This window comes from Antechinus flavipes, chromosome 3 (assembly GCF_016432865.1).
Source record: "Antechinus flavipes isolate AdamAnt ecotype Samford, QLD, Australia chromosome 3, AdamAnt_v2, whole genome shotgun sequence".
NCBI lineage: Eukaryota > Metazoa > Chordata > Mammalia > Dasyuromorphia > Dasyuridae > Antechinus > Antechinus flavipes.
This window is the reverse complement of record NC_067400.1, coordinates 623,336,534-623,400,884: the sequence shown is the minus strand read 5'-3', so window position 1 is coordinate 623,400,884 and position 64,351 is coordinate 623,336,534. Positions and strand designations below refer to the sequence as shown.

General features: G+C 43.1%; 1 protein-coding gene and 1 long non-coding RNA gene across 4 annotated transcripts; both read right to left on the bottom strand.

Moving 5' to 3' along the window:
- Window positions 1-36,974: 36,974 nt before the first annotated feature.
- Window positions 36,975-47,463, bottom strand: LOC127556502 (platelet glycoprotein VI-like). Of its 2 annotated transcripts, none has more exons than XM_051989697.1 (7): window positions 47,165-47,463; window positions 39,571-39,657; window positions 38,943-38,978; window positions 38,489-38,764; window positions 37,935-38,219; window positions 37,566-37,628; window positions 36,975-37,289 (listed from the first exon to the last, which is right to left on the bottom strand). In XM_051989697.1, the coding sequence occupies exons 2-7, from the start codon at window positions 39,635-39,637 to the stop codon at window positions 37,081-37,083; spliced, it is 936 nt and encodes a 311-aa protein (XP_051845657.1). In that variant the 5' UTR covers window positions 39,638-39,657; window positions 47,165-47,463; the 3' UTR covers window positions 36,975-37,080. The 2 variants fall into 2 exon arrangements, with proteins under 2 accessions (XP_051845657.1, XP_051845656.1); XM_051989696.1 differs by having other exon boundaries at window positions 37,566-37,631; window positions 47,165-47,459.
- Window positions 47,464-51,086: 3,623 nt separating this feature from the next.
- Window positions 51,087-55,095, bottom strand: LOC127558232 (uncharacterized). 2 transcript variants are annotated; one of them, XR_007952739.1, is made up of 3 exons: window positions 54,958-55,095; window positions 54,628-54,814; window positions 51,087-51,977 (listed from the first exon to the last, which is right to left on the bottom strand). It is a non-coding gene; the product is annotated as an uncharacterized LOC127558232 (long non-coding RNA). The 2 variants fall into 2 exon arrangements; XR_007952740.1 differs by having other exon boundaries at window positions 51,087-51,870.
- Between the last annotated feature and the right edge of the window lie 9,256 nt (window positions 55,096-64,351).

Sequence of the window (64,351 nt, the reverse complement as noted above, 5' to 3'; positions counted from 1 at the left end):
AAAAGAAGGGGAGCATGTGGAGCCTTTGCAGGAGGATCTTGGAGGAGGATGCCTGGATACGTGGGTCTGGGGGAGCTGAGTTTGTCTCTTAAACTCATCAGTTCTTTCATCAGCTGGCAGGTGCCTGGGCTGGCTGGCTCTGGGGGTCTTGGGGAGGGTGAATTCTGAATTCTTTAGCTCACTAGGATAGACGCTCCCCATCCAGTCTCACAGGCGGCGGGCACTTCTCAGGTTCATGGCAGGCCTCCCCACCCCCACCCCAGCCCCAGCTGCCACCTCCCCTTCTCACCCTCAGCCGTGAGGCTCACTGGCCCCCAGAGGAAGCGCAGCCCCTGAGGGGATCCCTCTGGATAGGCGGGAATCTGCCCACCATGGACACTTGCAGGGAGAGGGGGGCAGAGGGAGCAGTGGGGAAAGGCCCAGATTTGCTTCTTTTTCCTGGGCTGCCTCGGGGGGTGGGACAGTATCAGCCCCCCCCCCCCCCAATTCCTACAGAGGGATATTACTGTTGAAGCTGGCTACAGGGGCGTGGTCCTTCCTCCTTTGTAAGGGAGAACCAGGAGCTTCCCTGTGTTCAAAGGGTGAGGAATCTCTGGGGTCCCGGGCAGCCCCTTCCTCTCCCTGAGCCTTCCCCCCCCACTTACACAGGCGTGTCTGACTGCGTGCTGGGGAGCGCCCCGGCTGGGGACTTACTGGAAGGCAGCGGGCCGTGGGGGCCGGAGGACACCCGGGGCAGGGGACGCAGAGGCCCTGGACCCCTCCTCAGTGCCCTCAGTTCCTCCCTCTCCTGACTGCACAGTGAGCCCGTGTGAGTCCCTGGGGATGGGGGGAGGGCCTGTGTCACCCTGGAAAGGAGGGAGGCAGGAGATGTGGCATCGGGAACAACACAGGCCGTGGGGCAGTGGCCAGGGCCCTGGGCCTGCAGTCAGCGGCACGAGCCTGGCGAGCTGCTTCCCCTCTGCCTGCCTCAGTTTTCTCATCTGTAGAATGAACCGGAGAAGGAGATGGGCAAAGTCCTCCAGCCTCTTGGCCAAGGAAACTCGGGTGGGGGTCACAAAGACATGACTGACCACGTGAGCAGCCGCAGCAGCCACTGCCTTTATTGGTCTCAGCTCATTTCCCGTTCATCACATTTATAATCTCCTTTGAGCTGCCGGTATTCCAGGCCATCTCTGGGGGAGCAGCTCCCAGCCCCTGCCCCGCGGAGTTTTCCCTTAAAAGGAACTGGAACCACACCGGAGAGCTAACTGGCCCAGGGGCCTCAGCCTCCTGCTCGGGAGGAGCCCCAGCCCTTAGCCCGGGGCCTGGCATACAGCAGGTGCTTAATGAGTGCCGCTTGGCTGGCTGACCCGGCCCAAGGAGGATCTGGGTGCCCTTTCCTCCCGCTGAGCTTCTATGGCCAAAGGAACTTCCTTCCTTTAGCTTCTCCTCCTGAAACATGGGGTGGGCTGACGGGCCTGGCAGGGACTGGACGGACGGAGAGACCATTGGACGGAAGCAGGGCCCGTGATCCAGGTCGGGGGAAGCGAAGCGGGGGCGGCCGGACCTCTGGCCTTCTGGCGGCGAGGTCGGGGGCCAGGCGCTAAAACGCGGCACGCTGCGGACTTCTGGGCCTGATTCTCCTTGGGACAGGGGAGCATTTCTGGAAGTTCCCCGAAGCCGAGGCTGGGGCTCGTGGGCTCAGGCTAGCTCAGCGGGTGCCGGGGGAGAGTGGAGCAAGCTCTGCCCTCCTCCTTGGCCTCTCAGTCACTGGATGACCGGTGAGGAGCGAGGGGATGTCCAAGCAAGGTCCTGGTTGGGTCCACGGGCATCATCAGGCTATAGGTCACTTCCTGGAGGTCTCCGGCCTGCAGAGAGAGAGAGGGGATGAGCCGGGAGCCCGTGGGGGTGGGGCGGCGGGTGATGGCTACAGAGCCTGGACACGATAGACGTGTGGCTCGCTCCTGGGGCCAGAAGGGGAACCCTGGGGGTCTCCGGGAGAGCAGACACTGCTCAGCGTTTCTTTTAGGAAAGGATAGCGCTTAGTACAGTGCCTTGTACCCAGTAGGTGCTTAATCATTGTGGAAACGAACCGAGGAACTCACAGCTGGCTTCTCGGGTCTGTTCTGTCTGCTGTTCTTCATGGCTGTGTCTGCAGGTGAGAGGAGAGGGATCAGGATCCCGGCTGCCCGGCACTTCCCCCCCGGATTTGCCTGGCACTGGACCTAGCCTTCCCCTCTCTTACTTACACAAGATCGGTTCCTGCGTGGCCTCCGCTGGGCTAGAGCTGTGGAAGAAAATGGGCTGATGAGGACAAAGGAGGGAGAAAGGGACGGGGGGAGAACGGGGGTCTCCGGGCCCCTACCTCTGCGGGCTCTCGTTGTCTTCCACCTCATTGCCCCGGGTCTCTGCAAGGAGAGGCCGGAGGGTCTTGGTCGTCCTGTTCCATCAGTCCTGGTCACCCCCTCCTCCGGCCCAGCCCCAGCCCCCAGGACTCACTGAGTCGGACCCAATGCTGGCGATGGAAGGGGCAGAAGAGGAAGAGCAAGAGCAAGAGCAAGATGAGAAGGGAGACGCCCATCAGGATCCCTTCCTGGAGCCTCAGGAGCCCCGAGGGAGCTTCCGATGAAGAGGGAGGTGGGAGGGAGGCAGAGGTAGAGGCTTCTTGCTCCTTGGGGCCCTCAGCTGAGGGCGAGACAAAGATTGGCCCTTGGGGACCCACTCGCGCGGGGAAGGGAGACGCCGTGAGGGGACCGGCCCAGGCGGGTTTTCTCTCAATTTGGGGGAAGCTGCTAAAAACTTGAAATATCCCAAAGTGGAAGGGGCTGGCTGGAGTAAAGTGGGTCCCTGTGCCTGCTGGGAGTTTTCGATGGAGGCTAGAAATCATTTCCCGGGGAAAGCAGGGAGGATGGGGGAGGATGGGCCAGTCTGGCCAATGGCTGAAAGCCCTTTAAACTCTTTATTGTTGCTCAGTTGTTTTCAGTCATGTCTGACTCTTCATGCCCCATAAGGGGTTTTCACGGCAGAGACTCTGGAGCCATTTCCTTCCCCAAACCACTTTACAGATGAGGAAACTGAGGTAACCAGGGTGAGGGATGGGCCCAGGCACTCAGCTTTCCTGCCTCCGACCTGGTGCTCCATTCCCTTGGCAGCCCCTTTTCCACTCTGTTTTCGTGTCTCTGTGACCTGCCCATCGGAGGCCCCCTTCTGAGGGCGCCTCTCCCACTTGGGTTACCCCCTTGTGGACCTGGAGGCGGGCGGGGCTGAGGGGGGCTCTGAGGGGGCGGCATGTGGAGGGAGGGGGGAGGCCCCCTTCTGAGGGCGCCTCTCCCACTTGGGTTACCCCCTTGTGGACATGGAGGTGGGTGGGGCTGGGGAAGTGGGCGGGGCTGAGGGGGCTCTGAGGGAGGGGTGGGGAGGTGGGGAAGGCTGAGGGGGCTCTGAGGGAGGGGTGGGAGGCCTGCTGGCGGGGGAGGGAAAAGTGGGCAGTGGCCCCTCCCAGCCAGCCCCGCCTCCGTCCTTCCGTCCCAGGAATCCAAGGTTTCCGAGTCACTCACCCGCTTGGTCGTCCGGAGCTCCGGGTCTCGGAGAGGTTTCTGGGCGCGAGAACAAGAGAGGGCTCAGGAGAGGGCAGAGAGTGCCGGGGAGAGTGCCCTGTGCTGGCAGCCCTTGAGGCTCCCCCTGCCCCCCAAAGCTGCTGTGTGACTTTGGGTAAGTGTCTTTCCCTTCCTGGGCCTCACTTAGACTTGATGAGGTCCTAGACAGCGCGACAAAGAAGCAGACTCGGGGACCTAGGGGTGGGGGGAGGGGAGGGGACTTGTCCAGGGTCACACAGCTAGGAAGTGTCTGAGGCAGGGTCTGAACTTAAACTTGGCTCCAGGTCCAGAATTCCTTCTTGCTCCTCACGAGCCCCTCCGCGCTTATTCTGTACCTCAAATCCCTTTTCCGGCTCCGTTTTCTTGTTCAAGTTTTGGGTGCAGGAGACGGTCCTTCTGGCAGGAGAGGGGCCCAGAGCAGCCCCTCCCCCCTTCTCTCTATGAGCTTGACCCCACGATCAGCCTCAGGCTCCCCTTCCCTTCTGCTAGCCACCCCCAGCCCCCTCAGCCTGGCCAGCCCCTCCCTCAGCCCTGCCAGCCTCTCCCTCAGCCCGGCCAGCCCCTCCCTCAGCCTGGCCAGCCCCTCCCTCAGCCCGGCTAGCCCCTCCCTCAGCCCGGCCAGCCCCTCCCTCAGCACCCCCCCTGGGAAGGGTCTTCAGGACTCCTTGCCTGCAGGGCTCCCCGTCCCCTTCTCCAGCTTGGCTTCCGACCCCCTCGTGTGACTAAAACAGAATCTGCCCCTGTCCCCTGGCTCTTGTTTGCCCCCCGAGGGTCTCTGCTCACCGGCCCTCACTGGGGCCTCGCGGCGCGGGGTCCCCCGGTGCCTTCCCTTCTTGACTGGGCCCCCTCCCTCCGCCCCTCAGGCCTGCTGGGACGGTCTCCGGCTCCCGGCCTGCACCTCGCACAGGGGATGCCCGGGGCCGGGAGGAAAGGGGCGGGGGAGGCCGCCTTACCCCCGACGCTGAGCTTCAGGGGGTCGCTGGGGGTCGACCAGAGGTGGGGGCAGCCGCTGGAGAAGCTGTAGCACCGGTAGGTGCCCGCCTGACCGGGGGCCGCCGGGATGAGGAAGTCGGCCCGGGATGTCCATTCGAAGCTGGTGGCGTTGCCGGCCACGCCATCCTTGTACAGGGCAAAGCGGTCCGACCCGGCCTTGGCCCGACACCGGAGGGTCACGTCCTCCCCGCTGGCCACCGAGGGGCCGGCTGGGCCGACAGGCTCGGTTTCTCGTGTATCCCTGGGAGCGAAGGAAAGCCCCGGATCAAGGGGGCTGTGCTCCTCCCACCCCCGCTGGGACCTGAACTAGGGGAGGAGGGGGCAGGACAACGGCTGGAATCCTGGAGCCCTGAAGGGAGGAGTCGGAAGGGCCCCAAGGGGCCCCCAGCAAAGGTAAGGAGGGTCCCCCTCCTGGGGCCTGGCTCAGGACAGAGCCTGGGGGAGGGGGAGGAAACAGTGTTTTTGTCAGGCCTACTCTGGGCTACGCACTTTTATAATTCTTATTCCATTTGATTTACTGTCCTTGTGTTACAGATGAGGAAACTGAGGCAACAGCAGTTCCCAGGATCACCCAGGGAGTGAGTCTCTGAGACAGCATCAGAGCTCGGGTCCTCCTGGCTTCAGGCCCAGCAGTTATACACGGAGCTCCGAGCTGCTACCTAGCTTCCAGACATCCCTCCTCCCCAGGGAACCCAGAAGCTAGGACCTCAGTTTCCCCCTCTATCAAATGGGCCCCCCACCAGTTCCGATTCTGACTTTGGGCTAGCTCTGTGAAGAGGAGGAAGGTCTGGCTGGGCTGGGGTGGGGGCCCTGGGGAGGGGGCTCCAAGAAGACAGGGTGTGGTCCGAGCAGACAAGGGCCCCGGGCCTGGCTGGGGTCCCCCCTCACCCGTCAGCACCAGGTCCAGCGGGTGGCTGCTTTGGAACCCGCCCGGATAGTAGCAGTGGTACTGTCCCGCGTCCTCCTTCGTGGCCGGCCAGAGCAGGAACTTGCCGTGCCCACTGGGCCAGATCGGGTCACTGCAGTTACAGCTCCGGGGGGTTCTCAGGCAGTACCGCTTTGTCCCGGCACCGCCCCGGCACCAAAGGGTCACGTTCGTTCCCACGGGGATGAAGGGGCTGGGCTCAGCCCAGAGGGAGGGTCTGCTGAAAGTGCCTGGAAGAGGAGGAGGACCAGAGCTCCGGGGGGGTGCCCCCTCTCCCTGCTGCCCTGTGACCCCTCTACCCCTGCCCCTTCTAACCACCTCATCAGCTTGTCCCAGACCCTCCGTCCTTGGTTCCCTGGGGCTGCTGGGAGGGCTGTGCTAGGAGAGAAGAGGAGCAAGGAAGGGCAGAGGCCAAGGGGATGTTCCCTCTCCCTGCTGCCCTGTGACCCCCCTCTAACCACCTCATCAGCTTGTCCCAGACCCTCCATCCTTGGTTCCCTGGGGCTGCTGGGAGGACCGTGCCAGGAGGAGAAGAGGAGCAAGGAGGGGCAGAAGCAGGAGGATGTTCCCTCTTCCTGCTGCCCATGACCCCCCCACACCCCTTCTAGCTGCCTCATCAGCTTGTCCCAGACCCTCTGTCCTTGGTTCTCTGGGGCTGGTGATGATAGGAGGAGAAGAGAAGGAAGGAGGAGCAGAAGCGGGGGATGTACTCACCTTTGTCTCCCGTCCCCATGCCCAGACACAACCCTGTGAGAAAGGACCATTAGCCCCAGAGCTCACATCCTCCCCATCAGCCCCCCCCCCCACCCAGGGCAGGAGGCCTTGGGGACTAGAGCCAGAAGGGAGACTGGGCACCCGGAGTTCTACCTTCACATCCTAATTCTGTCCCCAACTTCCAGGGAGAGCTCAAGCTGATCACTTATCCTATTTGCTCCTCTTGAAAATGGGTGTGTGGGTGTTAGGGGGTTGGGGTGCTTCTCTCTAAGGGGGCTCCCAGCTGTGAAAGCCCCCTCTCCCTAGGACTCACCCAGGCTCAGCACGACAGAGAGTGTGGGGGCCATGATGGCTCCTGGTGTGTGTGAGAAGGTAGACGAACAGACAGATGGTCAGATGGATGGACGAATGGACGAATGGACCAACGGCTAACAGAAGATACAGGATGTGGCGTTCTGAGCCCCACTCTGAATTTTCCTGTCACTCAGCCTCACTGTAGGGGGAAATAACACCCCCATCAATGTGGTTTCCGGAGGAGACCCAGGCCGAAGTCCAACCAGAGACCAGCAACAAGATGACAAGGCCTAAGGGGCCCAGCCCCGATGGGACGTCAGTGAGCCTCAGGTCACGGGCAGATACTACTGTGTGACCTTGGCTCGCCGCTTGAGCCTCAGTCTCCTCCATTGTACGGTGGGAAAGGTTGTCTAGGGTTCCATGATTCTCAACCTGGAAGGAAGGAGCCTAGCAGAACTAAGCCTCAAATGAGTAATTCTCAAAGCATCTTGAATGTTTATAATGTCTTAGTATTCAACAAATTACTGGGATAAAAACTAGTTATTTGACAAAAATTGCTGACAAAATAGTATGGGAGAAATTAAATTTCATCTAATGCATAAAACCTTATACCAAAATAATTCCCACATGGATATGTGTCCTTAAATCATTAAATCATTAAAAATAAAAAAATAAAAACCATCAGATTTATAAGAGAAAAATTCAGGACCAAAGAAAGGCTAAAGAGTCATAGAAAAGAAAATAGATAATTTTAATTACATAATACTTTACATTTATATGTCAGCAAATCTAATCAAGCTAAGATTATAAGAGAAAGAAATTACAGGGGAAAAAACAAATCTTTACAACAAGTTTCCCTAATGAAGATCTAATTTTCAAGATTTGTAAGGGTTGATTCAAATATATAAGAATAAAAGTCATTCTCCAATTGCTAAATTATCTCATGATAGGAAGAGATATTTCTCAGAGGAATAAATCCAAACTACAGCTATGACAAAAACAAAACAAAAACAACAAAACAAAAAAACAACAAAAAACCCAATGCTCCCAATCACTATTCATTAAAGAAATCCAAATAAAAGAAATTTTGAGATCCCACCTCATCCCTATCAAATTGGCAAAGATAACCAAAAAAGAAAATGAAAAATGTTGGAGGGATTGTGGGAAAAACAGGCATATCAATAGAAATGTAAATAGATATGACGACTCCGTAAATCAGTTTGGAATTATCCATAAAAAGTTAATAAACAATGCATAACTTTTGACCCAGATCTACCTAATAGAGATGTTTAAAATGGAAAAAGTTTCGATGTTTCCAAAAAAAAAAAATTATGACAGTTCTCTGTGTGCAGCTGAAAACTTTTAAGTGCCCCTCTTTTTCTTTTTTTGGGGTGGTAGCGATGATCATTATTGCTACTCCTCTAAATCTTTGATGTTGATAAAAAAAGAAAGATTTTAAAACCAATTGTTACAAATAACTATTGATGGAGCTGTGAGTTGGCTCAATTTTTTGGACTTGTAAATTGGAACGATGCCCCCAACATCACTAAACCGCGCTTGCCCTTCGATCCAAGTGATAGCATCACTATTTGGCCTATACCACAAGGGATCAAAGATGAAAGAAAAATATTTATGTGTTTTACACATTCTGTTTAAATGCCCTCTCCTCTATTTTCCCCTGACTCTAACATAAGCTTCTTGAAAAAGAGACTGTTTTGGTTCTGAATTGGTATCTCTAGTACTTAGCACCCTCCCTGAAGCTAGTAAAGTTCTTACAGAATCCTTACTGGATTGGCTTGGCTCACAAAAGCTGGGAGTTAGTAATGTTAAAGATTTTAGAGCTTAAGAAGGATGAGGGTTCAGAAAAAGTCATCATATTTGTTCGTTAGGAGTGTGGGTTTGGAGGGAAGCCAGCTCATAAGAGAATGAGAATTGTGTAGGAGGTCAGGAAGTAGAGGAAGTATTTCAGCATTAGCAAGATTCTGGGTTCTTGTTGATCCTTTATTTTGCTGTTGATGAAATCTTCCTATAGAGGAGGTAAGCATCCCTCCATCAGTCCATCTGAACCTCATCATAGGTCTGGGCCTTTCCCATGAGTTTGATCTTTAAAAGGGAAAACTACAGCCAAACAAATGGATGGGAAGAATTAGAGCTGAAAGAAAGAGATTCAGTAGAGAGTTGGTTCATTATCAGGAAAACTATTACTACAATCAACCATATCAATAACAAAACCAAAAGAAATCATATGATAATCGCAATCAATGCAGAAAAAGCTTTTGACAAAATATAGTACCCATTCTTATTAAAAACACGAGACAGCATGGGTTAAAGGGAGCTTTCCTTAAAATAATAAACAGTATCTCTCTAAAACCAACAACAAGTATTATCGGTAATGGAGAGAAGCAGGATGGATTCCCAAAAAGAACAGGGGTGAAACAAGGATGCCCATTATTACTATTGTTATTCAACATTGTACTAGAAATGTTGGCTTTACCAATAAGAAAAGAAAAAGAAATTAAAAGAAGAGAGAATGAGGAAATAAAACTATCACTCTTTGCAGAGAATATGATAATGTTCTTAGAGAATCCTAGAAAATCATCCAAAAACCTACTTGAAACAAGCCTTGCTTTAGCAAAGTTGCAGGATATAAAATAAACCAACACAAATCATCAATGTTTCTATATAGTAGTGATGAAACTCATCAGCAAGAGATAGAAAAATAAATTTCAGTTAAAATGATTGTAGATAAAATAAAATATTTGGGGGTCTACTTGCTAAGATAAACCCAAGAACTATATGAACACAATTACCAAACATTTCTCACACAAATAAAGTCAGATCTAAACAATTGGAGAAAAATATCAATTGCTCATGGGTAAGCTGAGCTAATATAATAAAAATGACAACTCTTCCTAAATTGGGCTACTTGGTTCTATGCTCTATCCAATGTGCCACTTAACTGTGTCCCCAATGGGGATCATTGAGGTTCTGAATCAGCCTAGAGGGAGGGTCTGGGGAAGGTTCTAAGAAAAGAGTTTCAGGAGGTAGTTATTCACAAAAATCTCTCTGGACCTCTCTTACAACTCCTCTGTAAATCACTTCCATCACCTCAATCTGACCTTCAATATTCCTTTCCAGGTGCCCTGAAAAAGAAAAAAAAAATGGATGGGAAAGAAGGAAGATTGCTCGGTTATAGCTATTTTGTGCTTCCTTTTCCTAGATATTGACTCTTTTTCATGTTTTTTTTTTGCAAAGCTCTCATTTCTTTTCACATTTTGTCTTCTCTCTTATTTGATTTTTCAAGTCCTTTTTTAGCTCTTCCAACAGAACTTTTGGGGCTTAACATCAATTGGGCAGAATAAGACTTCATATGTAGGCATTTTAACACTGTTGTATTCTTCTGAGTTAATGTTTTGACCTTGACTATTGCCATAGTAGTTTTTATAGTCAGAGCTTTTTTTGTTTTTGCTTGTTACTCATTTTCTAGTCTATTTTATAACTTTTAAAGCTGGGCTCTGCTTCTCAAAATAGCTATAACAGAGTAGCCATAGAGAAGGGGAAATGATAGCAATAGCTGAGAGATGCCTACAAACCCTCAGTAAATAAAAATTCAAGAAAAGATGAGGTCTATATTTGGAAATATATTCCCCAATTCCCAAGTTTAGGCAATAAACAGGAGAAACCAGAGGGCCTCACATGGGCAAGCCCACAGATGTTACTTCCAGATGTTACTGAGACTCCAGTGGAATGAATAGTGGGCCATGCCTCTGGATGGGCATGCCTTCACATGCAAGAAAGTTAGTGTGAGTGTAGCATATAAGGAAAAACAGAAATTGGGGGAGAAGGATGAAGGGGAAAGATTGGGTGAAAATTAAAGCTGGTGAAACAGAAGTGATTTTGGACACAAAGAGGAAAAAATAGATGTAAGGAGATAGAGTCAAGATGGCAGAGTAAAATCAAGAAGTTCATTGAATTATTCCCAGTTTCCCTTGAAACAACATTAAATCAAGTCTCTAAATGAATTCTGAAGTGACAGAACCCATGAAAACATGTGGTGAAATAATTTCCCAATTCAAGATAACTTAGAAAAAGTGAAGGAGGTATCTGTCCTACTTGGGTAAAAGAGAAGTACAGTACAGCTCAGGTAGTGTCCAGGCAAACCTGCAGGAGATTTTAGCTACAGTACAGATCAGCAACTGAAGCTTCTGGTCCTGGCTCAGCAGGCCAGCAGCACAGAAAACCAGCTGTGAAACTTTCAACTCCAAATTAGCTAGCAAACTGCAAGACCAGAACCCTTGGAACAATAGGAGTGACTAGGTCTCACTTCCCCCCAGCACAGTGAGCAAGCCATAAGTCCTTGAAAACTCATAATCCAATGACCAAACTCCTTAATCCCCAGTGCAAGAAACTTGGGACACTGATCCTTGTTGTCTAGGAGCAGAGCTCAACTTTAAAAGTCACCAAATAGGTTGGAAAATTAGCCAAAAAAAATAGCCTTAACCATAGAAAGCTATTGTAATAGGCAAGCTCAAAACAAAAACTCAAAAGAGGACAAAAATATTAAAATGTCTACATGTGAAATCTCAAAGAGCAATATGAATTGGTCTTAAGCACCAAAAGTTCTCTTGGGAGAAGAACTCAAAAAGGATTTGAAAAATCAAATAAAAGGGATAGAAAAAAATGTGAAAAGAAATGTGAGCTTTGTAATAAATCATGAAAAAGGAGTCAATAGCTTGGAAAAGGAAGCACAAAAATTGCCTGAAGAAAACAATTCCTAAAAAAATAGAATTGGCCAAATGAGGAAAAGAATCCACTGGAAAAACAATTCCTTAAAAGGTAGGATGGGCTAAATGCAAAAGGGGTTATAAAAGCTCACTGAAGAAAATAATTCCTTAAAAATTAGAATTGGAAAAATGGAAACTAGTGACTTTATGAAACATAAAGAATCAGGCAAATGAAATCAAAAGAATGAAAAATCCATTGGAAAAACAATTGACCTGAAAAATAGATCTAGGAGAAATAATTTAAAAATTATTGGACTAGATGAAAGCCACAATAAAAAAAATAGATCCTGGATAGCTTCTTTTAAGACATTATCAAGGAAAACTGCCCTTATATCTTGAAATCAGAGGGTAAAATAGGCATTGAAAGAATCCACCAATCACCTCCTGAGACATCCCAAAATGAAAACTCCAAGGAATATTATAGTCAAATTCCAGAACTAACAGGTCAAGGAGAAAATATTGCTAGCAGCCAGAAAGAAATATCAAGGAGCTACAGTCTGGATTACATAAGATTTAACAATTTCTCTACATTAAAGGATTGGAGAGCTTTGAATATGATATTCCAGAAGGCAAAGGAATTTGGATTACAACCAAGACTTAACTATCAAGCAAAATTGAGCATAATCTCTCAAGGGAAAATGGATAACTAATGAAATAGGGAACTTTAAATACCTTCCTAATAGAAAGACCAGAGCTAAACAAAAAATTTGATCTCCAAATACAAGATTCAAGAGAAACATAAAAAGATAAACAGGAAAGAAAAAAAAAAAACCACATGTAATTAAATAAGGTTACACCCGTACATGGGAAGATGATACTTGTAGCTCTTAAGAATTATATTTTTATTAGGGCAGTTAGAAGGACTATACATAGACAGAAGGTGTGAGTATAAGTTGACTCTGATGCAATGGAATTTTTAAAAAGGGATGAAAAAAGGGTTGTACTGGAAAAGAGGAAAGGGGGAGGAAGAATAAGGTAAATTATGTCACATAAAGAGGTACAAAAGACCTATTACAATAGAGAGAAAGAAGAGAGGGGGATAAACCTTATTTCTATCAGATTTGGCTCAAAGAGGGAATAACCTATATACAATGGGTATAGAAATCTATTTTACTCTAATAGGATATAGGAAAGATGAAGGAAAAGAAAAATGATTTGCTCAAAGAAAAGAAGGCAGATTGAAGGAGGGGGTGCTCAGAAGTAAAACACTGATAAAAAGGGACAGAATGAAGGGAGATAGAGGAAAAAGTATAAACGGGGGAAATAATGTTAAGGGAAGTAAATATGTAATGTAAGTGGAATGAACTGTCCCATGAAACAGAAGTGGATATTATCCTATATTGTTTACAAGAAATATATTTGAAGCAGAGATATAGAAAGTAGAGGATAAAGGCTGGGACAGAATATATTATGTTTTATTTGAATTTTTTAAAAAAGCAGTAGTAGAAATCATGATCTCAGACAAAGTGAAAGCAAAAATAGATCTCATTAAAATAGACAAGGAAGGAACTTACATCTTGCTCAATGGTACCATAGAAAATGAAGTAATACCGGTACTAAACACATATGCACCAAGTGGGGTAGCATCCAAATTTCTAAAAAAGAAATTGAAGAAGATACAGAAGGAAACAGATCATACAATTGTTCTAGTGGGGACCTCAATCTCCCCCTCCCTTCAGAACTAAATAAATTTAACCAAAAATAAGCAAGAAAGAAGTTAAGGAAATGGAAAAGCTTGATATCATAGACTTCTGGAAAAAATGGCTGAGAATAAAAAGGAATATTACTTTTTCTCATCAGTACATGAAAGCTATACAAAAACTGACCATGTATCAGGACACAACTACCTCATAAACAAATGCAGAAATATTAAAAAAAAACCACCCTTTTCAGATCATGACAATAAAAATACATGTAACAAAAAGCCATAGAAAGATAGACTAAAGGAAAATTAAACATTTTAAAGAATGACTGGACAGATAACAAGTCATAGAAATAATAACAAAAAAATTAATGAGGAATCATATCAAGACTTACAGGGTGCAGTCAAAGCAATACATAGGGGAAATTCTATATCTCTAAATGCTTATATAAATAAAATAGAGAAAGAACAGATGAATGAATTGGGCATGCAACTAAAAGAATGCCTAAAAAAAGAATAAATTAAAAATACCCAATTGAACACCAAATTAGAAATCTTGAAAATCAAAAAAGAGATTATAATAAAATTGAAAATAAGAAAACAATTGAATTAATAAATAAAACTAAGAACTCATTTTATGAAAAAAATAGATAAGCTTTTGTTTAATTTTATTTAAAAAAAATAAAAAGAGAAACCAAATTAACAGTATCAAAAATGAAAACAATGAATTAATTACCAATGAAGAGGAAATTAAGGCAATAATTAGAAACTATTTTTCCCAACTGTATGCCAAGGAATCTGGCAACCTAAGTAAAATGTATAAATATTTACAAAAACATAAATTGACCAGATTAACAGTAGAGGAAATAAAATACTTAAATAACCCCACTTTAGAAAAAGAAGTTGGACATAGCATCAGTGAACTCCCTCAGGAAAAAATAATTCCCAGGACCATATAGATGTACTAGTGAATTCTACCAAATATTTAAAGAACAATTATTATTATTATTATTTGTTGTTGGTAGTGGTGTTGAGGCAATTAGGGTTAAGTGTGCCCAGGGTCACACAGCAGGAAAATATTAAGTATCCAGATTTGAACTCAACTCCTTCTGACTTCAAGGCTAGTGCTACAGCCACTGTGCCATCTAGCTGCTCCAGAACAATTAATTTTTAAAATTAAAAATTATTTATATAAATTATTTGGAAAAATAGGCAAAGATGGGATTCTACCAATTCCTTTTCTGACATAAATATGATGCTGATACCAAACCAGGAAGAACCAAAAGAGAAGAAAAATTATAAACCAAATTCCTAATGAATTTGTTACAAAATTTTAAAATAAGATATTAACAAAGAGATTATAGCAATTTATCATGAGAATAATACATTATGACCAGGTGCGATTTATAACAGAAATGCAGACCTGGTTCAATATTAGAAAAATCATCAGCATACTTGATTATATAAACAAAAAACCAACTGAAATCACTACTATCTCAGGAGATTTAGAAAAAGCTTTTGCCAAAATACAGCATCTGTTTCTATTAAAAACTCTAGAGAATATAGGAATAAATGGAGTTTTTCTTAAAATGTTAAGTCATATGTATCTAAAACCATCAGCAAGCATTTATAATGGGGATAAGCTAGAAGTTTTCCCAATAAGCTCAGGGGTGAAACAAGGATGTCTTTTATCTCCTCTATTAAATGTTCATGTAGTACTAGAAAATTTAGTTTAATCAATAAGAGAAGAAAAACAAGTTGAAGGAATTACACTAAGCAATGAGGAAACGAAACTGTTACTCTTTGCATGTGATATAATAGCATACTTAGAGAATTAACTAAAAAACTACTTCAAATAATTAACAACTTTAGCAAAGTGGCAAGATAAAAAAAAGTCCACATAAATCATTAACATTTCTATATGCTACCAACAAAGCCCAGTGGAAAGAGATAGAAAGAGAAGTCCCATTTAAAATAACTACAGATAACATAATATATTTTGGGTATTTATCTGCCAAGGCAAATTCAGGAACTGTATGAACATAATTGCAAAATATTTCACACAAATAAAGTCAGATCTAAACAGTTGAAAAAATATCAACTGCTCATGGATAGGCTGAGCTAATATGATAAAAATGATTAATTTACTTATTCAGTACCATGCAAATCCAACTACCAAAGAATATTTTATAGAATTAGAAAAAATAAAAACTAAATTCATCTGGGAGAACAAAAGATCAAGATTATCAAAAGAATTAATGAAAAAAAAACCTGCAAAGGAAATGGCCTAACCTTACCAGAGCTAAAACTATATTATAAACAAGCAATCATCAAAGATATTTGGTACATCAAAGGTATTTGGTAAAAATAGAGTGGTAGATTAGCAGAATAGATTAAGTACATAAAACACAGTAGTAAATGACTATAGTAATCTACTGTTTGATAAACCTAAAATAAATACTCTAGGTTTTGAATTAAGAACTCACTATTTAACAAAAACTGAGAAAATGGAAAATAGTATGGCAGAAACTAGGTATAGATCAGCATCTCACATAATATACCAAGATAAGCTTAAAATGAGTATGCGATTTAGACATAAAGGATGATGCCATAAACAAATTAGGAGACCGAAAAATAGCTTGCCTTCCATTTCTCTGGAGAAGGGAAGAATTTGTGACTCAAAAGATGAAGAGCAATTTGAAATGCAAATGGACACTTTAGATTACATTAAATTAAAAGATTTTTGTATAAAATTTGTATAAATATGTACATAAGTATGTAATTTGTATTAAAAAAACTAATGCAATCAAGATTAGATACTGTTAGAATCCTTACAAGCTGTTAAGTCATTAGAATTGATAGAGACAATAATTATTTAATTTAGCATGGTTCAGTATGATTGATGTGATCTTACAAGGAGATGTTATGGGCCAGAACTTGAAACAAAGTACTAAGTGGAACTGATAGAAACAATGCTTGTGTTCACACCTTTAGAGAGCACATATAAGCAAGAAGCTCCCAGGGCCAAGGGGCACTCTGGGACAGACACAGGAGCACTCTGGGAGATTGAGAGTCAGAAGTCCTCTCTCGGAGGCAAATAGATTCATTCCAACTTTCACCTTGGTGCTGGCTGGAGATATTTGGAAAAAGAGAAGCTGAAGCTGGCAGAGCACTCGGGGAGGAAGCCCACAAGCCCACTCTCGGAAGTGGAGTCAGATTCATTCCAACTTTCACCTGGGTGCTGGCTGGAGACATTCGGAGTTGAGCTAGAGGCAAAAGACTAGCAACAAGAGCTCTTGGAACCAGGAAAACTGAGGCCTCTAAGAAAGCTACCCAGGCCCAAGGAAGGAGAAAATAAACGTTTGGATTTTATCAGCTGGCTGCATTTGGGGTGATTATTACTCAGAGCTGAAACTAAACCTGCCTCCAGAGAACCCCCCCAAGAAATCTGCTCCCAGAGAACCATTATATTTTAAAGAAAAGAAAACCACAAGATACAAATCAGAAAGCTGGGGGAAAATTTTACAAGTGTTTCTATTTCCCATATATAGAGAGATCTGCATCAAATTTATAAGAATATGTTGATAAATGATCAAAGGATATGAACAAGCACTTTTCAGATGAAGAAATTAAAGCCATCTACAGTCATATAGAAATCTCTCTAAATCATTATTGACTGGAGAAATCCAAATTAAAATGACTGTGAGGTACTATTTAACACCATCAAATGGGCTAATATAACAGAAAATGATAAATGAAGAAGATGTGGGGAAATTGGGACACTCATGTATCATTGGTAGTATTGTGAACTAATTCAATCATGCTAGAGAATAATTAAAATTATATCCACGAGACACCCAAACTGTCTTTTGACCCAGTAAGATCACGAGGTATATATCCCAAAGAAATCATAAAAAAGGGAAAAGGATTTACAAGTACAAAATTATTTAGAGCAACATTTTTGTGTGTATGGTGGCAAAGAATTAGAAATTGAGGACATGTCCATCAATTGGAAAATGGTTGAACAAGTTGTGGTATATGGATGTGATGGAATACTATTGTGCTCTAAGAAATGATGAGCAGGCAGATTTCAGAAAAACCTGAACTCACTGAAGTGAGCAGAATGAGGAGAACATTGTATACAGTAATAGTAACATTGTGCAATGATTGACTGATGGACTCAGCTCTTCTCAGCAATATAATGATCCAAGACAACTCGAAAAGACTTTTGATGGAGAATGCTTTTCACATCCCGAGAAAGAAGTAAGAACTGATGGAGTCTGAATGCAGATTCTTTGGCTTGTGTGTGATTTTTCTTTTGTTCTGTTTCTTTTTTCAGAACATGACTAATGTGGAAATTTTTGGCATGACTGCACATGCATAACTTATATCAGATTGCTTACTGTCTTGGGGAGGGGAGACGGAAGGGAGTTTTGGAACCCAAAACTTGTTTAAAAAAAAAGTAAAAAGCGAAGATTGAAAACTATCTTTACATGTACTTGGAAAAATAAAATATTATTTATGTAAAAATAAAGACAAGGAAACAGAAAAAGAAAACAAGTAGATAAAGAGCTGGTGAAACAGATGATTGGTCTGGCTTAGTAACATAATGGAGTGGATATAGAAGTACCTTCTGTTACCTATACACTTGCTAGAACTTTCTTTTCCTTCTGCAAAAACCAAATGGAATAAGGGCTCAGAGCTCATTTACATAAGATTCCTTTTTTTGAAAGGTATTAATTGATCAAGTGTCCGCTACTGCCTAAGTGGTAGAGTTGTGGAAATTTTGAGAAAGGAGACCTCTTGGCCTTCTGCTTCAAGAGAGAAGACATATGTTTCCAGATTCTCTTCAGGTCTCAAATGGAGAGATGTTGTGATATGGGAGCCACCTACCAGTGGCTGCTGGAGGTCTAACTCAGACCTGTAGAATGGATCTCTTCATGTGAAAGGAGGAGGATGATGATGATACAAGGAGACTGACAGGCAGTTGCATTCTCTGATCTCCAGATTGAGAGGCTGTTGCATTCTCTGACCTCTCTCCTCTTCCCTCTGCCTCCAATTTATCTCATTCCCAGTCCCAGTAGTCTGTGAAGGCTACTTTTCAACTCCTTCAAATTTATGATTCACAGCTTTGGAGGATCTTGGAGAACTGACTTCCCCTTCACCTAGGCATGGTCCTTAATAGAGAGAAATTCTCTTGAAAAAAGTGATCATCTCCTTATCTCAATTTTATTACACTTTTCAAGAATTTTCCCTTGGGTAAGTGATTCTCTTATGGTTGAGGTTATCTGGTATGTATTTTCATCTGTATTCTTGCTTTTATTTCAATTTGCTATTGCCTTGGCTAAAAGGATGTATTTTCCATGTGCTACTCTATGTAACTGGCATTTGTTGAGAAGGGGTTAAGCCATATAGCTTTCCATGAAGAGGTAACTATCAGGAGTTCATTATCATTATTTCAGTAGTTCACTGTTATTATTTCAAAATTACTACTGATTTCCAAATTACTTTCTCTAGACTAACAATATTTGGTGGGGTGGGTGAATAGAGGTAATTTTAGTCTTAAACCTTTCTGTGAAGAGATAGAGTGGCTAGACACATGGTACCAATCCCTTGTTTCTCCTCTAGGTAAGAAGGAAAGCTTCCCTTGAAGGAGGGTGGTGGAGGAGACTCCAGAGATATTTATACATTTCTTTAGATAATACATTTCTAAACAGATTCGATGTGGAACGTAGAAACACACAATCCACAAATATACACACACATGCATGCAAACTATACTAATAACATCTTGACTAGTCTTAGTAATAATTTCATTGTTAAAAAGATATAAAAAGCGGGAAATTCTATTTTGGATTTGATTCTCACTAGCAGGGAGGAATTTGTTGTTGGAGTGGAAATTATGGGAACTTTGAGAAAGAGAGAAGAGTTGTGTGACTCACAAGAGAATCTTGTGAGGCTCAAATAAAATAATAGATATAAAAGCACTTTTAAATTTTAAAGTGACATTTAAATGTTTATGCTTCTTATTCTTTTCCTCCTCCTCCACCTCCATCTCCTCTTTCTTCCTCTCTTTCTCTTTCTTCTGCTGCTTCTCCTCCTCCTCCTCCTTCTCCTTCTTCTGTTCCTGTTTTCAAGGAACTCACAATCTAATGAAGGAGTCAATCTGTAAAAAAAAAAAAGTACAAACAAGTTATATATAGAATAAATTGTCTTATGAGCAGAGGGAGTGGGGTACAGAATGGTTGTATTCAAGTACTTTGTCATAAAGAGGAAGGGAAAGAGCATTCATTAAGTGCCTGGCCTTGTGATAAATGCTTTATATATGTTATTATCCCCACTCAACAACCGAAGAAACTGAGGCAGACAGTGGTTAGATGATTTACCCAGAGTCACACTACTAGTAAAAGTCTGAGGTTGGACCAGATTTATTCTGTTTGGCCCCACAAGACAAAACCAGGAACAATGAGTAAAAACCACAAAGAAGCTAATTTAGACCTGATGTCAGAAAAATAATTCTACTCAATTGGAGCTTCCCAAGATGGAATGGACTATCTTAAAAGATGGATGGTTCCCCAACCTTGGAAGTCTTCAAACAGAGGCTTCATTAGCACTTATCAGATTTATAAGACTGGGTTTCTCTCAGGAGTATGGATTATTTTAGAGAGCTACTGAAGTCCCTTCCACTCTTAGATTCTGTGATTCTATAGAGAGGGTTCAGGACGATTTGGAAGCAAGAATTGAACGTCTTAAATTTTGACACTATGACTCAGAGATATCCCCATCAGTGAGTACCCTAATTAGATATGGTTCCCCACATCCTTTCTCCTAATTAAATTTCTTAGAGGAGGGTGATAGAATTGGTCCAGAAACCAGGCCTAGGAGCTGGATTGAGAAAGGACAGTTAGAGATTAAGAACACAAGTCCTTTCCCAGCTGCTGCTCTCAGTTGTTGCATAACCTAAGACTATTAACTTCTCCTTTTGAGCCTCAGTTTCCTTCCCTATAAAATAGAGGATAAACAAGATTCCTTCTAGCCTTGATTTTGGGCCCCTCCTCCCTTTAGAACTCACCACAGGACAGTAGAACAGTATGCAGAGACACGGTGTTCCTTGCTGGTGAAAGAAAGGAAAGAAGAGGTGAGACCCAAGAAGTGCAGGAACAAGAAAGCCCTACTTCATGTTTCCTAATCCTTCAGGTCTTCTGCTGGGATAAACAGCTCCCTCCTCACAATGGTCCTGGGTTCAGAGGATGCATTATGGTACAGCTAATGGGGGTTTTAAGGAGTGGTGGATTCAGACAAAAATAAAGGCAGGAGACAAAGGCCAGTGCTAGGTAACTGACATTTTGGTAATAATCAGGCTACACTTGGTTAAACAGTTGGGAGAAAAGCTTCAATTGACATCAAGATGCCCCAGTTTTGGTTTAGCTCTGACCTTGCTTTGCTGTATCCTCTTGAATTAATCCCTAGATCAATCTGGGTCTCATTTTTCTATTCTCTACAACAGAAAGAAATGTTAAATCCCCTGGAAACCCTAGGCAACAATGATTTATTATTCTGATCCCCCAAACAAACCCTGCCCTACCCTGACTCTTAACTATAAACATAATCTCGCCTAAAGAGGTTTATCTTTATCTAGATGATTCAATTCAGTGCAGTGCAATTCAACTCAATAAGCATTTAAAAAATTGTTTACTAAGTGCTGAGAGGTGGGGTTTCTGTGCTATGGTTGTCAAAAAATTAAAAGGAAACCCAGTTTTGGTGTGTAGGGGGTGTGGGCATTTAGATACAGTTAGCTACGGTCCCAAAATAGATTTCTATACAGTTTTAGAAACACCCTCGAGAGCTTAAGTTTATTTTTTAAAATTTGTTTGGAACCATCTTTTATAATAAAGAAAAACATTAAATGAAAATGCTTGTAAAAGAAAAACTGATCTTTGACCAGTTAATTTCTGATTGTTAATGTAATAACTGAAAGCCAAGGGAAGACAACAGATTGTGAGACACTCATGTCTCACTGAGGTGTTGGTTAACTACACATATAGGATGCAGGTAGGACCATTTGCATTTTGGATCACCACTCTCTAAAGGCCTGGTTCTACTACCCTGCTATTTCCCGGAAGTATTAAGGTTTACAAACCCTTAATATAGGACAGGCTTATTTGAACGATAGAAATAATTAGGAGGGAGAGGGGAGAACAGAACTTTAAAAGATTTCCTTTTTTTCTCAAGGTCACTTGTCCCTAAAGTCATTTAATACTCACACAAAGGCCTCAGAGCAAGGCAGCATCAACACCTATTGAGGATTCTGAGGTGATGAAATAAGAAAGGAGATATCAGGCTCTCCAAAATCCTCCTACAAATAAGATAAACTATTGCCTCAAAGTGAACTTTGAGCAGCAAAAATAATTCAAAGTCACGGTAAAACAGTTGGTCTCCTAAGACAAATTGGGAGAACTTTAGGAAAGATCCATTCTGCAGAGGTGGAAGTTTGGTTAGACTGAAGTGGAAACGTCTCCAGGCAGACTCAATTGAATCATCAATAATAAGCCCTGGTGGCAGCTGGGTTTGGCAACAAGCTCAGCTGGACTATATATGAGTGGTGGACAGCTGAATAAGGGAAGACTAAATTACTTCCACTATTGTGGGATGTCAGGCACAATTGTTCTGATGGTCCTAGGCTGATGCTTTGGGTGAGGCACATGCTCAGCGAATGTGGTAGCAGAGGGGCAGGGACCTTGCTGGTGGTAACCACTTGCACGAAAGCAGAGTCCTGGTTTGGGTTCCAGGACAAAAGGGTGAGCTAAAGTTTGTAGCCACGAGAGGGACCACAGGAAGTATAAGCACTTGTGGTGACAGTAGGGATATGTGTCTTTGCTATAGCTCAGGGATGAGGTTTGTTCCCCAGACAGAGCTCAGAAAACAACAGGTACAAAGAACCTGAAGCCTGAAGTATCATCCCCCACACCTCAGGCCTAGAACCTGAAAAAAATTTTGGAAAAGCTTTAAAATGTATTTAAAATCAGAGAAGTTGAGAAAGAATTTGGGGGAAAAAAGCAATCTAAGAAAATCAAGAGTATTATGAAAAAAGTCAACTACTTAGAACAAAACAGTTGTCCAAAATCTAAATGAAGAAAGTAACTCCCTAAACACTAGAATTGGGGAAAAAATAAATATAAACATAAAGAAAAAAGTGAATTAAGCAACAGACACCAAGAAACACTAAGAAAAAAAAATTAAAAGAATGAAAAATGGGAGAATGTGAAACATCTCATTAGAAAAGCAATTGTTCTCTAGAAAGAGAGACAGTATAAGAATTTCTGAAAATTATTATTTTAAAGAATCTAGATATGGTATTTCAGAAGCTATTAAAGAAAATTATCTTAAAATTTTAGAATGAGAGAGTAAAATAGAAATAGGAAAAAAACATTAATCACTACCTAAAAGAAATCCCTAGATGAAAACTCAAAGGAACATCACAGTCAAATTTCAAGGCTCTGAAGTTAAAAAGAAAATAATACAAGCAACAAGAAAAAAAGCAATTTAAATACTGTGGAATTGCAGTCAAGATAATGGAAGATCTATAAGCATCTATATTAAAAGAGTAAAGGGCTTGGAACACCATATCTTGAAGAGCAAAGAGGCTGAGCTTGCATCCAAGAATAACTTATCCAGCAAAGTTGGATATAATCCTGAATGGGAAAAATTTTAAAAGGGCATATAACTAATTGAAAGACTTTTAAGTATTTGTGACAGAAAAACCAGAACTCAATGGAAAATTTGACATAAAAATATACGATGAACAAAATGTTAACATTAAAGACCAATTATAAGGTAAATCAATAAATTCAAACGGTTTACTTCTTTATATGGGAAAAATATTATGTATACTCTTAAGAGTATTATCACTACTTAGGTAGTTTGAAAAAACATATACATAAATAGAAGGCTTGGGTTGAGTTAAATATGATGAGATGATTCTAAAAAAATGAAACTGGGTAGGAGGAAGTAAAATGAAGCAATTATCTCATACAAATGAGGCATGAATGGAAGAATTGTTACAGTGGAATTAGGAGTGGAGCTGGTAGTGCTGGAGCCTTACTTTCATCAGAACTGGGTTAAAGAAGAAATGACACAACCATCTAGAAGGATATAAAAGTCTTCTAAATTTACAAGAAACAGGAGAGTGAGGGGACAGAATGAGGGAGGAACTTTTAGAAAGCTATGTAGATCAAGAAGTAGAAGAGAGATAGAGGATAAGGAAGAAATTCTTAAAGAGTGGGAATTAGAGAAGTAGGGGTTAAAAGTAGATCAGACTATTGAGAAAGGATAAAGAGTAAAGAAAAATAGAATGGAGGATATTAAATAACTAATAATTATAATTTTGAATGTCAATGGGATGAAAATAGCTACAAAACAGAAATAAGTAGGAAATCAGATTAAAAATCAGAATTTGACAATATGTTGTTTACAAGAAACACATTTTTAAAATGAGAGACATAAAATAAAAACAAAAACTAACACTTATTTCTGATCTGTATCTTGTCATTGGATTGTGTAGATATTGCCCAATAGGTTGACCCTCTTAGTTTGAGTTTGGGAATGCTCTAAAAAGAGTTGCTAAAAATATTTTTGTACATATGAATATGTTTCTTCTTTAATTTCTTTGGGTTTAGGTCAAAGGATATGCCTTTTTAAAGAAACATTTTGAGTGTAGTTCCCAAATGCTTTATAGAATAACTAGACCAATTCACAGCTCTACCAATAATGTCTCAGTATGCCTATTTTTCTGTAATGCCTTCAAAATTTGTCATTTTTCTCTTTTGTCACCTTTGCCAATACCAGAGTGTATAGTAGAATCTCAGATTTATTTTAATTTATCTTTCTCTAATTAATGATTTGAAGTGTTTTGTCACATGATTTTGAAAACTGCCTAATTGTATCTTTTGAACTTTTTCTTACAAATTTGAGAAAGATTTCCCCCAAAATTATTTTTCTTCCCTTCTAATTTTAACTGAATTAAATTGGTTTATGCAAAAGCTTTTCAATTTTATATACTCAAAACATATTTAAAATTCAAGGATAGGGTGAATAATTCTGGCTGCACTCAGTCATGACACATTGACTCATTGCTGACTCACTGTCATGTCCCTTTCTGTCCCTTGTTCAGTCATGAATTCTTTCACTATCTAGATGTCTGAAAGACAGTGTTTTTATTGATCTAATTTGTTTATGATGCCATATTTTATGTTTAAATCATGCATTTGTTTGGAGTACATCTTAGTATAAAGTATGGGATTTTGGTCTATACCTAGTTTCTTCCAGATTGCTTTCTAGTTTTCCTGGCAGTTTGTATTAAATAGTGAACTTCTGTACACTCTATACATAACCTTTTACAGTGATTAACATTCTAAAAAACCAGGATCAAATAATTTTAATAATTACTATTTTAAGGCATAGTTTTAAAGCTAGTGTTGATTTTTTTTTTACTCAGTTGTTTCATAATCATGTACAACTTGTCATGACTCCATTTGGGAGTTTTCTTGGCAAGAATAGTGGAATGGTTTGCCATTTTCTTCTCCGGTTCATTTTGCAGATAAAGAACTGAAAAGTAAGTGACTTACCTAGTCATACAACTGAGTGTTCCTGATTCCAAGGCCAGTGCTTTATCTACTGTATCATCTAACTGCCATCTTGGAGCTAATAGACCTTCTTTGCCACTTTTTTTTACATTATTATCCCTGAAAATTTTAACTTTTTGTTTCTCTTTATGAGTTTCATTATTATTTTTTTCTCACTCTATAAAATAATCCTTTGGTAGTTTGATTGATATAATGCTAAATATGTAATTTAACTTTAACATATAATATAATTTTAATCTTTAAAATATGCAATGTATTTTAATATAAAATTTAAATTTAATTTAAATATATTTTACATCTAAAATATGTAATATAATGTAAAATATATAATTTTAATCTAAAATAAATAAATTTAAATAGTATTGTTATTTTAATTATATTTTCTTGACCAACTCATAAACAACCTTTTTTTAATGATCAAATTTATATTTCTACAAAGAAATTTGTAGTTGAATTTATAGAATTGTGTGTGTGTGTGTATGTGTGTGTGTGTGTGTAAAATAGCTTCTCGGATTATTTTAAATGGAATTTCCTTTTCTAGATCTTCCTGGTAAATGTCATTGGTAATAAACAGAAATGATAATATGTGGATTTATTTTATATCCTGAATTTTTGCCAAATTTGTTGTCTCTTTAGAATTTTCCAAGGAAATTATTACATCATTTGCAAGAAAATCCAATAATTTAGGATTTATCCTGATACATAGTAGATGCTTAATAATGTTTATTAATCGATTATTTCCTTCTTGACTATGCTTATTCTTTCACTTTCTTTCTTGTTTTATTCATTTAGCTATCATTTTTAGGACTGTGTTAAATATTTTTTAAAATGGGAATTGGTATTGGATTTTTTTAAAAAGACTTTTCAATATCTAATGCTATAATCATATGTATGATTTATATTAACATGATTAACTATCTATTTATTATATGTAACTTGATTCAGGAGTCTCTAAGGTAATTTCTAGCATTGAGAGATTCCCTTTAATTTTAACTCTAATTTTCTTAAAGCTTTCTCGACTTTTCCTTCCCAGGATTCACCAAATCACCACAGGTTGATGACAGTGGAGAACATAGTGACTCCAGGTGCTGGAAAGAGCAAAGAGAGGTCACAGATCAGATCCCATCGGACAGAGAATCTCTTCTGATCATGTAGTTGTCAGCTCCCTAGACCAGTTCCTGGATACATAAAGTGTCTCCTGCTGGACAAATAACTAATACAAGATGGCATGGCTCATAAGATAGAAAAATCCTCTTCCTTCCAAGAAGTGAAGAGTGATTTCTTATTAAGAGCTTGAACCTTCTTTGAGGTAGCTAGTTGGCACAGTGGATAGAACACAGTCCTTGGAATCAGGAAGACTCATCTTTCTAAGTTCAAATCTGGTCACAAACACTTACCAGCCATGTATTCCTGGCCACATTATCTCAGTTTCCTCATCTATAAAATGAAATGGCAAACCCCTCCAGCATCTTTGCCAAGAAAAGCCAAAATGGGGTCTCACAGGATCAGATATGACAGAACAACATCAGTAAAGAGTCTTCCTTGATGGATGGCTCTTCTCCAGTGACACGGGCCATCCTGCTTCCTGACTCACAGAGAGTGCTTAAAACGTTCTTATTTGGTTTTTCTGGTGGTCTTTAGTGGTTTGGGGGAGCAGCCTTCGTTTCAGTAATCACCACAAGAGTAGCCAGGGGTTAAAGTCCAAATCCTTTATTATCTCTTTCAAAGTCTTGTCTCTTTTCCTAGGGCCCAGTTAGCTTTCTTAAAGGCTTTCCAGAGTCTTGGTTTCAGTGAAGAAGTGCAGGAGGACAGGCCAGCCATCAGGAGCCTGACCAAAGATGGAATTGAATTTCTCCCTGTGTCCCCCCTGGTTTATATACTCTACACTGAGTATAAGCCAATCATTATATCACTAGGAAACCATTATTTGTTGTAATATTAATTCAATCATACTGAACTAGAGAACTATTAATCACCATGTTAAACTAGATAACCGTTGTCTCATCAATTAGAGTCCTTGTTTCAAGTTCAGAGTTCTGGCCTGTAACGATGTTTCTTACTTCTGAAAGAGCAAGAGTTGTGATCTATCTTTTGATCATTTAACAGGGAGTTGTTCCCTAAGTCTACCCCCATTCACATCTTGTAAATTGCATACTTCTTGGCATTTTTGAGATTTTAGCACATCGTTTTCTCGGTGACCCACCCCCTATAGTCTATAATATCATTGTCCCTGCTTGGGAAAATCAATTGATCCAAAGATCCAGGAGCTAAGTTATTTGCTGTACTTTTCCTGGAGAAAGAAGTGAAGAGTGAAATCCACAGCAACCTCTTTGAAACAGTCCAGAATGAGCTGAGACATGGACCCATCCAGGATCCAGCAGCTATGTCCCAGAATACTATAGAAATCACTCTCTTCAATCATCAAGGTGAAGTTAAGTCAAAGAGCATTTATTTAGTGTTTACTTTGTGCCAGGAATACAAATAGAAGCAAAAAGACAGACAGTCCCTACAATCAAGGAACTTATATTCTAAGGAGGGAAGACAATACATAAAACAGGGCTGGAAAGGAGGATGGTGGAAAGAGAGGGAGGGGGAAGTTACCCATTTAGGGCATACTGGAGAAAGTCCAGGAAATTAGGAGCAGGACCCAGAGAAAAATGAAGGGGTGATCATGACAAGCTTGGGGTAGAGGTGAGATGTTCTTTAACCTGGAGATTCTGAAAGGATTGTCCATTTAAAAGGAGAAATGGATTGCAGAGGAAGAATGATTCATTACTGAATGGGGTATGAGGAGAGGGGGTTAAAAATCTGTCCCTGGCTACATTTTCTCAGATATGCTTTTGCAACAGCTAATAGAATGGATTTAATAGAATTGGAGTTTTAATCCCTGATGGTTAACAATAGGGAGAACACATGGGAATGGAGGCTTGAGCTGACAGGGATATCCCTAGAACCTTTGAGGAGGAGATGTAGCTGGTCTCCCTCTGGAAGAGTGAATCCAGAATCTTTCAATATTCTTGTGGCTTCAGAGGGTTCATTGCCAGAATCTTTTGAATCTTAGAGATTGTTTGACTGAGAGAGAATAGCCAGAAATGAGAAAGGGGGAAGAAGTTGCAGATAAACTTTCTTTGATAATCCTTTCCTAAATAATCACCAAGCTTAAAATCAGAGCCTGAGTCAGAGTTTTTGTTTGTTTGTTTTGGTTTGGTTTGATTTAGTTTAGTTTGCTTACAGAAAAAACTACATGGCAATGGGACTGGAAACATCTGAACATATGAGAGTCTGATGCCATCTGGTGGCCAATGGGATATTGTAGTCCTTTGTGTTTATTTTTACAAACTTGTTATTTCTCTCTTCCACACTCCTCAAAAGAACAATTAAAAATTGTTCTTTACAATAAATATATATGATCCAGCAAAAGGTGGGTGTTTCATTTTCAGTTTTGTGGATTCTTGAGTTAGCATTGCATTGATCGGCGTTCCAAAGTCTTCCGAAATTGTTTTCCTCTATAAGAGTTTCATTGTGTAAATCGTTCTCCATATTCTGTCCACTTCACTCTCCATCATAAACATCTTCTGCAATTTCATCTGAAATGATTTTTGCTATTTCTCATGACACGCTAATATTCCATTTCATCCATATGCCACAATTTGTTCAGTCATTCCTCAGATTCCAACTTTGACTAATATGAAAGAAGCTTCTTGAAATATTTTTTGCATATATGGTTCCTTTCCTCTTTGATCTTTTTGTGTTATCGATCTGGTAATGGCATACTTGGGTCAAAGAATACTCACAGATACTAATTTCTTCCTATAAGAGCTGGACCAATCCTCAGCTCTATCAACAATGTATTAGTATGTCTGTTTTTGTGTAGCCCCTTCAATATTTGTCATTTTTCTCTTTTTGCCAAACTGATGGGCATGAAAGTAGAAGCTTAAAACTGCTTTGATTTGCACTTATCCAATTATTGATTTATCTAATTTATCTAATTATCTTTTGGAAATTTTCATATAATTGTTAATAGCTTGTATTTCTTCCTTTTCCCATCCTTCCTGTTCCTAGCCTTTGACCATTTGTCTTCTGGGCAATGGCTCTTGGTCTTAATTAAATACTATTACCATTTCAATTATATTTGCTTAGTAAAGCCATGAATAATTAATGTTTCTCAGTAGGTTTGTCTTTATTTCTACAAAGAATGTTTTATAGTTGCATTCATATTACCAGGCGTATCTTGGTAGGTATATTTCTAAATATTTTAGAGCTTCTATAGTTATTTTGAGTGGAATTTCTCTTTTGAGCTCTTTCTGGGGGATCTGATTGGTAATATGTAAAAATACTAATGATTTAGGTGAACCTGTTTCATATTTTGTGGTTTTCCTGAATTTGTTAATCATTTCATTTTTTAATTGATACATCCCTTTGTTCTACTTATGAAACAAAATAACTCTTATGGGACCTCTTTGTTGGACAACTAAGATGCTGCCCTACCTCTACCACTTCCCTGGAGGCTTAAGGTACAACATCCCTACAAAATACCCAACAAGAAATCTTTCTCCCCCTGACTTAGTGTTCCAGGGAGAGGGCTGCTGTGCACTTTTTTCCAAGGCTGCCCATTTCACTTCTGGATAATCCCAAATGTTAAGTAGGTTTTTTTTTTCTTTTTTACCACATTTAGCCTGAGTTTTCCTATTTGAAGCTTTTACCCGTTCCCCATCATTGTGTACTCTGGGGCCAAGCACAAGTCCATCCTCTTTTGTTTGAGGACAGTTGTCATACCCTCCTTCTAAGCTCAGCATCCCACTTGTCTTGACTGATCCTCCAGTGACATGGATTCACGGTTATTTGACATCCCTGTTGTCCTTCTCTGGGCCCTTCTAAATTTCTCTGCCTCCATTTTGTTTGCTGGGTTTGGAGGCCATTACTAGAAATCTGTGAACTAGAACTTCTTGGGCCCTAAATTGTTGTTCAGTCATGTCTGACTTTTTCAGATCCAATCTGGAGTTTGCTTGACAAAGACACTGGAGTGGTCTGCTATTTCCTTCTCCAATTCATTTTACAGATGAGAAAACTGAGGCAATCACACAGGGTCACACAGCAAATAAGTGTCTAGGGCCAGATTTGAAGTCAGGTCTTCCTGAGCCCATGCTTGATGCTCTATCCACTACACCATCTAGCTGCCCTTTCTAGGCACTCTCTTCTAGTGGTATAATGTAGAAATGGATTGTTTAACTTTGAAGGAATGAGTCATGAAGATAATGGCAGAAAACAACGTCACTCACAGACCAAGAGAGCAATAGAGTAGCAAAAAACAACATTGCCTGGGGAGCAACAGACAACATGGAGCAAGGAGTGCTGAGTTCGGTGGAGCAACCTTCGACAAGAATGCCGAGTAAGAGGAACTTGATGACATCTATTCAAACCCCAAAGAAAAACCACAGAAGCAGAGAGAAAGACAAGTCTTCCGCAATCACTGCCCGTCTCCTCCTTGTGGGCTGTCTCCTTCCATATGCTCAATCTCCCCATTAGATGGTACGTCTGCTTGTGGGAGTACATGCCCTCAGTTTAGGGATGAGGTGGGAAATGTTCTGTTGCAAAACATCTCACATTTTATTAAATGTCTTTGTCTTTGCCTCTGCCTGACTTGAGAAAGAGTAAACACATTGGAAAGAAGCTAATTTTTTTTTGAATCTTGAATCTGCCATAGCTATCTCAGGAGTCTCATCTGCAAGAAGAGAGTCTTATTTTTTCCAAATTAATTTTTTCAATTTATTTTAAACTTAAATAGAAAATAGGAAAAGAAAAAAGACTATTGCTATGTGTACACAATATAAGAGAGGATTAAAAATATATAACAATAAATTCCCATTTCAAGAAAGTCTACATAATAAATACTACACATTTTGCTCAGAGCTGTTTATCTTTTTCTTTGTTTCCTTTCAGGTTTTCTTTTATTCTCTGATGTACATGTTTTACTTTATTCTTTTATTTCTCTTCCTTCCCCATCCTCCCCTAAGAAGGCTACAATTAAGTGCAAATATATATATGTATATATAACATACATACATATATATGTACATATATACACACATACATACACATATAGATAGCTGTAATCATACTCATACACATACACACATATATTTATATGCATCTATGTACTCTGCTTGTTTGTTCTCTGTTTCACTGATAGTGGATAATATCTTCCTTCATAAGTCCAAGAAGGGGGCTTAAAAAGTGCCACAAACATATAAAAAGAAGGCTACAGAAGGAAAATTGAGAAAGACACTGAATAAGAGAGAGATTTTAAAAAAGAGAGAGAGGATGGGAGCAGAGAAAATCAGATGGTCCACAAATTCTAAATGAGTGACTCAGGATGGAAATAAGTCTAGACCTTAGAAACTATTAATAAATCTTAGAATTGGTGTGCAATCTCTCTTTCTTCTAACTTCTACTATTCAGCCTTATGTTTTCCTAAATCTCTTAGAGTGCCAGGACTTCTAGTATTTCTTGGCCTTGGACTTAGCTTTCCATTAAGGCTGAACACACAAACCAGCCCCATAGTTTTGACCTGAGACCAAAAGTTATGGAGACTCTCTGAAAGTAATTCTATACTACAATGGAATTCCTAGCTTAGTTAAAAAAAATAGGAATAACCAGTAGGACTTTTCATTAGTTTGGGAGTCACCAACCAATTTGACAAGGTCATAAGGTGTGAGGCTTCCATGGATATGGGCCTGTTCCCCAGCCCTTTGTAGAAAAAGCATAGGGAGCTGCTTTGGCTGTACTCTAGTGACTAGAGTTGCCTCCTAATGATTGGTTGACTTGTGTCCAGAATGATGAACTCTCTCTGGTCAGAAGAATTGCTTTTTCCCTTGATCTTTGAAAGTGAGCTCTCGATTTTTCTACCCTTTGGGTCTTCTTCACAATCAGCCTTTCAGACAAGCATGATACAAAGTGGTGATGATGGGTAGGGGAGTCAATTTGTTTCTCCTCTCCTGCTCAAGAGCAATAATAGCAATAGTTTTGACAACAACTAGAAAAGCACGTGATAATGCTGGGCCAGAGTTGCAATTTCTGGATGCTTTCTTTTGACTTTCTGTTTCCTTTTCCCATTCTGGGTAAGAGACTAGCAATTCTGAGAATAGGCCTTGTGTCAACCTTAGTAGTTACCATCATGGTAATACTGAATCTGAAAGTTCTTATGGTTGAGAATTGGGGCCTGATCAATTCAGGGAGGGAGAAATTTTTTTCAGTGGTGCAATTTTCGAGAAAAGGAGTATCCCATAAGCTATAGGAGCATTCATGCCAGGAGAGACCAGAAAGTCTGGGTCTTGCTAGTCTTCCATGATAATTGCTATGAGTCACTTACATAGTAAATATGGCATATGGAGGTATTTTTTTAAAATATAAATTGTCTTTACCTCCCAATAGGAGTCTAACAGAATATTGGAGTAATTTGTTTCCTATATTTCTTCAAGTACCTGCCAGTATTTTTCACTTGATGCATTTTTAGTGGTGGAGGGAATACCTGATAGCCATATTGTACATGGAGTACTTTTGAGTGACTGGATACATATGTCTAGAATCCCTAGACAAGAGTCACCTATTTTAGAGATTTCTCAGGAGTTTTCTTCTTTGGAGGGAACAGAGACAGAAAAAGAACCTTACTTTTTTGGCATCAGGGTCCCTGGATCTAATCTTTGTTCATGAGGAAAGAAAAGCTTGAACCATGAGTGGTGCTAATATAAATTTAAATACCAAGCATATAGACAATAAGAGGAATTATCAATCTAACAATTATTATACATTTCATTATTGGCTTTGTGTAATATAATGAATAATTAACATTTAACCATGAAATATTTGCTCAAATGTCAAATGTCTCTCATGTCTAATGTCAAATATAGCAACATATAAAGGCCAATAAGTCAGAAGAAAAGAGATTATTGAGCTAGGTGCCGGATAAAAAAAGGTCATTAAGTCAACTGTCTGATGTATGGACAGAAGAATGTAAACCACAAATCTGACACATGTCTGAAGACTATGTTGACCTAAGGAAATGTATATGTGATAATAGTGTGATCATGATATACTATAAAAAGAAAGCCTGAAGGAGCCTGAGGAAGCAGCATCACTTCCATCAGTTCCTCACTCAAGCTACTCCATGACTCCTGTCTTCCTTTGATGCCGACCCTATTCCTCCTGCTCAGTTCCTAGGACCCCGCAGAGGCTGGACCCCTGCACCTAAAGAACTAGGATTGGGATCAGGAAAACCTGAATTCAAATCTGGTCTCAGATACTTAGTAATCGGCTCAGTTTCCTCTTTTGAAAAATGGAAAATGGAGGTAATAATAGCACCACTTCCCAAGGTTGCTGTCAGGATTTTATGAGTTGAGAATCACAGTACCTGGAATATAATAAGCACTATATGAGAGTTAGCTGTTAATTTGACTATTCTATCAAAAATCTTGCTTTGTTGAGCCCCAAGCTTGTATTACTCCCACCATCTTGTACCTTCACTCCTACTTGTCCTATTGAACAAAACTGGTGAAAATCACAAAACTACTCATTGTGTCTATTACAAATGTATGTTACATAATCTTATTTGTTCCCTCACTGCAGCAAAAAATATCCTTTCTTACTTCTCTTGCTGTTGTCATTTAGCGGTGTCAATTGTGTCTTCATGATCCTATTTGGGGTCTTCTGGTCAAGGGCATTGAAGTGGTTTACTATTTTCTCCTCCAGTTCATTTGGTTTGTCCTTTGTTTTTGAAGAGGATCAATGACATCAAAAGGTGATATCTTGATTTGCATGTGAATGTGAAGTGGATTTAAGCCAGGCAGAGTTGCACAAAGTAATCAGCCTCACTTTCTCTTTGAGAGTCTTTATTTGTCCAGGGACAGAACAAAAGTCGTTAATGTGGGATGCTGTGCATGATCTTGGTATCTTCAGTGTCTAATCAGGCTCTGAGTGTGGCTCCACAGCCATGGCTGTGGAAACAATTTGTCCTCATCTGCCCGTTTAGTGAGGAAAGTCTTCACATGTTTGGCGTAGACACCCCCATAATTCAACCACAGGTTTGAGAACTGTCAATTATCAATAGACTTGTGTTTATTGAAAGAATTAAAATTAATTAATTAGTTAAAATAATATGTAATTTAAAATTAAAAAATAAAACTAGACCTGTACTAGTCCCTCAGGGGCCCCAGAAAGGAAAGGGCCACGGCTCTGAGACTATTTTTTTGATTCCTCTTTCCCAAAGAGAAGAGAAGCTTCTAAGGACTTCCTCCTTCATTAATCTTTGTGGAAAAGACTGACCACGGGGTAGAAGTTGGATTTGGGAAGCTTTGTAGGGTTGCCATAGTGAAAGAAGAGGCAAGAGCAGAGCCTCTAGGCAAGCAAAGGTTAGGAGTCAAGGTCAAGCAAGATCTGTCTACTACTTCTGGTCAAAGTGTGTCCCAGGCTCAATCCTATGTGCTTTCTCAGGTCTGCCTCCTTGAAGGAGGTGCACTGTCATTCCGCACTGGGAGCTCTGCCAAGGGGAGTAAGCCTCTCTGGAAGGAGAGGATTCTATCTTGAGTTAAGAGAGCAGGGATCCAGTTTCCACTTCAGGGTAAAAAGCATTGCATTAAGGGATCTGTTCTCAGTGGCTATGAAGAAAGTTCTTGGGAAACATTCCTGCCAATGCAGTGGGGCTAAGCTCTCCCATTACCTTCCTACCTATTCAAATGGCTAACCATGGTCTTCCATAGCCTGGAAGCCTGATTTTGCAGAAAGTTTGATATCTTTGTTAACATTCTCTTCACTGGTGGATGGCTATCCATTGTCAGCACCTTACCGAGAATGGGAGGAGCCAAGGAAACATTTTGGAGGTACCAGTTATTAACATTCTCTTCACTAGTGGATGGCTACTCACTGTAAGCACCTTACCGAGAATGGGAGGAGCCAAGGACACATTTTGGAGGTACCAGTTATTAACATTCTCTTCACTAGTGGATGGCTACCCATTGTAAGCACTTTACCAAGAACAAGAGGAGTCAAGGAAACATTTTAGAGGTACCAGTTATTAACATGGATTGCTACCCATTGTCAGCACTTTCCCGAGAATGGGAGGAGCCAAGGACACATTTTGCAGGTACAGTTATTATCAAGGAAAGTGGGGAGCAAGAGACTTCATAGGGGAAGAATAGGAAGTCAGAGAGGGATCAGAGTTTGTCCGTTTGAATGAGCAAAGCGTGGAAGCCCAGGCACAGCAATAAGAAAGACAGAAAAGCTTTAGAGGAAAGATGCTAAGCTGGACTGAGCTAGGTCCTAGAAACTGCTTACATGTCTATCATAGGAAACAAGCATGGGAGCATGACAAAGAGAGTCATTGATGAGACATCAAGTTAGCCTTCTATAAAGGAAAACCTTGGGAGAAGTTCCTTGCTCTGCCCTCTGACTCTCCAATCAAAAGGTTGGGATTTCGTAGATGAGTTTATTTTTAGGGAGATAGGATATTTATGAAGTTGAAATGAAGCAGAACCGCTGATGGGGAATAAAGAGAAGGAGATATATAAGAAAGATGTAACTATGGGAAAACAGGACTTAGCAACCTTTTCTGTGTGGGATAAATAGGAGAGAGGAGTTGAGGGTGACACAAAGATTGTGAGATGAGGGAACTGGGAGGATGGTGGTCCCTTTAACAAAACAAAGTTCAGAAAAGAGTCTGGGAGATGAGGAAAGATGACTTCTTTGGGGGCCATTTTACATTTGGGACCTACTGAGATGTCCAAAAGGCTTTGGCTATTTGGAACTCAAAGAAGAGGCTTATGGATCTTGGGATGCGGCAGTTGTCTGTGTCAAGATGATCATCGGGCCCATGGAAGCTGATGAAGTCATCAGGAGAGGAATTTTAGAATAAAGAATAATGGGAACCCAACCTTGGGTTCCTGCCACGGTTAGTGGGTATGGTAAGGACAAAGATCTCAGCGGCATCCATCAGCAAGAAGAGGAAAGCTGAGCATATCTGGACTCACTGCTCTAGAGCCTGGGAAGGGCTGGGTTTGGAGCGTCAGATGGAGAAGGCTGAGCGTCTGGGCTCCCTCAGCCCACACCCACCATTCTGGGATGGGTCATGATGGCCTAAGTCGCCTCAAATTAGCAAATGTGTTAAAATAAAAGCTATAAAAAGCTTCCCACACCTGGCCCTCCGTTGCCTCACCCACTCGCTTTTCAGCCCCTCACCATCTGGTTTCAAGATGCCACCAGGGAAACAAAAATTATTCTCTGCAGGGTTTGGAGAAATCCCTTGATTTCTGCTTTCTTAGCTCCTTTCTCAGCCATCATCGTTCTTGTCTTCTGTGTGACTTTTAACACTGTCTACCACTATCTCTCCCTAAAGAGTTTCTCCTCCCTCAATGTGGGTAACACTGCTCTCTCCTGGTTCTCCCCTCCTTCTCTGCCTGCCACCCCTCAGCCTCCTTCCCCAGATCACTAACAGGATTCTGCCCGAAGCTCTGACCTGGGTCTCTTCCCTTTTCTTTCTCTGTCCCTTTTTGTTGACGTTTCATTAGCTACCACAGATTACATTTGTTCTCTCTGGAGGACTAGAACCCTGTTGTGAGGGCTCGCCGATCCCTCTTCAGGGATGCTCACACCATCACCCAGCTCTCACCTACCCATAACAGCTCTTACCTTGTTTGCCTCTAGGGAAGGGCAAAAGGCCTTCTGTACCCATCCTCGGTGCTGGCTCGGCCATACAGCAGCCATGCAGTAAACTAACAGGAAGCAATGAGAGAAGAACTGCCCTTGCCCCATCTGTCCCATCATGCATCTCTCAGATGGCCCGTCAGTCCAATTCAACAATCTATGAGGCAGGGGGACCAACTCGAAGGAGAGACCCCAGAGAGAGGATCCAGGGGTCTTGCCCCATCTGTCCCATCATGCATCTCTCAGATGGCCCGTCAGTCCAATTCAACAACATATGAGGCAGGGGGAGCAACGCAAAGGAGGGACCCCAGAGAGAGGATCCAAGGGTCAACAGGGCTTGGCCAGGCCCCCTTGCTCTGTTTAGATGTAGCAGAACTACAGAGTCTCAGTGGCTACACTGGGGTCTACACTGACTCTGGATTCTGGATTCTGGATGAATAATCCTCTGGATAGTAATGGGAGTTATGAAGTCAGACACTATGGAACGAGGCAGACAGACCAGTCATGTGACTGGCGCTCCAGAACTAGGGCTGGGAATGGTGGGGTGGGGACTGGTGGTCCTAGTGGGTCCTGCCTTTGAGCATCATCTGGACGTTCCTGCCAGGGACAGGACCCTCCCTGACCAAACACCAGTGCGCGCTCATCTCCCCTCCCGGCCACCATCACCAGCAGCCCTGGGGGCAGCTGGTACTTTAAGAAGACAAGGAGGGCTGATTAGAATGATCCCGGTGCTCCCTTTATTGAATCTGGGCAAACAATGAGAACACCAGACACTTGGGCACGTCTGTCAGTGTTCGGGATGGCCAAAAAAAGAAGCACTTTACAAATCTTGTAAATTCACTGGACCCAAACTTTGCTTCGCTCTCTGGCCTGGGATGGCCGCTTGGGCAGCGACTTCTGGGCCGCTTCTCAGTGCCCCGCTCTGGCTGCACCGGGCTTCCACTAGCAGGATCCCCAGGATGATGAGGACCAGCCCAGCCAGGCCGAGGCGGATGAGATTTCCCACCGTGTAATTCTGGGCCGCAGGATCTGGTGATGGGACGAGGGTTGTCAGTGACTTAGGAAAGGGGCCTCCTATTCCTACACACTCGGTGATGCCAGCAGAGATCCCCCTCCTCCCTCCTGGTCTTGGTGGGGGAGAGGAGCTGCTCGTGGGGGTTAAGAGGACAAACCTTCCTCGTCCTCCCGGTCGTTCCTCTTCCTTGATCTGGGCCAGCTCCCATGACCACCCTCCCAGCAGGCAGAGGGGAAGATGGGGGTTGGGAAGACACACCTGTCCTGTAGGGAGATTATCTGGCTACTTACTCGTTGTCGAGTTGGCCGAACTCAAGGGCTTGCTGGAGACATGGAGCTGAGGCTCATCGGTGGCTGCTGGGAGTGGGAAGAAGAGACGAGAGCCCGGCTGAGATTGCCTTTCCTGTCTGCTCCCCTCCTTCCCCACCCGCCTCAGTTCTTCCTCTCCCTACTTCAGGCTGGGCCTTGGAGGCTTCATCAACTATTTTCTTTAGTTGCTAGATCCCCATCATCACTCCCTGGGACCCCCACCTCGCAGCCTGCCCTCAGCCAGAAAGCCCTCTGGCCTCCCTTACCCAAAGGCGCCTGACCTCTGGGCTCCCGGGGCAGGGCTATTTTAGTCTGATGAGCATAAAAAGCCCTAGGCTGGAGCCCCCTCACCTCTGATCCTGAGCTCCAGGGGATCACTGGGGGCCGACCACTCGTAGATGGTGTCAAGGTGAAAGCTGTAGCACCTGTACGAGCCTCCCTGAGCAGCTGTCACCTCGGAGAGGTGGAAGTCGGCCCGATACCATTTTCCTTCCTTCTGGGTGTATCCGGCCTCTCCCTCCTTGTGCAGCACGTAGTTTTCGAACCACTGCTGGGACCGACAGCGGAGGGTAACGTTATTTCCCAAGAACACCTCTGGGCTGGGCAGGGCCGAGAGTGACGGTTTATCATACCAGTCTGAGGGAGAGGGAGACCCAAGTTAAAGGGGAAGTGGCTCCTTCCTGACCTGTCCGGGGGCTGACCTGGAAGAGGGACATGAGCAGATGCGGAGCCTCGTCCTTAATCTCCTGGCTTTGGGGGAGCCCCACGTCCCCACCCAGGAGAGCCCAGGCTGACCCCCTGGCTCGGAACGGCCTCCTGAGGCTGACGCTGAGCCTTCTCTCCTCTCCAGACCCAAGACTGACCCCCTGGCGACGGGTAAAAGGAAGGTTGGGGCACCCTCCCACCTGTCATCACTAGCCGCAAGGGCTGGCTGGGCTGTGACCAGTGGGATTGGCTTTTGTAGAGGCAGTAGTAGCTCCCGGTCGTGTTCGGCACCACGGACGGGATGGGGAACTCGGCCTCCCTCCTGGTCGTGGCCACATCTCTGTACTGAGAGCTTCCTTCTTTCCTGAGCCGGTACATGTCAGCCCCAGGAAATCCCTGACACCGCAGGGTGACGGGCTTCTTGAGAGGGATCAGCGGGCCTGGGTCAGCCTGGAGGGTGGGGCTGGGGAGCGTACCTGGAAGAGATGGGCGCCCACAGGTGCAGGGAGTCTCCGGCCTTGTTGCCTCTGGGTTCTCCTCCCGGAGAGCCCCCCCCCCCGGGCCCACGTCCTCCCTCCCCAGCTGCCCGGGGCTGGCAAAGCCTGGATAAGAGTCGGGGCTGCGTGCAGAGGATGTACGAGGGAAAACGCTCACCTTCTTGCGCCCTGATCCGCTGGCTCAACCATAATCCTGCCGAACAAGAGAGCGGACATGCATCCTTCCCCCAAACCCTTGGGGAGGCAGTCAGTCAGTGAGCATTAAGTGCCTACTATGTGCCGGGTGGGCAGCTAGGTGGCGCCATAGCAGATAGGGGGCCAAACCTGGCGTCATCCACCCGAGTTTCAATCTGACCTCGCATAGCTGTGTGACCTGCGCAAGTCACTTAACCTTGACTCAGTTTCCTCAACTGTCAAAGGAGCTGGAGAAGGAAATGGCAAACCAGTCCAGTATCTTTGTCAAGAAAACCCCAAGATGGGATCAGAAAGAGTCAGACACAACTGAAAAAATGATGGGAACGTGCCCCAGGCGCTGTGCTAAATGCTGGAAGAGACAAAAGGGAGAGAAGCCTTAGAGCCTGGGGATGGCTGGCTGGGCAGTAGGACGCTTGGGTTCATGCCCTGGCCCTGCCCCCATTTACTTGGTGATCTCTAGGATGTCAGTTCCTCTCTCTGGATCTCAGACTTCCCCTCTCTAAATGCACAGACAGAAAAAGGGGACTGGACTCAGGGTCTCCAGTACCTCTCCTGCCTCTTCTGAGCATCGCAACCCCTTCCCCACTTACCAAAGACCAGTAAGGTGACGAGCGAAGGAAACATGGTGGGTCCCGGCTCCGGGGAAAGGGGAGACATGTCACTGGTCAGGCGGCTCGCTGAGACACAAGAAACAGCCAGGGTCAGCCCCACCCAGAGTTTCTCAATCTCCTAGCCTTTTGAGACAGCTTCTTCCTCCATGTGGTCAGTGTGTGTGTGTGTGTGTGTGTTTGTGTGTGAGTGTGTGTATATGTGTGTATGTGTGTGTTTGTGTGTGAGTGTGTGTGTGTGTTTGTGTGTGTGTTTGTGTGAGTGTGTGTGTGTTTTGTGTGAGTGTGTGTTTGTGTGTGAGTGCATGTGTATATGTGTGTGTTTGTGTGAGTGTGTGTGTTTGTGTTTGTGAGTGTGTGTGTGTGTTTGTGTGTGAGTATGTGTGTGTGTTTGTGTGAGTGTGTGTTTGTGTGTGAGTGCATGTGTATATGTGTGTGTTTGTGTGAGTGTGTGTGTTTGTGTTTGTGTGTGTGTGTTTGTGTATTTGTTGAGAGTGTGTGTGTTTATGTGTGTGTGTGTTTGTGTGTGAGTGTGTGTATATGTGTGTATGTGTGTGTGTGTTTGTATGTGAGTATGTGTATGTTTGTGTGTGAGTGCATGTGTGTATATGTGTGTTTGTGTGTGTGTGTGTGTGTGTGTGTGTGTGTGTGTGTGAGAGAGAGAGAGAGAGAGAGAGAGAGATGCTCTGGTAGAGGGTAGACCCAGGTACACAGCCTTGGCCCAAACCCTGTCGGTCTTTTTCTTCTAACTCATTTTCCTACTTTGTACAAGTTGATATCCTCCCCACTCTAGGATTCTAAAATTCTCTTTTAAAAAAAGGAACATTTTTTTAATCGGTTTCCACTTTCCTCTATTCTTTCCTGTAGGGCCATCTCTTATGATGAAGAATAGAGGGAAAAAAGGGGAAAAATAGCAAAACTAATTAACTCCTAAAAAACTCTGGCACTCTGTCTAACACTTCACTTCACACAGAATGAGAGGAGGGGTCTATTCCTAGGTCTCCTTAAGTACCAAAATTTGTCTTTATAATTTGGCAACATTCAACTTGAATGGCTTTTTTTCTGCTTGTTCTTTCCATTTATCCAGTTGTAAACATTGTGTATATGGTTTCTGTTTAATTCTCTTTGCATTCATACTCATGTTTTCCCTAATTGGATCTTCAATTTATTGTTTCTTCGTTTCATAATTTTCCAGCTGAGGCAATGGAGAGAATGCCACTGGGTAGGAGTCAGGAAGACTCATCCTCCTGAGTTGAAATCTGGCCTTGGACACTGACTAGCTGTTGATTCTGGGCAAGTCACCTAACCCAGTTTGCCTCAGTTTCCTCAGCTGTAAAATGAGTTGGTGAAGAAAATGACAAACCACTCCCATATCTTAGCCAAGAAAATCCCTAAAAGGAGTCACAAAGTGACTGAACAACGAAAAAACGTTCCAGTACATTCACATTTCACAATTTGTTTAGCTGTTCCCCGATCAATGAACATTAATTCTTTGCTACAAAGAAAGGTGTTGATATGAATACTGTGATTCATATGGAGCCTGAATGACCCTGGGCAAAACCCCTCTCATCCTCAGTTTCCTCATTTGTGAAATGAGATTGGTAATAATAGCACACACTCCCTAGGGCTATTGTGAGGATTTTGCCAACTTTAAAGCCCCACTTTTATCATAATTATTAGCAGAAATGATTCTAAGGTTCTTCATCTGATCCTAATTCTAACCCTGCCTCAACCTTCACCCCAGATCTAAAAAACAAAGGACTCCCTGTGATAGTAGCCTCATCACCAGGGGGGTGATGAGATTTACTGAGAATAGATCTGTTGCTTCAATATAATAGACTTCATTTTGTATTAAGCCATCATTTGGTGATGAAGCATTTTGCTGTTTGCTCTTCTGCATCCTCCCCTCCAAAGCACGCTTGGCTGAGAGCGGTGATGGTTGACTGACATAGAATTCCTGACTAGTGGGGAAATCACCTTGGAGAGCCGATCTCTGACTGACTGGAGGGGAAGTTTGTGGTTGAGTTTGGGTATGAAAAATCCTTCCTGGGAAGAACTAATGGGGTCAGTGTTGGAATTCTTTAATAGATAACAGAAGCCAACTTTGCATGCTTCTGATGAATAAAATTTGATTGTTAACACTGAGAAGTATAAGCCTAATTAGTATTTCTACTGTACTAGTTAGCATATATAATGCTAAATCGGTTTGGGACATGCATTGTGCATCACCATAAATGATGAGAATAAGATTGTAAGACTGTCCCATTGTTCATACATTTTGATTCAACAATAACACTACTAGGTCTGCATTTCAAAGAGATCAAAGAAAAAGGGAAAGGACCTATTTACAAAAATATTTACAGCAGCTCTTTTAGGTGGTAAAGAACTAGAAATTGTGGGAATGTCTATTAACTCAGGAATGGTTGGAAAAGTTGCGAGGTACAATTGTAGTGGAACATTATTGTTTTATAAGAAATGTGCAGAATGGTTTCAGAAAAAAATGGAAAGACTTACATGATGCAAAGTGAGCAGAATCAGAGGAACATTATATAGAGAAAGAGCGATATTGTGATATGAACAATTGTGAAAAACTTAGCTACTCTGATCAAGACAATGATCCAAGACAATTCCAAAAGAACCATAATAAAGAATATTCATCTCCAGGGAGAGAAATGATTAACTATTGAGTAGAGAATAAAGTATACTTTTTCACTCTATTTTTCTTGTTTTGTTTCTGTGGGGTTTTTTGAAATATGGCTAATATGGAAATATGGTTTACATGACTTCACATGTATAATCAAGATCATATTGCTTACCTTTTTAAGGTGATTGGGAAGAAATAAGAGGGAGAAAAAGGATTTGGAACTCAAAATTGTAAAAAAGAATGTTGAAATTTTAAAGTATATATATATATATATATATATATATATATATATAAATTTGACAAATATTTAACAAAATAAACAAAAATATATTAAAAGTAAAAAATTAAAAATACCTAAATAGAATAGGATGGAAAAGCAGTAGAGAAAAACAAGGCTGAGAACTGAGTCTGACTCTTCTCTTAGTTTGTAAGCCAGTTGAGACAGTTTCCTGGCAGATGCACTACCAGGGAATAGAAGTGACAGAATTTCTGTCTTCTCCAGAGTAAGCAAATGCAGAGTCACTTAATAATCAAAGGCAGGGAATTTCTTTTCTTCCTTTTCTTTTAGATCTATGGAACACCATCTAAGACTGATATAGCCACGTTCCATGCCTTAAGTGATAGGAGAGCCCATTTTCTCCTTTAGAATTATGAGTTGTTGACCAGGCCCAGATCCAGGACTTTTAGCAGTCACATTTTTATGGGTGAGTAGCATAAGTTCATAGAGCTTTGTTGGTTATCATCTGCCTTCACCAAAGAGAGGAAGGACTGAGAGTTTGAATGCTGAACTCCAGCAGAAGAGAAAATCTCTGTCTCTATCTTAACTCAATATAAAGCCTATAACTCTAATCTTGAGACTGCATTCAGTAAAACATATGTCCAGAGGGGAAACAAAACTTTACACTAAGCTCAAAAAAAATTGATCAAGTATTAAGAGGAAATTATAATAATGAAGATATCTCTCACCACTATTTTTCAATATTGTACTAGAAATGCTATAGAAATAAGAAAAAGAAATGGAAAGAATCAGAATAGACAATAAGGAAAGAAAATGATCACTTTTTGCAGATGATATAATGATATGCCAGAAGAATCCTAGAGAGCTTAAAAATCTAGTGGAATAAATCAACATCTCTAGCAAAGTTGCAAAATATATGTAATAAACTCAAATAAATTATCAGTATTTTTATATTGTACCCACAAAGTCAGCAAGAAGAGATGAAAAAAATTTCATTTAAAATAACTGTTGACAATATGAAGTTACTTGGGAATCCACCAACCGAGACAAACCCAGTAATTAGATGAACAATTAAAAAATTGTTAAAAATTAAAAATTGTTTAAAAATTAAGTCAGATCTTAACAACTGGAAAAATATGAATTATCCATGGGTAGACTGAGACAAAGTAATAAAAATCTCAAATCTACCTAAATTACTTTACTTATTCAGTGCCATACCAATCACATTACTAAAAATTATTTTATAGAGATAGAAAAAATAATAAAGTTCATCTAAAAGAACAAAAGTTCAAGAATATCATGGGAATTAATAAAAAAAATGGAGGAAGGTGGCCTAGCCATACCAGATCCCACACTATAAGCATTAAAGCAATCTGTTACTGGCTAAATGATAAAATAGTGCAACAGTAGAATAGATTTATGTATACAATAATGACTGTAGTAATTTACTGTTTAATAAACATAAAGATCCAAGCTTATGGGACAAGATCTCACCATTTGACAAAAACTGCTGGGAAAACTGGAAAGCGGTTTGACAACATTTTTTATCATATACCAAGATAAAGTCAAAATGGGTCCACAATTTGGATATTAAGGTTGATGCCATAAGCAAATTAAGGAAGTATGGAATAGTCGACCTGTTAAATGTATGGATAAAAGAAGATTTATGAACAAACAAGAGAGAGGGAGCATTATAGGATGTAAAATGAATAATTTTGATTATATCAAATCAAAATGGTTTTACACAAACAAAATCAAAGAAGCCAAGATTAGAAGGAAAGCAGAAAACTGAAGGTAGAAAAATTTTAAAGCAAGTTTCTCTACTTAACATCTAATTTCTCAAATGTATAGAGAAACAAGTCTACTAGTAAATGATCAAACTATGTAAACAGGCAGTTTTCAGAAAAAGAAATCAAAGCTATTTATAGACATATGAAAAATGCTCTAAATCACTATTGATTAGGGAAATGCACATTAAAACAAATCTAAGATACCAATTCATACCTATTGGATTGGCCAATATGACAAAAAAGGAAAATAACAAATGTTGGAGGGGGAAAAATTTGTATACTAAGGCACTGTTGAAGTTGTAAATTGATTCAATCATTTTGGAAATCAATTTGGAATTATGCCTAAAAGACTATAAAATGAAGCGCACCCTTTGGTCTAGCAATACTAGTACTAGGTCTATATGTCAAAGAGATTTTTTTAAGTGAAAAGAACATATATGTACCAAAATATTTATAGCAGTGCTTTTCTGTTGGCCAAAACTTGCTAATTGAAAAGATATACATCAATTGGGAATGATTGAAGAAGTTGCTCTATGAGGTTTGAGGGAGGGAATACTACTGTGCTGTAAGAAATGAAAAGCAGGATGCTCTCAGAAAAACCTGGAAAGATTTACATGAATTGATACAAAGTGAAGTGAGCAAAATCAGATTATTGTACATAGTGACAGCAACATTGTTCAATGATCAGCTGTGAATGACTTAGCTATTGTCAGCAAGAGAAAGCTCCAAGACAACTCTGAAGGACTCATAATGAAAAAATGCTATTCACCTCCACAGAAAAAATTGATGGAGTCTGAATGAAGATCAAAGCATACCATATTACTTTATTTTTTCATGTTTTTGTTTTGGTCTGTTTTTTCATTCACAATATGATTAATAGGAAAATACATTTTTTCAGGACTACAGATGCATAAATTAAATCAAAGTATTGACCTTTTCAATGAGGGAGAGGAGGGGAAAGGGAGAGAGGAAGAAAATTTGGAATTCAAAGTTTTAAAAAATCTAATGTTAAAAATGGCTTTGTGTGAAAAAAAAAACAAATAACAAAAATTAAAATATATATTAAAAAGAAAATATTAAAATCTCAATAAAAATAAAATATTTAACCAAATATTTTAATAATAAAATAAAACAATGAAAATATACCATGAAACTCATCTCCCCTGGTAATGTAGAAATAAGTTGAGGTTTAAAAAGCAGCTCTACTGGTAGAATAGGACAGAAATGGACCTATGGATAGATCCATGGTTCAAGGACCATGGATAGCAAATAAAAGCCTACTTAAAAAATGAAGAGGATTTCTGACTTTTCTGATGCCAGAGCCATCATAGCAGGAACCCAAAAAAAATCTACTTTTGAAGTTAGAGAATTTTTACTTAAGAAGTTGAAATAAAGAGTAGACTTGATTCAGAAGTAGTAAGTGTATCTTTCACTAGAAAAATAGAGAATAAATTGAGGAAATGGAAGGATAATGAACCCTCCCGACCAGGATTTAATTAGAAGCTCTAAGTCAAGCAGCTCTTATGTACAGTACTAGGAAAGGCAAGTGACCTGTTAGATGGTAGATAAAATGCCCCTGCCAGCAGCTTACAAGGACATTGTTGTTTTGCTCTTGTTTTCAGGCATATCCAACTCTTCGTGACCCCATTTGGCAAAAGATACCAAAATGATTTGCCTTTTTTTCTCCAGTTCGTTTTACAAATGAAGAAACTAAGACAAGTAGGGTGAAGTGATCTGTGTAGGGTCACATATCCAGTAAGTGTCTGAGTCTGGATTTGAACCCAAGAAGAATCTTTCTGACTCCATGCCAGTATTCTATACATATGGTGCTCCCTCATGGCCTTTTATGTCCCATATTTAACTCTAATGTCTTTAGAGAAGAAAAACCTTCCAGCTTAGGAACCAGAATCTGTTAACTAAGCAGATTTAGATCGGATTTATAAAAACTTCCTTAAAAAAAACCCTCAAACCAAACCAATAGATGACTCTGGGTTATTAAGATGAAAGGAGGAACAGATAATATCTACCAAACAGATAGTGAATCTGTTAAGGTAGAAGAAGATGGGGTTAAAGGTCAGGAGATGATTTGTAAAAAGGAGACCTTGGCCTATGAAGTTAAGACAGTGGTAGCAGGAAGGTAGAGGAATAACTAAAGCATATGTTATACTGGATTTTTCAAGCTGGGGAGAAGTTACAGCCACTCCCCCCAATCCCTATACAAATGAAAAGCTATTTCTAAAGAACTACAGTTTGCCATTAAAAATGGTCCTGGTAGAATGGATCTATTTAGATTTGAATAAGGATATGGAAAGACCAGGACTAATAGACAATATTATCCAAAGGAAGATGCTATCGATTAAGGCCGGCCTAAACCATGATAAAACTGCTCACGTCCCTTTAAAGAGAAGCCGAGATTGTAGAATATGTCCTAACACCCCTCACACGAAATGAAGACATTAGTTCAGAAAATAACCTTCTCCCTTTGGGGAACGGAAGGGTTAAGTGAAGTAATAATAAGGATGATAGCATTAATAACTTTAGGGGATGAGGAGCTATGATCAAAGGCAAAACAGGCCACCAGATGAAATGGGTACTCTAGGAGGGAAAGATAGATTATGGGGAGAATACCAATTATGATGACAGCGGGAACATCATTGTTAGGCTGAGAAATAAGGGAGTTTCCAGCTTCCTTGACTCCAAGTCCAGGTCAATCAGGCTAAAGCTAGTGTTTGAGTCCTGAAAGGTAGGATCTTCATTTTACTACAGGAACGTGGGTTCCCTTGTCAACTTCCAACAGGGACAATTGTCCCAATTAGTAATTCAGAATAGCAATGATCAAGACCCCCATTGGCTCTGTTGGACACTGTTCATAGGCTCTCAAAGGGCAGAAAACTTGGTATTCACCTTTCTGCTGATGGCCGTGAGGCAGCAGTGGACAGATTTCTGCCGGTTGGTCCTAGGCTGGTGATGATGCTAGGGGAATATCATAAAGATGGGTTCCAGGGAAGGGCTGGGGCAGCAATCCCGAGCTTCTGCTCCATTGTCAATCTCTGCATCCCATCTCGCTGCTTGAGAAATGCTGGCTCGGGTTCTGAGGGAGGTGGGCGTAAGATCCCTCTTGTTAACACCAGTCTTCCCCCTCTGTTTGCCCAGGAGGCCACGTCCAAGCCAGCTGGGCAGGCCTCTCTGCCCCGGTCTCTCCCAAACAATTTTAGACGAGCTCCAGCATTACAGGAGTGGCCAGTTAGCTAAACATGAGTAGATCTCCAGCCCCACCCTTCCTGACAAGGACAGAACCCAGCTTTTCCCCTGTAAGCTAGAGACATGATGTCACTCTAGGTAAAAAGGGAAGCGTGGAGATTTGTTGGGGTGAGGACAGTTTTGGGGTTGAGTGAGTGGCAGGTAAGAGGAAGCTGCAAATGGGGAATTTCAGAGAAAGATAATGAAAAAAGAACCAAATAATACAGCCCCATCTTTCTTTTATTCTTTCATCCATTTATTTCCTTCTTTCAGTTTCCTTCTTCTGGCAGAATAAACTCAGAAAACATTTTATTGAAGGAAGAGAAGGAATCACAGGGTAAGGATGCAAGTGTGTAAAAGTGGCTGGTTTTGATTGGTCTATTAACCACAAAACTACTTTGTGTTGAAATGGTCTTGTTATCTACAGGGTATGGCTGAAGCTACTCCAACGTTCTGTGCCTAATGTTCAACATCAATGAGACGTTGAAGTCTGTCCCGTGGCTGAGATTACGGCCTACACGAGGAAAGCAGAGGCAGGGCAGGGGAGAGGTGGGTCCCACCAGGATGCTTACTGGATGGCCAATGGGGAAGAGAGGATGAACTCTCCTGGTGGGAATGGGGGAAGGTTCTCAAGGGACTGCCTGGGAGTCTTGTGGATCAGATGGGCATAGGATACTCTCTGGGGTCTTCAGTCTGGAGATGGGAGAAGAAAAGATCCAGTCGTGAGGAGAGCACAGTTTTACAGTTAAATCTCTGCCTCCTTTGTCCTGTAAGCGGTCATCTATTCCCAGATGCTAGATTAATGACGCCATCATTATTTACACCATTCAACTCACACGCTTCTGAGATCAGCAGGAAGTTTCACAATTAGGTCAACTGGGCATGTATCCAAACTCCAGTGGATTGTCACTGCAGCAAAGCGGTCTTAATTCCCCTCAGTTGTTTCCCCATTTTACCTCTCTGCAACTCTTCCAAACGTTCTCTTCCCTCCTCAAGTCTCCTATATCCCACCCCCATAATGGACCTCATCCCTTACTTTATGATGTGAGTTCCTTCTCCCATCCTCTTTACCTTTACCTCACCCCTGTTCTCTCCTGCTTTCTCCAATCATTGGCAGAGATGGTCCTTTTGCTTGTTGAAGCCGACTTTTCCACATGTGCCCTTGAGCCTATCTCCTCCCATTTTCTCCAGGAGATTGTATCCTCAAACAAACTTTCTCCTCCCCACCCCCAAAGAATCATCAATCTTTCTATTTACTGGCTCCTTCCAGGTACTCTTCAGACAAGCTCAAGTTTATTACAGTCCTCAAAAATCTTCACTCTTGGTGACCTCATTGACTCCCATGATCTTCATGATCATTTCTCCACTGATGACATATAGAACTATTTATTCTGCCAGTCTCTCCCCTCGACTTCATTCTCATGTCAATCCATCCATCATCAAGGGTTTATTAACCGCTGACTGTGCGCTAGATGTCATGCTAAATGCTGGGGAGGCCAAAAAAGGCAAACTTGTCCCTTGGAGGTCAAATTCTAGTTGTGGAATTAACGTGTGAACAATTGGGTCAACACAATGTACACAAGAATGGACCTGACGAGAGAGCCACGGAGGCTTCTTGAACAAGGCAATGGTTTAGAGCCTGATTTTGAGAGCCAGGTGAGGAATCCTATGGACAAGAGAACTCTAGAAATTTCTTGCACAGGGGAGGCTTCTGGTGTCAATATGTGCTGTAGAAAAATTAATCTGTGGGGATGGATTGAAAGGCTTAGGAGTGGTCAACAAGATAGACGGCTAGCATTGGAGATTTTCTCTGTTGCTCATGACCCCTCAGACCTCTCTAAAATAGGAATTGGGTGCCAAAGATAAATCATTTTCCACCATCTTCATGATCTAGGACACCAAGAACTAAAACAAGGATAAAAAAAAAAGCCTAACCAGCAGAAAAGGCCAGCAATCCTCAGCGTGAGCTCACTCAGCAATCCCACTGCTCATCATGCAGTAGACCTTAACTCAACCCTACACTCCGACTCTTCTCCCAACCCTCATCCTCCCAGAGTCATGGAGATCCACATGTGGCAGCAGTCAGTGGGACTAGGCCAGAGAACTGAGGAGCAAGGGGAAGGGGCAGGACATGGATGGGGGAGGCTATGTGGCAATCTATAAAACAGGGAGGAAATAGTCCGGTATCCAATTGGGATCAATTCTATCTCCTCTAGAAGTCTGTTGGAGTAGAGACCTAGAGTTATAAGCCATGAGTTCTCTGGCTTGGGAGGAACTGAGATTCTTTGGGATCCGCCCCTCGGGGAAATTGCCATCAAAAGGGAAGTAGTGATAACCATAAAGGAAATTATGTGAGAAAAGGGCTGAAATGACCAAAGATCTCAGCAGGAATAAAACTCAGAGAAAACTCTTGAGCACAGCTGATAAACAGAAAAGAAACTGGTAGTAAAAGGGGAAGAAACACCAGAGCAAGTAAGAGAATTCAACATCTGTGCATAAATATAGCAAAACAAAGGATTCTGCGGGCGCTCTCCCCTGTCCTTTGTAGGCCTTGGACTAAGCCCCTGCAGCTCTCCTTCTCTCTTCCCCCAACCCTCTGTCGGTGTCGGGAGTGGGAATCTCCCCCATTAGAACTGGAAGCAGGGGCTGGTCCATTTTTCTTTGTACCCCAGTACTTTAGCACCGTGTTGGGCATTGTGAAATATTGGTTGATTTTTGATTGCACGGCAACCCTTAAGTTCTCTCAGGAATTCTGAGGCAAAGATTCCGGGAAAAGGGGAAAGAGGAAATCTTAGGGGATGAACTGTCCTATGATCTGTAACACCCACTGTGAGCTTTCCACCCCTCCTTCTTTACCCACACACCCCTCCTTCAAGGGACTAGGATACTCCCCTCCCCAGACTTTCTGGGCCCTGAGCAGCTAGGCTGGGACCTAGGACCAGTGGGGAGACATCAAGAAGAAAAAAGACAGGAGAGGGACTTCCTCATCTGTGACCTTGAGCTCCAAGGGGTCATGAGTTAGACCACAGGTAGGGATATTGAGTGTGAAATAAATGCCTCCACAAACAGCAGTCACAACTGGAACGAGGAAGTCGGGCTGAGACCCCTGGTTTTGAAGCTGAGAGCTGTTGGCCCTCCCTCCTTGGGAAGATAAATGTGTCAAAAACCTGCTGGGCCCGACAGTGGAGGGTCACATTCTGTCCTAAGGCCACTTCTTGGCTTGGAGGTTCTGACAGCGAAGGCTCGCTGAACAGGTCTGGAAACGGGGGCTTAGGCTTTAAAGGTGTGCTTCTTTCTTCATGAAATTTTGATGGGTATGTACACAGCTGAAACAAATTAAAAGCCATGTAGCTGGGTAGTGCAGTGGATAGAGCACCAGGTCTGCTATCAGAAGACCAGACACTTTCCAGCTGTGTGACCCTGGGCAAGCCATGGATCTTTTTTCTCCTTCTATTTCCTCAAATGTTAAAAAAAAAAAGGTTAATAATAGCCCCTACCTCTCAATGTTGTAAGGATCAGCTGAGATAATAGTTGAAAAGTACTTAGCTCAGTGCCAGGTGCAGAGTAAGCGCTGTGTAAATGTGAGTTACTGTTATTATCATTTTTAATAGAGTGCTTTGACAACGCTGCAAATAGAAATATTCCAAAAGTGGATCTTGTCACCAACATGTTGATGAGTGGAGTCTGGGAGCTTATTTGGGAGCAGCAAATTCCCAAACTTGCAAAACCTGGAAATCTACTTCTGATGGTGAAGCCTTTGAAAACAAAACAAAAGAAAACCAGACACAGAAAGCTTTTCTTGTGTGAGGCAGTGTGGGGGCTGGACCTGGCTTTAAATGTTGTAAGACCCTACAGAGTTCCATATGATTCCTGGAAGCTGCCACTTTGGAGGAGTGGTGCAAGGCTTGCTTCAGATGCATCTCAGACACTGCTTCTCTTCTTGCCTCATATGAAATTGCAAAATGATGACACTTTGCTTTGGCATTCCTTTCCTAAACCTGGGCAGCTAGAGGGCACCATAGCGCATAGAGCTAAAGGAGTTTGGACACTCATCTTCCAGGTGGGCAGATAGGTGGCGCCATAGTGGATAGAGTACCAAACCTGGAGTCAGGAACATTCATCTTTCAGGTGGGCAGCTAAGTGGCGCCATAGTGGATAGAGTGCCAAACCTGGAGTCAGGAACATTCATCTTTCAGGGGGCAGCTAGGTGGCGCCATAGTGGATAGAGTGTCAAACCTGGAGTCAGGAACATTCATCTTTCAGGTGGGCAGTTGGGGGCGCCATAGTGGATAGAGTGTCAAACCTGGAGTCAGGAACATTCATCTTTCAGGTGGGCAGTTGGGGGCGCCATAGTGGATAGAGTGTCAAACCTGGAAATAGGAAAGCCCATTATCCAGAGTTCAAACACTTATTAGCTCTCTGATCCTAGGCAAGTCATTTAATCCTGTTTCCTCAGGTTCCTCATCTGTAAAATGAGCTGGAAAAGAAAATAACAAACTGTTCTAATATCTTTGCAAAGAAATCTCAAACGGAATGAGGAGCAACTGACAATAAATTGTCTTTCTGGGTAGTTTACATCATCTGCAAATGACTTCTTCTGCTAACACCATCTCCTTACTACAGCTGATATTTCTGAAATATGTCAAATAATCATGGGGAGGGGATATTTTTGATTTATTCACAATGATAATGGGGAAAAGCCTGCTGTCTCTGTGGGAAGATAATGCAAGATCTTCCTTCTGAGCTTTGTTTTTAATTCTGTGCAAAAAAAAGTGTCTCCCCACCTCCCATGCCCATTTCTTTTCTTTTTTTAAAGGATTGTTCCGTACACAAGTGTTCCATTTTGTCATTTCTTCCCCTTTGGAAATAACCTGGTTGGTTGGTTTTTTTCATGTGATTAGCCGTGTTTGGTTTTCCATAACATCAAAGCATTCTCTTATCCCTTATTGCAATTCAATTGAGTCATAACATCTGCTTTAGTAGATTGCACCCCCACCTCACCCCTTCGTCCTTCCGTGTCTCCTACTGGTTCTTTGCCTCATAGCGATGCTCTTCAGGGATCCCCTTCCTGGTTCTTTCTTCATATTTCAATCCCTCGCTTCACCTCCTCACTCCTTCTCCTTGAACAGCTCTTCTTGATAAGAGACTGCAGGAGTCCCCTTCTTCTCATTTAATCCCACAAATTATGCTAATCCCCTGCCTTTTCTGGTTCTACCCTACAGGTCTGACGAGCCCTCATTTTTTTTTCTGTATCTTCATTTAAGTTACACACCTTAATCTTGGGCTTGATTCTGGGGCCTGCTCTCCCTCTATGATCTTCCACCTGTGATTTTAGCTAGTGTGTCCAGACAAGGGGATATCAGATTTATTTGAAGAGCCCTGAACTCTCCTACCATCCAATCTCCAACTGTTCAATGAACATGTGGAACTGGACATCCTGTAGACATTTTAAATGCGGCGCATCCCGGACTGAACACATTATCGTTTCCCCAAACTCTCCCTTCTTCTTAACATCCATATCACTGTCAAGGGGACCACCATTTAGCACATCATCCAGGCTTCCTCCCTAACTCCTCTTCTCATCCCCCATATTCAATGTGATACCAACTCTTGTTGCTTTTCCCTAAAGAGCACTTTTCCATCTCTGACACTGCCCCCACCCTGGTGCAGACCCTCATCGACTCATACCTAAACCCGTACAAGAGCTACCAGGGTCTGCCTGCCTCAAGTCCCTCCCCATGCCAGTCTATCCCCCATTCAGCCACTCATAAGATTTCCCTAAAGCAAAGGTTTGATTGTGTTTCCCCACTCCTCAGTAAACTCCAGCAACTTCCTATTATCTCTAGGATCAAATAGAAACTCTTTGGCTTGGTATTCAAAGTCCTTCATGACCCAGGTTTCTTCTCTCTTTCTAGTTTTCTTACGTGTGTAAGCCCAGAGTTATCTCCTTCTCTTAGCCTCTTTGGCCAGCCCCAGTTAAAATCCCAACTGTAGAAAGCCTTTCCCAAGCTCTCTGATCTCTAGCACTTTCCCTCTGTTGATTATTTATCCCGTTGAGAATGTCTGCTTGTTCTTGAGAGAAAGGTCTTTTGAATTCCCAAAGATTAGCATACAGTAGATGCTTAATAAATGCTTTTTGACTGACAGGAGAACCTAGAATGGTAGAGCAGCCACTGTTCCTGGTCTCATCTATGAGTTGTTCAGGTCAGTTCTCCGAGAGCCTCCCCAGCTGTGGATCACAGCATCTGAAGGAGCTGCAGGGCAACCTTTGCTGATACAGATGTTAGGGACTGGGAATGAGATAAGATGGAGGCAGAGGGAAGAGGAGGGAGGTGAGACAATGCAACAGCCTCTCAGTCAGAGAGGCCAGAGAACAGCAACTGTCTCAGCCTCCTTGTATCATCCTCTCACAAAAGGATTGGATCTCCAGCAGCCACTGTCAGGTGGCTCCCATGTATATCAGCAGCTCTCCCGTGTATTCCAAAAGTGAATGACAGAGGACTCTCCAGGCCTAAAGGCTCTGTTGTATCCTGGGAGACAGCCCATTTACTCTTCCCTAGGAAGCTCAGGCTAAGACCTGCGACAGAAGGAACAGGACTCTGTTCTGACTCCCTAAGGTGAGGGTCCTATCTTTCGTCTGGCCTCAAGATTCACTGTATCCTCATGAGAAGGAGAATGGGGCAGAGGGCTGGGGTGGGCCTGGGGGTAACAAGGAAATAGAGGGCAGAGTACAGCCATAACAACCCAAGATACGGGCTGCAGCAGCAGTTTCCTCCCCAACAGGCTTCTGGGATCCCCAGCATCCTCTTCCCAACTTGGCCCCAGGGATCTTCTCCTTAGACTTCCTCATCCCCATAACTGTTGATAATCGATCCCCTTTTGGGTTGGAGTGTTCCCCCTAAATCTCCTCTGCAGCAGTATATCCCATTCCCCCCAACATCCCCACCCCACTCCCATAATCACACACACACACACACACACACACAATGTGGACAACTTGATAGAGAGGGCTTTGCCACCATACAAGGAGCAGAGATTGGGAGAGGGGGAAAGGAACCTTCTGGGGACACAGGCTCAGGCCTGAAAGAGGGGCAGATAGAGCCAGGTGCTGGGGGATCTTGCCTCACCTGCCATCACCGGTTCCAGGGCCTCAGTGGCCCTGGACAAGCCAGACAGGCTCTTGTAGAGGCAGCAGTAACTCCCCGCAGTGTCCTCTGTCATAGAGGAGATGAGCCCCAGGGGCTGAGGGTGACAGGTGTTCCCAGGGGATCAGAGGACCTGCGTCATCCTCCAGAGTAAATCTGAGGAGCATCCCTGAAAAAGAATCAGAGCCCAGATTCAGAGAGTCCTTCCTCCTCCCCCCCGGCCCTCCTCCTGTAGACACCCCCATTTAACCTTGCCAAGCTGCCGAGCCTGAGGAGCAGGAGCAGAAAGCGTGGGGTGGGAGAAGGATTCACCTGCCTGTGTCTTGCTCCCTTGGCCCATGCACAGTCCTGAGGGGGAAGATTCCCTTTAGACGTGTCTTCCTTCTTACCCAGCCCTACAGATGAAAGAAAAAGTAAGCCAGACCTGGACTTAGAGAATGGAGGGAGTGGGGGGAGGGCATTGAGGGTGGTTCTAGAAGACCTGGATCCTGACCTCTACTGGCCGGAACCTCCAAAAAGTCAGTCCCCCCTGCGAGCTTCAGATTCTCCCTTTGTAAAAGGCACACAAGGTCGGGAAAGGGCCACAGAATCTGCGAGACCACTGTCAGAGCTACAAGGGCCCCTGTCCCTGGAGTGTTCACGGATCTCCTTCCCCAGGACTCACCAAAGCCCAGCATGACGATGACCATGGGAACCGTGCTGGCTCCAGGCTCTGGAGAGAGGGCAGGCAGAGAGACAGAGGCAGAAAATCCTGCTGAGGTCAGCCCAGCAATGAGTTTCCCACTCCCTAGTCTTTTAAGAAAGGGAACTAACAGCTTCTTCTTGTTCCTTGTGGTTTCTAGTTCAGGGAGGGGACAGTCAAGTGCAAGAAGAAGGGGGGCATGCAGGACAGACTTTGGGGTTCAACTCAACCAGGGAGTGAGTGGGGAAGAGGGGGAACAGGAGAGGGAAGTTTAAGGGAAGAGTCTAGAGTTGGGGAAGGAGCTTTTAGTTATTTCAGTCACATCTGATGCTTTATGACTCCATTTGAGATTTTCTTGGCAGGGTTTCTACTGCAGTTCGCTATTTCCTCCTCCCTCTCATTTTACAGATGAGGAAACTGAGGCAGAGTTTAGTGATTTGCCTGGGGTCACACATTGGTAAATTGAGGCTGGATTTGAATTCAGATGGGTTTCCCTAACTTCAGGCCTGGCCCTCTATTCACTATGGTGCCCCCTATCATCTTTGGAGAAGAAATAGTAAGAAGCAAAACAAACTTAACTTGGGGGGGGCAGATCATAAAGGGCTGATTAAAAGAGGGAAAGGAGGTGCAGGAATCCATGATTGGGGTTCAAGAACAGGGCAGAGTTGGGGGAGCAGATCACTTCCATCATCCATTGGTATCCCCAAAGTCTTTTCACTTTCTTCTTCTTTGTAAAAAGTGGAAGGAGGAAGAAGAGGGAAGATTCAAGGAGGCAAAGATGGACCTCGATGGTGACAGGGTATGAATGAGCAGAAACAAGCAGGAGGGAGCGGCAAAGGGAGGCTTTGGCAAAAGCTCAAGTCGAGAACCACAGGCATTTGGGAAGCACCTACTATGTGCCAGACACTGTGCTAAACCTCGGGGATACAAAGAGAGGCAACGGATGGGCCTTGCCCTCAAGAAGCTTACAGTCTAATGGGGAGCCCACACGTGTCCAATATGGACAAGGTCCAGAGAGCTCAAGCAGGGACTAACGAGCAGCAGGGAAGCAATGGAAGACTCCAGGAATCCAGAGGGGCAGATGGACAGGAGGAAGCCGAGGAAAGGGCAAGGGTAACAAAGAAGCTGGTGAGCCTAGAACCAAAGGGCACATGGCTGCTGAGACTAGTACAGGGAACAAGACTGGATAGGTAGCAAGGGACCAAGTTATAGAGAATTCTAAAAGCCAAAGAGTGACTTGATCTGTGATCTTGAAGGGAATAGGAAGTGGCTGCAATTTACTGTGTGTGTGTGTGTGTGTGTGTGTGTGGAACATGTTGCATTCTGGGATCTAGATGGCTCCCCTTGGCAGCTGAATGGAGGCTTCCCGACGTGGGGAGTTGGTAGGCAGATCTTCAGCCATCTCCAAGCTGGGGAGATGCAGCCTGCACTAGAGGGGGGAGAATGGCAAAGGAGAGAAGGGAGTGTCCTTCAGAGACATAATAAAAGACCAGGCAACAGGCTAGTGCAGGGAGAGAAAGAGAGCAAACAGCCAAGCACCGGCTTTCAAATTTGAGTAATGGTGAGGCAGGTATGAGACCAGAAGACAAGAGAAAGGTTAGGTTTGGCCAAACAGATCTGAGAGTCACCCACATAGACATGATCACCGAATCTACACCAGGGGAAAAAACATAGAGGGAGAAAAAGGTGATCAACAATCACAGACCACAGAGAGGTCAAGAAGGATGAAGAATGAGGGAAAAATTAGATTTGTCAACTCAGTGGTGACTTAGAGAAAACAATTTTCAGTTGAATGATGATGTCAGAAGCCCAACTGAAAAGAGAAGGAAGGAAGGGGAGTCACTGATTGTTATCTCATTTGGCCCTGACCTACCTGAGGTTGGTGCTATTACTACCCCCATTTTACAGATGAGGAACTGAGGAAACCTGAGGTTAAGGGACTTGCCCCAGAGTCTCTCAGCTAATAAGTTTTTGAGATTAGATCTGAATTCGACTCTTCCTGATTCAAAGTACAGCACTCTGTGTCCTGCGGTACATCTAATTGCACCTCTTTAGTTTCTGATATTTAGCTACCATGAAAAGATCTTTTTGTACATATGAGTTTCTACACTGGCTCGGCTAGGTACAGCTCCACCAATAATGTATTAGCCCCTCTAACTTTGTAATTTTCCTCTTTTACCAACTTTGCTGGTCTTTGGAGGTGAACCTTCAAGGTTTCTTTTTTTTATTATTATTATTATTTCTGTAATTATCCATGATTGAGAGCATTTTTCCATATCTATAAATAGCTCAGATAGCTTCTTTTGAAAACTTCTTGTTTATGTCCCTTGCCCATCCATCTATCGGAGAATGGCTCCGATATCTTTCAAAAACAAAACTGGTCTATCTTATGCTACTCCTACATGGAAGGAATTCTAGTAACACCTTCCTGGAAGATAAATTCAGTCCCGACGCCTAAACCATGAAGAGATAAAATAGAAAGAGAAATAGATAGTCCATATCACTGCCAATATTGAAAACAACTTGAGCAAAGAAGGTATAGTAATGTTCCTAAATCATATACTTGGACCAGGTTGGACTTGGGCCAGAAATGCAGGCTTGTTTCAATACTGGGAACATTATAAACATTATCAACCCTATTAATCATTTTTTAAAATTCCCTAATTGTATCAATGGGTATAAGGAGCACATCTGTGATTTTATTGGTGTAAGAAACTCCCAGGTGTTCCCCCAAATTGCTTCCACCAGTGCCATCAGCACCTGCTCTACAACTCATAGTCCCATAGAGTAACCCGAGGCACTGAGGATTTAAGGATGATAGTCACTCTGTGATTTCAGAGGCAGGATTTGAAAGGAGACCTTACTGATAAGTGGAGATCCCCCCGGGATTTGTCTCGGTCTTTCTCTTCTCTCTCTAGATTACTTCCCTTAGGGATCTCATCAGCTGTCATGAGTTCAATGGCCATTTCTATGCTGATGATTTTCAAACTGATTTTTCCTGCAGACTTCCAGTCTTTTATCTTCCTCTCCTTTCTGATCACATAAAGATGGTTCTTCTAATGTCATCTGAAATGGAACATGCCAAAGGCTGAATTGCTTCTCTTTTTTCCAAACCCCAGAGTCTTTCTAACTTCTCTATTATTGTCAAGGACGTCACCTTCTTTCCAGTTACTTGGACTCCCAACCCAAGAGTCATCTTTGACTCCTTCCTCTTCTCACTCCCATTCAATCTGCTGACAAGTCCAGTGCATTCTACTTTCACAGTATTTCTTGTATATGTGCCCCGACACCTCTCTGGTTCTAGCCTTCATCACCTACTGCATTAACTTGTTGGGACCTGCTTCAAAGTCTCCTCACTCTGTCCATCACCCAGTTGGCTGTCAGATCCTAAACATCATATCCCATCATCCTCCTGCCCCCACTCCATCACTTTTCTCCAGGATCACAATATAATGCTCTCCCAACATTTGCTCTCTCCCTGTTTGTCTCTCTCTCTGTCTCTCTCTTTCTGTGTTTGTCTCTGTGTCTTTGTCTCTCTCTCCCTTCTCTGATCTTTCTCAATATGGTTTAGAAAACAAAGTCCTTCACTTATGGTTGAGCTCAACTTCCAAGGCACTCAGCTACTTCTGAGTTTTTGCTTTCCTGACGCTGTCCTGCCTTCTTATGTCTCCACCCTTGCCCCATCACTGGCCTTTGTTTCCATCTCCTGAATACTTCTTTGCTTCAGGAATTCTCTGTCGTCAATATTGATGTTTCCTCTTCCCAGGAATTATTTCTTTGTGTCTGCAGAATTTCATCCCCATCATCTCCCATTTCTACTGGGCTGGCTTCTCCTGAAGCATTTTAGTCTGTGAGATCCTACCTGTCTTTTTTTGAGGGGAGGATGAGGGCAACTAGATGTTACAGTGGATAGAGCTCTGGCCCCCTCACATTCTTCCTGGCTGTGTGACCTTAAGGAAGTCATTTTACCCTATTTGCTTCAGTTTCCTCATCTCTAAAATGATATCTATCTTTCGTTTTTGAATCCTTTGTAGTTCACTTTCCCCAAATTGAAGGTACAAGTCAGATCATGCCTGGATTCCCTCTCTTCTATCACAAACTCTAGGATAGAGTGGTCATTTCCCCTCAGATTTCCCCTCATTTCTACCCCAGCAACCAATTCCTCTCAGTAAGAATGAGACTCAGTACAGTGTGAAGGCAACATTGAAATCAGCCCATTTCAGCTCTGATACATTAGCCAGGCAAAAAATATTTTTTGGTTGAATCCAAAAAATCAGAACTGAGTGTAAATAAGGCCTGTACATCTCCTTGAATCAATCAAAGCCAGAGAGAGAGGGGGAAGGGAAGAAAGAGAGAGAGAGAGAGAGACAGACAGACAGACAGACACACACACACACACACACACAGACAGAGTCCAGTCAAAGTCTACAGACTTGAAAGGCCCTATCACCACCAATAGCTACCATTGTTGTAGCATTGTAAGGTTTATAAAGCACTTTACAAATATTATCTCATTTGATCCTCACAACCCTGGGAGGGAAATGCTGTGAACTCCTCAGGCTTTATCCTTCCTTCTGTGTGACCCCTCTCTGAGCAGTCTTCCCCTACCCCATCTTCATCATTTTGATCTAACAAAAGACTCCCATTTTGCTTAGTTGGACTTTGGTCAGGAACCTGTCAATCCAATTTTTCAAAAATAATTTTTATTGATGTCTTGAGTTTTTATACTGCCTAAATTTATACTGCCTTCCTGGAGAGCCATCCAGCATAAATAGCATAGTTTTTATTTTTGACACAAATAAATTCAGATCTAAACAATTGGGAAAATATCCATTGCTCATGGGGCAGCTGAGTTAATATAATAAAATAAAAAATTAGAACTCAAAATCTTATAAAAAATGAATGTTGAAAACTATCTTTACACATAAATAAAAATAAAATATATTTTAAAAATAAGGAACCATTGCAAACTGATTCAATCCATCTATCCTCAAAGGGCTACAAAACTATACCCTGTGACCTAGCAATAGTATTCTAGGTCTGTATCACTAAAGAGAATCTAAAAAAGAGGACAGACTTATATGTAGAAAAAAATATTTATAGTAACTACTCTCTTGGGGAAATTGAGGGAATTCTATTGATTGAAGAAAGGTTGAATAAATTGTGGTATATGACTATGGTGGAATACTCATATGCTATAAGAAATGACAGGCAGGATGCTCTCAGAAGTCAGAAAAGACTTCCTTGAGTTGATACAAAGTGAAATATATCGCAAAGCACAAAGTACTTTGTAGTGTGTACAAAGTAACAAGTTGTAAGACGACTGTGAATGACATAACTATTCTCCGCAATACAATGATCTAAAAGAACTCTGAAGGACTTACAATGAAAAATGCCATTCATCCCAAAGAAAGGACTGATGCTAGCTGAATACAGATTGAAGGATCCTTTTTAACTTTATTTTTCCTGAGGGTTGTTTAAATCTTTTTTTTAAATGAATGTTTTTCATGAACAACACATGTATAACCTGAAAAAAAAAGTTTAAAAAAGTATAGCTTTGAAAGAACAAAGAAAAAAGTAACATGTGGGAGAAGAAATCTGGAAAAAAAAAAAAAAACCTTTGGGTCATCTAGGTTGTGCAATGGATAGAGCACCAGCCCTGAAGTCAGGAGGACCTGAGTTCAAATCTGACCTCAGACACTTACCACTTCCTAGAGGTGTGATCCTGGGGAAGTCACTTAACCCCAACGGCCTCAGCAAAAAACAAAACAAAAAACCCTTCAACCTCGGAATTCATTTCATGAATTTGTAAATAGCCTCCCTTCTTCCCCCCCCCCCCCCCTTCGTATTGCCTGAGTGAATGTACCTTTTTCCTGAAGGATACAGCGCCTTGTTCAGTCAGATGTGACTTTTCAAGACCCCTTCTTGGCAAAGATTCTAGAGTGCTTTGCCATTTCCTTCTCCACTTACTTTATAGGTAAGAGGCAAACCGGGTTAAGTGACTTGGCCAGAGTTCACAAGTAGTAAGGCTGGATTTGAACTCAGGAAGAGAGCTCCATCCACTGGGCCCCTAGCAGCTCTTCTGAGGGCCCTGACCCGGAGGAGGCAGGAGGAGGCAGGAGGAGGCAGGAGGAGGCAGGAGGAGGCAGGAGGAGACAGGAGGAGGCAGGAGGAGGCAGGAGTCTCATTCCCACAGGCGTTTTCCCGCTCCAACGCCCTCTGTAGCTTAGCGGGTTTTAAGCACCGGGATGGGGCTGATTTGTTCAGAGGAGTCACCTCCTTCCCTTCTTGACTGGGAGGAGGAGTGTTCACACCTTGTCAAAGAAACCACAGGGTATTACTCGATTTAGACACTTGGAAAGTTCCCTAAGAAGGGCTGTTTGGGGGATTCCTTCAGTGCCATTAGGGGGAGGGTGCAGAGAGCACGGCCGAGGGCCTCCCTAATGATATCTGGCTGTGGAAGGGGAAGGGATAGGACCCAGGTCTCCCCACACCCGGACATTAGTCTCCCAGACCCCAGCACCCTCTGGCCCAGACGAGGACCACTTCTGACTTTCGGGAGCACAGAACCTGGCTACAGAATCAGAGACAGAAAAATGAGGGAGGAGGAAGAGGAGAAGATTGGACAGCTATGTGGTTGGGGGAGGGGAGTGTCAAGAGGAAGAGGGTGCTTCTGGGGCTCCACCTCCTTGGAGGGTCTTCACGCCCCTGCAAGGACTTGTGTGGGCTGGGCCTATTTCCCATCAGAGGCAGCTGGGTGCTTCAATGGCTGGCTCCTAGAAGCCTGAGCCCAGATTTACCTTCAAGTATCTACTAACTTTTGGGTCACTTAGCATCTGTCTGCCTCAGTTTCTTCAGCTGTAAAATGGTGGTCATGGTAGCATGTATTTCCCAGGGTTGTTGGGAGGGGAAACCATTTGATGTGTTTCAGTATTGCCTGACTCTTCATAACCACACTTGGGGTTTTCTTGGCAAGGAGGATTTGCCATTTCTTTCTCCGGCTCATTTTACAGATGAGGAAACTGAGGCAAACCAGATTAAGAGATTTGCTCAGGATCCAGATTTAAACTCAGGTCCTCCAGGGCTGGGACTCCGAGTGCCACAAAACTGCCCCAAATCCCTTGCAGACAGAACCCTGTGCCACTAAGCTAGAAGCAGGTTAGGGGCAAGAAGGGATATTCCTTAGGAAAAGTCACTCGGGCAGCTGAAAGAGAACAGCCGAGACACTCCCTCCCCAACTCCGGAACTCTGGCCTGGGGGAGGTAGGGACGGAAGCAGAACCCTGGGCGGGGGGTCCTGCAGGCTCACCTTCCCCTGTCTCCCCACCTGCCCCCTCTCTTGGATCTTTCTCCCCCTTTGGATCAGGGCCGAGCAGACAAGCGTGGCAGACAAACACGCAACCGGGGCTGAGAGCATTCTGGGACGTTCCCGATTCACTGAGTTGCAGAGTTTCGTTCTTATATAAGGCTTGATTTTTCCAACTGAGGTTACAGTAAGGAAGTCTGCTTAGGTCTGGGGATAGGAGCTGGGCGGCAAGGACTCCTGGGCCCAGACGATACTGTTTACAGCGAGGGGACTCGGAGTGGCCGCCTTGTGAGGGAGGGAGGGGCGCCTTTCTGTGCCCCCCCTGGGGGCCATCTCTGCCCTCCTGCAGCCTGGCTGCCATCCTTCCTCTGGAGACTTCCTGGCCAGTCCCAGAGTGTGGGCAGGGCCCGAGTGGCCAGACGGGGACGGATGGGGCTCCCACTAAGCCGTGGCCCTCCCTCCTGAGCTCCAGGTGCGGCTCTTGAGAGCAGGGAATGATGGTGGTGAGAAATCTGTCTTGTACCTGTCCATCCCCCCTCTCCCCCCGCCCCCCCCGCCCCCCGGCAGCAGCCGCAGCAAGGCTGGGCCAGTGGCCTGAGATCCCCATTGGCGTTACTAGGACGCCAGTAAACTGGCCCCTCCTCGGGCCACAGGACTCATAATAATGTTCCGGGCCCTGTGTAAAGGACTTTATCTCCGAGGTAATCGTTCCAGGTGGGTGCTATTATTATCCTTATTTTTACAGATGAGGACACTGAGGCAGACAGGAGCTAAGTGACTCACCCAGGGTCTCAGAGTTCAGGAAGCATCTGAAGCTGCATTTGACTCCAGGCCTAATTTTCTGTCCACTTTAAGACTTAGCCCTCAGACCTTTCCTCTGAGGGACTTTGTAGAGTCGTGCTCTGCCCAGAGACTCCCTGGGGTTGGGCAGCAGGAGCCCCTCCCAAACCTGGGCTCCCCTGGGAGAGATCATCCTTGCCCTTGGAGCTTGCAGATCACTGGGTGCATCAGAGACATGAGCCCCCTGTACCCATGAGCCTCAGCACGGCCCAGGCCCCAAAAGCTTACATCCCCCTTGGGGACCAGAGTGCCCTCGCTCTCCACGTCCCCGTGAGCCGTGGCCTCAGTGGCTCCTCTGGCCAGGAGCCCCTATCCTTGCTCTCCCAGACCTCTGGCAGAGACACAGTCCTTGTGTCCTTCCACTGACGCCTCCAAGGAAGGCTAGAGAAGGCTGGCTTGGGGCTTGGTCTGAGAAGGGCTGGCTGGGCACCAGGGGACAAGGTTCAAGGCCTGGCTGTGCCCACAGACCCATGGGGTGCTCTAGGATAAATCACTTGCTCTCGCGGGGAGCTGTGGTCTTGGGGCCAAACTGGCCGCTCTCTAAGGTCCGGTCCAGCCTGGAGAGTCCTGAATAAGCTACTGCCACGGAGGCTCAGCAGGGCCTCGAGAGTGGGGGACACAGTGGTCCCAGACCCTGGGATGGGGGGGACAGATGACAGACTACTCAGGAAATCAGAGCAGGGGAATTAACCTAACGAACCCCACTCAGAGCTTTCAAAGCCCCAGCCTCTGAGAAGAAAAATGGCGCCTTCCTCCAAGCCAGTCGCCTTTCCACAGCACTCCCGGAGAGAGTTAAAGATGGTGCCGTGGGAGTGTGGGCTGGGCTGTGGAGGAGTGTGGGGAAGAGCCACCAGACGGGGAGGAGATCCGAAGCAGACA

Coding starts and splice junctions, on each gene's coding strand:
- LOC127556502 (XM_051989696.1), bottom strand. CDS start 39,637: ATGTCTCCCCTTTCCCCGGAGCCGGGACCCACCATGTTTCCTTCGCTC. Junction 38,979..39,570: donor CGTCACCTTACTGGTCTTTG/GTAAGTGGGGAA, acceptor CTTGTTCGGCAG/GATTATGGTTGAGCCAGCGG. Junction 37,632..37,934: donor CCTGGAGCTCAGGATCAGAG/GTGAGGGGGCTC, acceptor TCCCACTCCCAG/CAGCCACCGATGAGCCTCAG.